The sequence below is a fragment of the Heptranchias perlo genome, chromosome 11 (assembly GCF_035084215.1).
Source record: "Heptranchias perlo isolate sHepPer1 chromosome 11, sHepPer1.hap1, whole genome shotgun sequence".
NCBI lineage: Eukaryota > Metazoa > Chordata > Chondrichthyes > Hexanchiformes > Hexanchidae > Heptranchias > Heptranchias perlo.
The window spans coordinates 24,594,292-24,666,380 of record NC_090335.1 but is presented as its reverse complement, the minus strand read 5'-3'; the positions used below and the strand labels follow the sequence as shown (position 1 = coordinate 24,666,380).

The window sequence follows — 72,089 nt, the reverse complement described above, 5'->3', positions numbered from 1 at the left end:
GCATGTCGTCCTTCATCTTGTACCACTTCAACCATTAAATACTATGATTGGGCTGCTTTAAAAGGAATTCTTATCTTTAGCTTTAGATTGACTTGATTAATGCCACAAGACTGTAAATTGCAGTTGGAAGCCTTGTCGCTGCCTGAGCTGCAATGCAAGTTTATATTCAAGAATTCCATTTATAACCCCTCTTCTTTTAAAATCTTCCTGTTTGGCTGAACTTTTATAAATGCTTCAACTATGATCCACTTTCTTATGATTTTTCAAAGAATATTCATCTGCTCTTGTCCTACATGTTTTGATCATTAAAATACAGAGAAAAACCAGCTAAAAAAAACATTAAAAGAAAAGAACTGAGAAACAAATTGCACAAGATGACTCCCTCCCTTTAAAAGCTCATTTGTGAATGGAGCTTCACTTCAGACCCACTCCAGGGTGGTGAGGAATTAATTGTAGTTATGGTATATTTACGTTAATGGTAGATACGAAATTCAGTGGCAAGACTTAAATGGGTCAGCAGTGTGCTTTAATTTTAATTTTAACTTCACAACATATTTATTCCTTACCCCTCCATATAGAATGGCATGGAATTTTGTTCTGATTATATAATTTAGAAAAGTGTTAGGATAGTGCTCCTTCAGCCCAGCTTATTACGTGTGCTATTTTCCTGTCTCTGGGTAGGCACACTGGGAGACGTAATAGATAGTCTATTTCATCTGTTACTATGAAAGCATCGCCTGGGAAATAGGTTCAGACAGGCAATGGACGAGAATGCACAGTTCTGTCACTCACAATGAAAGTGGTGAATTAAGCTTAAGCTTGTCTTACCCACCTCCTCCAGCAAACATGCCAAGCTAGAAAACCGGTAAAAACCAATACAGCTTCACAAAGCTGACAACAGCTCTGAATTAGGGTTGCCAACTCTGGTTGGACGTATTCCTGCAGGTTTCAACAACAACAACAACTTGCATTTATATAGCGCCTTTAACATAGTAAAACATCCCAAGGCACTTCATAGGAGCGTAATCAGACAAAAATTAACACCGGGCCAAACAAAGAGACATTAGGACAAACTTGGTCAAAGAGGTAGCTATAAAGTGAAGGATTTGTGAAGGTTGGGAAGATGTATAATAGTCAGTTGTGAACAGTTTAGTGACTTAAAATAAGAGAAAAAAGATAATCAAATTGAAAATAAGCCGAATAACTGAACGATAAAGTGTAAAGGTGGGAATTCACTATCAAATTTGGGTTCCGCCAGGACCACTCTGCTCCAGACCTCGTTACAGTCCAAACGTGGACAAAAGAGCTGAATTCCAGAGGTGAGGTGAGAGTGACTGCCCTTGACATTAAGGCAGCATTTGACCGAGTGTGGCACCAAGGAGCCCGAGTAAAATTGAAGTCAATGGGAATCAGGGGGAAAACTCTTCAGTGGCTGGAGTCATACCTAGCACAAAGGAAGATGGTAGTAGTTGTTGGAGGCCAATTATCTCAGACCCAGGGCATTGCTGCAGGAGTTCCTCAGGGCAGTGTCCTAGGCCCAACCATCTTCAGCTGCTTCATCAATGACCTTCCCTGTATCATAAGGTCAGAAATGGGGATGTTCGCTGATGATTGCACAGTATTCCGTTCCATTCGCAATCCCTCAGATAATGAAGCAGTCCGTGCCCGCATGCAGCAAGACCTGGACAACATCCAGGCTTGGGCTCATAAGTGGCAAGTAACATTCGCGCCAGACAAGTGCCAGGCAATGACCATCTCCAACAAGAGAGAGTCTAACCACCTCCCCTTGACATTCAATGGCATTACCATCGCCGAATCCCCCACCATCAACATCCTGGGGGTCACCATTGACCAGAAACTTAACTGGACCAGCCATATGAATACTGTGGCTACGAGAGCAGGTCAGAGGCTGGGTATTCTGCGGCGAGTGACTCATCTCCTGACTCCCCAAAGCCTTTCCACCATCTATAAGGCACAAGTCAGGACTGTGATGGAATACTCTCCACTTGCCTGAATGAGTGCAGCTCCAACAACACTCAAGAAGCTTGACACCATCCATGACAAAGCAGCCCATTTGATTGGCACCCCATCCACCACCCTAAACATTCACTCCCTTCACCACCAGCGCACTGTGGCTGCAGTGTGTACCATCCACAGGATGCACTGCAGCAACTCGCCAAGGCTTCTTCGACAGCACCTCCCAAACCCGTGACCTCTACCACCTAGAAGGACAAGAGCAGCAGGTACATGGGAACAACACCACCTGCACGTTCCCCTCCAAGTCACACACCATCCCGACTTGGAAATATATCGCCGTTCCTTCATCGTCGCTGGGTCAAAATCCTGGAACTCCCTTCCTAACAGCACTGTGGGAGAACATTCACCACACGGACTGCAGTGGTTCAAGAAGGCGGCTCACCACCACCTTCTCAAGGGCAATTGGGGATGAGCAATAAATGCTGGCCTCGCCAGCGACGCCCACATCCCATGAACGAATAAAAAAAAATTCCAATGATCAATTATCACTTAGGTGCGATTGAATGCTCAATTATAAGGAACATAAGAAATAGGAGCAGGAGTAGGCCAATCAGCCCCTCGAGCCTGCTCCGCCATTCAATAAGATCATGGCTGATCTGATCCTAACCTCAAATCTAAATTCATGTCCAATTTCCTGCCCGCTCCCCGTAACCCCTAATTCCCTTTACTTTTAGGGAACTGTCTATTTCTGTTTTAAATTTATTTAATGATGTAGCTTCCTGGGGCAGCAAATTCCACAGACCTACCACCCTCTGAGTGAAGAAGTTTCTCCTCATCTCAGTTTTGAAAGAGCAGCCCCTTATTCTAAGATTATGCCCCCTAGTTCTAGTTTCACCCATCCTTGGGAACATCCTTACCACATCCACCCGATCAAGCCCCTTCACAATCTTATATGTTTCAATAAGATCGCCTCTCATTCTTCTGAACTCCAACGAGTAGAGTCCCAATCTACTCAACCTCTCCTCATCCCCTCATCCCCGGGATTAACCGAGTGAACCTTCTTTGTACTGCCTCGAGAGCAAGTATGTCTTTTCTTAAGTACGGAGACCAAAAACTGTATGCAGTATTCCAGGTGTGGTCTCACCAATACCTTATATAACTGCAGCAATACCTCCCTGTTTTTATATTCTATCCCCCGAGCAATAAAAGCCAACATTCCGTTGGCCTTCTTGATCACCTGCTGCACCTGCATACTAACTTTTTGATTTTCTTGCACTAGGACCCCCAGATCCCTTTGTACTGCAGTACTTTCCAGTTTCTCGCCATTAAGATAATAACTTGCTCTCTGATTTTTCCTGCCAAAGTGCATAACCTCACATTTTCCAATATTGTATTGCATCTGCCAAATCTCCACCCACTCACCCAGCCTGTCTATATCCCCTTGTAGGTTTTTTATGTCCTCCTCACTCTCTACTTTCCCTCCCATCTTTGTATCATCTGAAAACTTTGATATATTACACTCGGTCCCCTCCTCTAAATCATTAATATAGATTGTAAAGAGCTGGGGACCCAGCACCGACCCCTGTGGAACACCACTGGCCACTGGTTGCCAGTCCGAGAATGAACCATCTATCCCAACTCTCTGCTTCCTGTTAGATAACCAATCCTCCACCCATGCCAGAATATTACCCCCAATCCAGTGATTCTTTATCTTGAGCATTAATCTTTTATGTGGCACCTTGTCAAATGCCTTCTGGAAGTCTAAATACACCACGTCCACTGGTTCCCCTTTATCCACCCTGTACGTTATGTCCTCAAAGAACTCAAGCAAATTTGTCAGACATGACTTCCCCTTCGTAAAGCCATGCTGACTTTGTCCTATTAAATTATGTTTATCCAAATGTTCCGCTACTGTCTCCTTAATAATAGGCTCCAAAATTTTACCCACCACAGATGTTAGGCTAACTGGTCTATAATTTCCAGCCTTCTGCCTACTACCCTTTTTAAATAAGGGTGTTACATTAGCAGTTTTCCAATCTACCGGGACCTTTGCCGAGTCCAGAGAATTTTGGAAAATTATTACCAAAGCATCCACAATCCCTACTGCCACTTCCCTCAAGACCCTAGGATGTAAGCCATCAGGTCCAGGGAATTAATCCGCCTTGAGTCCCATTAATTTACTGAGTACCAATTCCTTAGTGATTTTAATTGTATTCAGCTCCTCCCCCCGTAGAGCCCCCTGTTTGTCCAGTGCTGGGATATTCTTAGTGTCCTCTACCGTAAAGACTGAAACAAAATATTTGTTCAGCATTTTTGCTATCTCCATGTTTCCCACCATTAATTTCCTGGCCTCATCCTCTAAGGGACCTATGTTTGCCTTAGCCACCCTTTTTCTTTTTATATAACTATAGAAACTCTTGCTATCTGTTTTTATATTTTTTGCTAATTTATTTTCATAATCTATCTTCCTTTTCTTAATCAATCCTTTTGTTACTTTTTGCTGTCTTTTGAAGACTTCCCAATCTTCTATCCTCCCACTAAGTTTGGCTACCTTATATGTCCTTGATTTTAGTCGGATACTATCCTTAATTTCTTTACTTAGCCACGGATGGCTGTCATTTCTTTTACACCCTTTTTTCCTCAGTGGAATATATATTTTTTGAAAGTTGTAAAATAACTCCTTAAATGAACACCACTGTTCATGTACCGTCTTACCCTTTAATCTATTTTTCCAGTCCACTTTAATCAATTCCGCTCTCATACCATCATAGTCTCCTTTATTCAAGCTCAGTACGCTTGTTTGAGAACCAACCTTCTCACCCTCTAATTGGATATGGAATGTAACCATGTTATGGTCACTCATTCCAAGGGGATCCTTAACTAGGACATTATTAATTAATCCTGGCTCATTGCACAGGACCAGGTCCAAGGTTGCTTGCCCCCTTGTAGGAGCAGTTACATACTGCTCAAGAAATCCATCCCTAATACACTCAATAAACTCTTCCTCATGGCTGCCCTGCCCAATTTGATTTGTCCAGTTAATATGATAGTTAAAATCCCCCATAATTATAGCTGTTCCCTTATTACATGCCCCGACTATTTCCTGATTAATACTTCTTGCAGCAGAGTTGCAACTATTAGGAGGCCTATATACTACGCCCACTAGTGTTTTTTCCCCTTATTATTCCTTATCTCTACCCAAACTGTTTCATTATCCTGATCCTTTGTCCCAATATCATTTCTCTGTATTACAATGATTCCTTCCTTTATTAACATAGCCACCCCACCTCCCCTTCCTTCCTGCCTGTCCTTCCTGATTGTTAAATACCCTGGCATATTTAATTCCCAGTCGTTGTCACCCTGCAGCCATGTTTCTGTAATGGCCACAAGATCATACCCATACGTAGTTATTTGTGCCGTTAACTCGTCCATTTTATTACGAATGCTACGTGCATTCAGATAAAGAACTTTCAAATATGTTTTGTGACACTTAGTTCATGCTTTTTCCTTTTTTAGCACTTTACCTTTTACTCCATACCTTCTGTCCCTTCCTGACACGCTTTCCTCTGTCTCCCTGCTCAGGTTCCCAAACCCCTGACACAGCTTTGATGCTGGGTTAATCACCTTACACCTTCTAGTTTTTATTTTATCTGTCGTGCCTAAAGTACACTTTCTTTCCACTTCTCTACGCTTTTCCCTTTCACTTGTTCTTGAACAACTGTTTGTACTATTTGTATTGTAGATTTCCCCTGGGTCTTCCCCTCTCTTGCTGCTCTCAACTTTATTCCCTTCTGACTCCCCACTCAGGTTCCCATCCCCCTGCCACTCCAGTTTAAACCTTCCCCAACAGCACTAGCAAACACCCCCGCGAGGACATTGGTCCCGGTCCTGCTCGGGTGTAACCTGTCACGCTTGTACAGGTCCCACCTTCCCCAGAACCAGTCCCAATGCCCCAGGAATCTGAATCCCTCCCTCCTACACCATCCCTGCAGCCACGCATTCATCCTGTCTATTCTCCTGTTCCTATACTCACTGGTCCTGAGATCACTGCCTTTGAAGTCCTGCTTTTTAATTTATCTCCTAACTCCTTAAATTCACCTTGCAGGACCCTATCCCTTTTTTTACCTATGTCGTTGGTACCAATATGGACCACGACTACTGGCTGTTCACCCTCCCCCTCCAGAATGCCCTGCAGCCGCTCCGTGACATCCTTGACCCTAGCACCAGGGAGGCAACATACCATCCTGGAGTCACATTTGCGGCCGCAGAAACGCCTATCTGTTCCCCTTACAATCGAATCCCCTATCACTATAGCCCTGCCACTCTTCTTCCTCCCCTCCTGTGCAGCAGAGCCACCCGTGGTGCCCCGAACCTGGCTCTTGCTGCTTTCCCCTGATAAGCCATCTCCCCCAAAAGTATCTAAAGCAGAATATCTGTTTGAGAGGGAGATGGCCCCAGGGGACTCCTGCTCTACCTGCCTAGTCCTTTTACTCTGCCTGGCGGTCACCCATTTCCTTTCTGCCTGCGTAATCTTTACCTGCGGTGTGACCACCTCACTGAATGTGCTATCCACGATAGTCTCAGCATCGCGGATGCTCCACAGTGAATCCACCCGCAGCTCCAGCTCCGAAATGCGGTTAGCCAGTAGCTGCAGCTGGACACACTTCCTGCACACATGATCGCCAGGGACACTGGTAGTGTCCATGACTTCCCACATAGTGCAGGAGGAGCATATCACAGGTGTGAGCTCTGCTGCCATGACTTGCCTTAGACTCTCAGACTCTCCTCCCGCTCTAGGTCTCTCCTTTCATCCTGTGCTCACCTCTCGGACTCTCCTGCCTCACCTGTGACGTCGCACAGTAGTTGTCTCTTGTTGCAGGTCTGCTGCTGCTTTTATTCCCCAATCTCAGTTACAATGGGGCTGATTTTCGGATGATGGAGCAGGTGCGTTGGGGGCGGGGGGTCTCCGAAAATCACTGAAATCCAAAGCGGGTTCGGAGCCCGGTTCCAACCCGCTGACTTCCGGGTTCCCCAGTGATGCGTTTGGGTGTGTGCGCCTCCCGAATGCGGGACTCCCACCAGTAATTAAAGATGGCGGGATGATAATTTACATAGTTTGACAGATAGTTAAAGTACTTGAAATACTTGACTGAGTAGACATTTTGGCAGGGGCGCAATTTTGAAGGATCCTCGGCATGTTTCCCGTGCTGTGGGAAACACTCCCTGTTGGAGCAGACGTGTTTCAGCCAGCAGCCAGTGGGAGATGCAAATGATTATTTGACAGGTGGGGAGAAAACCTCATTTATTGCAGCAGGGCACTCTGTCACTTCAGACAAAGTTTTGGCTGCAACACCTTTGTGTTTTCACTCAGAATTCTTACCTTCCACCCAAACTCTGCTGTGCAAACACATTTACCTCCTTTGCGGACCCTCTCAAACTCACACCATCAGGATGGGGGGTACCATGGCTGCATTCACCACTTCACTTGAGGACGAGCAACATCACCAGCCTCGCCAGGCACGCCGTCCACCTCCGCCACATGGAGCTCCACAACATCGTGCTGCACATAGGCACCTGCACAAGAGCACGGAGGGGAACAACAGAGAGAGTGATGTCGCAGGAGGCACTACCTTCGCCAAAGGGCTACAGACCAAGGTTCGGCTTCATGGACCTCTCTGAGGAGCAGTGCATACGGAGGCTCAGAGTCAGTCGCCAGGTAGTCGCAGACATCTGCAGCCTCCTTCATGCTGAGCTGCTCGCGGCTGGGCCGAGCAGCATCTCCTTACCTGTCACTATCAAAGTCACCACTGCCCTCAACTTCTTCGCCTCCATATCATTCCAGGGTGCCACTGGGGATATGACCGGGATCTCTGCCCCCGCTGCCATCCGGCCTCCCCACTAATATCGGGGCCAATGTGTCTATTGACACCACTGTGTCAGCGAATGAGTTGGAGGCAGGGTGGTACTTGCAGCAAATAAAGTATTTTACAGCAAACAAATTCTGTTTATTCAAGAGCAAAGCATACAAAGTCTATTTATAGAGTCTATGGGGGTTAAGTTGGTTAACCCTGTATCCGGGCACTGGCATCATGGTGAACGATTAGCGAGCGCCCAGTGGTTCTGATGCAGGCAGCGTGTGAAATTCGTGCTGCCTCCTTATTTGCCTGATTGTGGTGCAGCAGCCAGGCCTGTCTGTGATGTTCTCACCAGCTTCACACTTCTCATCAGGGAGGTCCAGATATCACGTGAGTTGCTCACACTTCTTGAAGGCAGCCTGCACCTCTTGTGTGCAAAATATAAGATACGTGTCCGCACGGAGGCTGAATGGAGATCAGACATCGCACATGTAAAACACAGACGCAGGTCCCGTCCCTTTGTTTACAAACTGTTGAGTTATGTTAAAACATCAAATAAAGATTGCGCACTACTAAATCCCACATCCTCCAATCTGCACACCAGACCTCATCAATCTGCTGATCTGAGTTTGTACCAGATCTGCGAGAGAATGTGCACCAAGGTGCTCTGATGATGCACTAGAGGCCTTGGTGCAAGAGGTGAACAGAAGGCCGGGCATCCTATATCCGCCGGGGGGGTTGGGGGGGAGGCAAGAGGCCCTCCAAACGTATGCTCAAGAGGCAGTGGGAGGCATTAGGAAGTCAATGCCAAGCACCACGAACATGGATGCAGTGCAGACAGACGTTCAATGCATGGACATAAGTGGTCAAGGTGAGTGAGGTCAACTACCAAGTGGCATCACCTACCAACTGCACCACTAGCTGCATCTACTGCTCCACGCATTACACCCCTCCCCATCACCCAACAAATTCTTTCAATCAGTACTCAATTCTTCCAATCAGATGCATGTTCAGCTGATCAGCGTTGCACACACATCTAATGCATATTCTCCTTCCTTTACATGCTGCCGGCATTCGTTATTTGTGCCTGCACGAACCCCTTTACCAGATGGCGTCCGGCGCACGTCACACCAGAAGCATGCACGTACATTCCGGACGCCATTTTGGGATCTCAGGAGGCCATATAGCGCCTGAAAAACGGATGCTACACGGCCGAATTTCTAGCACATTCAGTCTCTATGAACTGCAGCAAACAGAACTCATGATCGAAACTGCAGCAACTTCTCCTGATAAAAGCAAGATTATTTCGCTAGCAAAATGCAGTGAGTGGAAGATAGTTACATAATACAAATTAAGTGCGTAAAAATAAATCCCAGTCACTTTCATCATCTCCATTCTGGCCAGGAATAGTGGTGTCACTATATGCAGCCTACAATGAAACGCAAAGCTACAATGAAACACAAAAATTTTTAGTAAATCACCAATGTTATTGTATCATGTCTACACTAGTAATTTAGTTTCACAAAGCATTGTTTACAAATAATAATAAAGTTGCTTCGATGATTGTTACAGTGACAAGAAGGCACTTTTCTCTCCCTGACCCCAATTCATAGAGGCCCTCTTCATCTCCCCTATCACTCACCCAGTTCACACTGGCACTCCACCCCTCCTTCCACCGATTCACACTGGCACACTTTATGCTGGCACTCTTCTCCCTCTTCCTCCTCAGTTCATGCTGGCACTCTTTACCCCTCCTTACATAAGAACATAAGAAATTGGGGCAGGAGTAGGCCATATGGCCCCTCAAGCCTGCTCCACCATTCAATAAGATCATTTCTGATCTTTGGCCACAACTCCACTTTCCCGCCCGATCCCCATATCCCTTGATTCCCTTAGTGTCCAAAAATCTATGTATCTCAGCCTTGAATATATTCAATGACCCTGTACAATTGTAGCAGGACTTCCTTACACTTGCACTCCAACCCCCTTGCAATAAAGGCCAGCATGCCATTTGCCTTCCTAATTGCTTGCTGTACATGCATGCTAAATTTCTGTGTTTCTTGTACAAGGACTCCCAAATCTCCCTGAACACCAACATTTAATATTTTCTCACCATTCACTTAATCTCTCTGGGCTCAATTTTCAAATAGAAGTCCAGGTGCATTGGGGAGGGGGGGAAACGAAAATCGGGAAAATCCGGAGCGGGTATGGAAGCCGGCTCCAACCCGCCGACTTCCGCGTTTCACACAGATGCGTGTGGGTGTGCGCAATTCAAGAATCCGGAAGTTCCGCCGGCAATTAAAGCCGGAGGGCTGATATTTAAAGCGGTCATTAAGATATTTAAACTTGTTAAAGTATTTCATTTTATGGTGATTGAGGTCGGGAAAGGATTTTCATTCTGCCTCGGCGTGTTTCCCGTGCTGTGTGAAACACTCCATGTTGAAGGAGCCGTGTTTCAGCCGGCAGCCATTTGAACATTTAAATGCCTGTTTGACTGATGGGGATAAAAGGTCAATTATTGCAGCTGGACCCCCTCAAACTGACACCATCAGGATGGGGGGCGCAATGCTGCATTCACCACTACATCCGAGGACGAGGAACATCACCATCCTCGCCAGGCATGGCGTGCACTTCCGCCACTTGGAGCTCCACAACCCAATGCTGCACCACAGGGACCTGCACAAGGGCACAGAGGGGAACAGCAGAGGGAGCAACGTCGCAGGAGGCACTACCCTCATCAGAGGGTCCTGGACCTCTCAGAGCAGCAGTGCATACGGAGGCTGAGAGTGAGTTGCCGGGCAGTCGCAGATATCTGCAGCCTCCTTCATGTCGAGCTGCTCCAGGCTGGGCCTCGTGGTATCTCATTACCTGTCGCTATTAAAGTCACCACTGCCCTCAACTTCTTCACCTCTGGATCATTCCAGGGTGCCACCAGTGACATCGCCGGGGTCTCTCAGTGTCTGCCCACAAGTGCATAAATCAGGTCACCGTCGGGTTTGTTTCGCAGGGCCTCGCAATATGTCAAATTCCCCATGGACGACCTCAGCCAGATGGAGAGGGCAGTGGGAGTCCACTCTGTGGCTGGCTTCCCACGTGTACAGGGTGCAATCGATTGCACCCATATAGCAATCCGAGCACCTCCACACGAGCCAGGACTGTTCATCAACAGAAAGGGGTTATCAGTCCATCAAGGCTCAGCTCGTTTGTGACCACCACAAAAGATTTCTTCACATGTGCGCCAGATTTCTTGGCAGCTGCCACGATTCCTTCATTCTGAGGGAATCCAACATCCCGCCCCTCTTCCACACACCCGAACACCCTTAAGGGCTGGCTCCTCGGGGACAAGGGATACCCCCTGCACACGTGGATCATGACACCTCTGAGGAACCCCATCAGCGAGCAACAGCCTTGATACAATGACAGCCGCATCGCTACCAGGTCTATAATTGAACATACGATAGGGTTGCTCAAGGTGCGATTTCGGTGCCTCGATCGTTCTGGGGGAGCGCTTCAATACACATCAGCCAGAGTGGCTCGCATTATAGTGGTGTGTTGTGTCCTACACAACATGGCGCAACACAGAGGGGTACCGGTTGAGGAGGCCCCATCCCCTCATCCACCATCCACATTTGCCATCCACATTGAGGAGGAGCGGGAGCAGGAGGAGGAGGAGGAGGGGAGGGAGGATGAACCCATGGGCAGAGCAGTGGCTCACCTGGCTGCTCATGAGACCAGGGAGTCACTCATATGTGAACGGTTCTCGTAAGATCAGAAAGTGAGAAGAGTCCAGTCCTCAAACCACCTGGAAAGACCAGTGCCAACACCAGCCCCCCCACCCCCCCTGCACAAAACAGTCCTGCAGCTACACATATACCCATTGTAAAGTGACCCACTAGGTGGTATCAAGTGTCGCCGTTCATGATGAAGCACATGAAAGGGCGTTATCACAAAAGCCAGTCAAGAATGGGCAAGACGTGGCAGTAGTGGTGAGAATGATAACATTTAATGTGACTTTAACAAAAAACAAATATAAATGAAAACCATGACAGTCTGTCAGACACCCTTGTACATACCCTTCGTGATCACAAATCCTTAACCTTTCTCTTCCTACCGCTTCTACGTGGTGCATCCCCTGTGGCTGCAGCAGAGGGTAGTGGAAGGTTGCTCATGTTCATGCCCTGACTGCATAGATGCTTTCGGCCTACGCCCACTGGGTTTTGGAGCCCATGAGGGCCCCTCCAAAGGTGAGAAACAGGTGGTGCTGGGAACTCCACACACATCCATTCCCACGACGTTTGATCGTGGAGAAGAGGCAAGTCTCAGCTACTTAACGAGAATGAAATATCTGTGACCATAATCAAGTAGGGGGATTGATTGGGCAATCCCAGTGCTACTTCAGTTCCCCACTCTCTCCTCTTCTTTTCGGCCCCCCTCCCATAAGCTAGATTCATTGAGTTTGTTTTGCTTGGCGTTGAGACAACTTAGGAGTTTCCCGTCAGGACACAAAGACCCCTCATTCCAGCAATGCACATCAAGGGGGCTCGATATACTTTTCTCTTCTGACCTGCGATTTGCAAAGACGTGTGTATAGATTTCACTTGCAGGGGCAGACTCGGCCACCTGGAGAGGAGGCAGCATTGCAGGCATTGGTTGAGAGGGGGGCAACGGGTGAGAGGTGGGAGCGCTTTGAATGGCGTCCCCACTTCCATGTCCCCTTTCGCCATCAATCCTCTCCTGGGCCAGGCCTACACCACTCCTACCACTCTGCTGGACAACATTTTGGAGGACATGTGTGATGCTTTGTAAGGCCAGGGCTCATGTATCTGTCTGCCTGTCTAAGGCAGCAGAATGGGTAGTTCACCCTAAGTCTGCACAGCCATTGTCAGGGCCTGAATGGACTCATTTGTGAGCCGTGCTTGAAGCTCAATGGAAGTTAGCCTTCTCTCCATTGCAGACATTCCTGCACTTACCTGCGACACTACCTCAGACATTTCTGCTGTTTCCTGCGACACTATCTCAGACATTTCAGCAATTACATGCGACACTATCTCAGACAGTTGCTCATGTCGCTGTGACACTATCTCAGAGATTCCCTCCTATACCTGTGCCACCATTCCAATAATGCAGGAGTTGGACTCCTCCATCCTCTGCGCTATTGTGGAGAGTGTGCGTGGCACCTGTTCCAGTCCCTTGCAAATGTGCTGCTATCCTTCGATCATTCTCCTTTTAAAGGATGGCCCCCAGGGTTCAACATCTGCGTCCAGTTGAGCAGAACCTGGAGAGGAGTGCACCCACCGACACAGACTCTCCACAACTGCCCCTGCCACCAGTGTCTGCTCGTGCTCACTTGTGTGTGGTGACTCACCAGGTGCCAACCCAACTAACTCACTACTAGGACCCACAGTGGTGTGAGTATCTGCGCTGATGGATGGCTCACTAAGGTGTGATGATCCACCCTCAGAGGCCGGGTGCTCCTCTGAGGAATCGCCCTCTGCCGTCTCTGTGGTCGTTGAATGGCCTGTAAGAGAACAGAAGACAATATTAAGCATCATCACAGATGTGTCATGTTGCGATGAGCATACTGAGGTGTTCAACATGCCAATCATTGTTAACATCAATTCATGTGTGTGATGAATGTTAAAGTTGTGTCACCAGATGTTTGTGGAGTGCCAGTCTCGGCGTCCCCGATGGACAGGCACTCGAGGAAGTGGCTGATCTGCAGGGGCTCCTCCTCCGCATCTGTGAGGACCACTATTAGTGGAGGCCCCCCTCCAGTCCTCGCCCTCTCACGTGCATTCTGAGCTCTCTTCTCCTAGAAGGGGAGACAGCACAGACGTGTGAATGAGTGATGGTGAAGTGGCCAACCGATGAACGCATTGCATTGGGTGAGGCTGACCGTGAAAGTGGTGCATCAGAGGGTGAGTATGAGACAGAGACATCACATTGGATGAGGATTGAGGTGAGTGGTAGTGGTGAGGCGACTAATGGGGAAGTGAGGAAGTGCTCAGGAAGTGCAGGTAAGTTGAGGATGAGCCTTAAGTGGGTGTGAGGAGTGATGTGATGGAGTAGTTTTTACAGTGCAGAATGCGTTGGGGGCTGGGGGTGAGGGGGGGATGTGGAAGATGGAATGTAGGAGAATGAGTAAGTGTACTCACTTTTGCTGACCTAGTTAGGTCATTGAAGCGCTTCCTGCACTGGACCCAAGTTCACTAGATGTTGCTGCTGCTGGTGACCTCCTCTGCCGCCTCAAGCCAGGCCTTCATGGTGGCTGAGGCAGGGCACTTCCTCCTGTCAGCTGGGTAAAAAATTTCCCTCCTCCTCCTCCTCACCCCGGCCAGCAGTAAATCTTGGAGCAGCCTTGCCCCTACGCTACTCCATATTGTGTGTTCTCGGTCTTTGCTCCAGCAAAAGCTATTGAAGTAATGGCCCTTCAAATGTAGACACTCCAGCTGACAGCCTGTCATGCAGGTGCGCAGTCCACCCACTGCACTGCTTCTGGACGGCAAACCCAGAAGCCACATTAAGGGCCACCAATTAACCCGCGATCAAGTGGGGAACGGTAAGTTTTTATTATCCGGGTTTGCCGCGCACCCATTGACCCCCCCACCCCGCTGCCATCCCACCGCCCTTTGAAAAATTGGGCCCTTTGTATCCTCCTCATAGCTTATTTTCCCACCTACCTCTGTATCATCAGCAAACTTGGATACAGTACACTCGGTCCCTTCATCTAAGTCATTGATATGATTGTAAACAGCTGAAGCCCCAGCATTGATCCTTGTGACACCCCATTGGTTACAACCTGCTAACCCAAGAATGACCCGTTTATCCCTACTCTCTGTTTTCTGTCCGTTAACCAATCCTCGATCCATGCTGATATATTAACCCCAAACCTATGAGCCCCATCTTGTGTTGCAACCTTTTATGTGGCACCTTATTGAATGCCTTTTGAAAATCCAAATATACGACATCCACTGATTCCCCTTTATCTACCGTGCTAGTCACATCCTCAAAGAACTCTAATAAATATGTTAAACACGATTTCCCTTTCATAAAACCACGTTGACTCTGCCTAATCATATTATGATTTTCTAAGTGCCCTGTTACTGCTTCCTTAATAATGGATTCCAGCATATTCCCAATGACTGATGTAAGGCTAACTGGCCTGTAGTTCCCTCTTTTCTCTCTACCTCCTTTCTTGAATAGCGGGGTTACATTGCCCCCGAATCATGCTGGCTCTCTTCTCCCTCTTGAATATAATGAAACGCGAAGCTAATTACAAATGGCTGCTACTTCCAAAGCAATTTTCAGTAAATCACCAATGTTATTGTATCATGTCTACACTGGTAATTAATTTCACAAAGCATTGTTTACAAAGAATGATCAAACTTCAAAGAGGGACTCTCACTATCTACACTATAAAAGCTCAGTTGCCCATTCTCTCAGATAACAAATATAGTATCAGGCTATGTATGACTGTCATGGGTTATGAGTTCAAGCAAGTCTTTAATCTCTTGATTTTTATATATGATGGATAATGAAGTCAACTGTTTCATCACAAGACCTCCTGCCTCCAACAGTCCCAAGCTCACACCATTGGTCGCCCAACATGTCCATTCTCGCAGTGCACTGCCTTCCCACGCCAACTGGAAAGCAAACAGGCTCTTAATTATCCGGTTGGGTGGTGCTTGACTGTCAGACAAACAGCCTTTTCATCCCATCTTCAATATTTTTATAACTGTTAAACATTCAAAGGAAGTGAAAAAATCATGCATTTTTTTTAATGACCCTATGATTTTTCTCCTGCATTGCTCATAGCTTTGTCCTGGAGATTAATCTCTAATTCCTGGAGACTCCAGGACAATCCTGGAGGGTTGGCAACCTTACCCTGAATTTAGGCCTGCGCCATGTTATTACCGACAGTGCAGTGGGCCAGGGGCTGGTTATAATCTTCAGCGTGTCTATCGACACCACTGTGTCAGCCAATGAGTTGGAGGCGGGGCGGGTCTTACGGCAAACAAATTATTTTACTGCAAATAAAGTCTATTTACTCAACAAACAGCAAAGCAAACAAAGCCTAATTATAATCTATAGGCTCGATTTTAAAAGGGTGGTGGGATGGCAACGGCGGGGGAGGGGGGGTCAATGGGCAGGCGGCAAACCCGAATAATAAAAACTTACCGTTCTCCACGCGATCGTAACTTAATTGGTGCCCCGAAACCTTGTTTTCAGGTTTGCCGTCCAAGAGCCAGGCAGTGGGTGGACTGCGCACCCACATGACAGGCTGTTAACTGGAGCATCCAGATTTAAAGGGCCATTGCTCCAAAGGATTTTGCTGGAACAAAGAGCAAGAAGGCCCAATGGAGCATCACAGGGGCAAGGCTGCTCCAAGATTCAGCGATGCCTCACTTCAGCTTCCACTGGTCGGGGTGAGGAGGAGGAGGGAACTATCTTACCCGGCCTACAGGAGGAAGCTCCCTGCCTCTGCCACCAAGACGGCCTGGCTCAAGGTGGCAGAGGAGGTCAACAGCAGTAGCAACATATCCTGCACTTAAATTCAGTGCTGAAAACGTTTCAATGACCTAACTAGGTCAGCAAAAGTGAGTACACTCACTGATTCTCCTGCATTCCGTGTTCCACATCACCGCCCCCCCCCCCCCAACTCATTCTGCACTGCCAAGACTCCTCCATCACATCACTCCTCACACCCACTTAAGGCTCATCCTCAAATTACCTTCACTTCCTCAGCACTTCCTCACCTCCCCATTTGTGACCCCACCACCACCACTCACCCCAATCCTGGTCCAAGATGATGTCTCTGTCTTATACTCACCCTTTGATGCATCTCTTTCATGGTCAGCCTCACCCAAACCAAGGCATTCATTGGCTGACCACTTCACCATCACTCACTCACACGTCTGTACTTTCTCCCCTTCCAGGAGAAGAGAGCGCAAAATGCACGCGAGAGGGTGAGGACTGGAGGGGGGCCACAACAAATAGTGGTCCTCACAGAGGCAGAGGAGGAGGCCCTGCAGATCAGCCGCTGCTCGAGTGCCTGTCCATCTGGTGACACAACTTTAACATTCATCACACACAACATGAATTGATGTTAACAATGCTTGGCATGTTGAACACCTCAGTATGCTCATCGCAACATGACACATCTGTGATGATGCTTAATATTGCCTTCTGTTCACTTACAGGCCCTACAACGACCGCGGTGATGGGAGAGGATGATTCCTCAGAGGATCTCCCAGCCTCTGAGGGTGCACCGACACATCTTAGTGAGCCATCCACCAGCGCAGATACTCACACCTCAGTGGGTCCTAGTAGTGAGTTAGTTGGGTTGGCACCTGGTGAGTCACCACACACAAGTGAGCACGAACAGACACTGATGGCAGGGGCAGCTGTGGAGAGTCCACATCGGTGGCACACTCATCTCCAGGCTCTGCTCAGCTGGACGTAGATGCTGAACCCTGGGGGCCATCCTTTAAAAGGAGAATGATCGAGGGACAGCAGCACATTTGCGAGGTACTGGAATAGGTGCCATGCACACTCTCCACAATAGCGCAGAGGATGGAGGAGTCCAACTCCTGCATTAGTGGAATGGTGACACAGGTACAGGAGGGAATCTCTGAGATGGTGTCGCGTGTAACTGTGGAAATGTTTGAGATAGTGTCGCAGAAAAGTGCAGGAATGTCTGCGATGGAGAGAAGGCTAGCCTCTGCTGAGCTTCAAGCACGGCTCACAAATGAGACCATTCAGGCTGTTCGGACTCACGGTGAACAACATTCTGCCGCCTTAAACAGGCGGGCAGAAACTTTACATCTGGGTCTTCCAAGGCATCATACATGTCCTCCAAACTGTTCTCCAGCAGAGTGGTAAGAGTGATGTGAGCCTGGTCCAGGAGAGAGATGATAGCGAAAGGGGACATGGAAGTGGGGATGCCACTCAAAGCGCTCCCACGTCTCACCTGTTGTCCCCGTCTCGACCAGTACCTGCAATGATGCCTCCTCTCCTGGTGGCCGAGTCTGCCCCTGCACAGGTGCAGTTGGAGCAGTCTTTGGAGGGGCCCTCATGGGCTCCAAAACCCAGAGGGCATCGGCCAAAAGCATCTATGCAGTCAGGGCATGAACATGAGCAACCTTCCACTACCCTCTGCTGCAGCCACAGGGGATGCACCACGTAGAAGCGGTAGGAAGAGAAAGGTTAAGGATTTGTGATCACGAAGGGTATGCACAAGGGTGTCTGACAGACTGTCATGGTTTTCATTTATATTTGTTTTTTGTTAAAGTCACATTAAATGTTATTCTCACCACTACTGCCACGTCTTGCCCATTCTTGACTGGCTTTTGTGATAGCGCCCTTTCATATGCTTCATCATGAACGACGACACTTGATGCCACCCAGTGGGTCACTTTACAGTGGGTGTATGTGTAGTTGCAGGACTGTTTTGTGGGGTGGGGGGAGGAGGGGGGCTGGTGTTGGCACTGGTCTTTCCAGGTGGTTTGAGGACTGGACTCTTCTCACTTTCTGATTTTACGAGAACCGTTCACATATGAGTGACTCCCTGGCCTCATGAGCAGCCAGGTGAGCCGCTGCTGTGCCTGTGGGTTCATCCTCCCTCCCCTCCTCCTCCTCCTCCTGCTCCCGCTCCTCCTCAATGTGGATGGCAAATGTGGATGGTGGATGAGGGCATTGGGCCTCCTCAACCGATACCCCTCTGTGTTGCGCCATGTTGTGCAGCACACAACACACCACTATAATGCGAGCCACTCTGGCTGATGTGTATTGAAGCGCTCCCCCAGAACGATCGAGGCACCGAAATCGCACCTTGAGCAACCCTATCGTATGTTCAATTATAGACCTGGTAGCGATGCGGCTGTCATTGTATCAAGGCTGTTGCTCACTGATGGGGTTCCTCAGAGGTGTCATGATCCACGTGTGCAGGGGGTATCCCTTGTCCCCGAGGAGCCAGCCCTTAAGGGTGTTCGGGTGTGTGGAATAGGTTACGGATGTTGGATTCCCTCAGAATGAAGAAATCGTGGCAGCTGCCAGGGAATCTGGCGCACATGTGAAGAAATCTTTTGCGGTGGTCACAAACGAGCTGAGCCTTGATGGACTGATAACCCCTTTCTGTTGGTGAACAGTCCTGGCTCGTGTGGAGGTGCTCGGATTGCTACATGCGTGCAATCGATTGCACCCTGTACACGTGGGAAGCCAACCACAGCGTGGACTCCCACTGCCCTCTCCATCTGGCTGAGGTCGTCCATGGGGAAGTTGACGTATTGCGAGGGCCTGCGAAACAAACCCGACGGTGACCTGCTTTTTGCACTTGTGTGCAGATGACTGAGAGACCCCGCCGATGTCACCGGTGGCACCCTGGAATGATCCGGAGGTGAAGAAGTTGAGGGCAGTGGTCACTTTAACTGCGATGGGGAATGAGATGCCGGCAGGCCCAGCCAGGAGTATCTCAGCATGAAGGAGGCTGCAGATGTCTACGAACGCCTGGCGACTCACTCTCAGCTTCCGTACGCACTGCTTCTCAGAGAGGTCCAGGAAGCTGAGCCTCGGTCTGTAGACCCTCTGATGAGGGTAGTGCCTCCTGCAACGTTGGTCCCTCTGTTGGTCCCCTCTGTGCTCTTGTGCAGGTGCCTGTGGTGCAGCACTGCGTTGTGGAGCTCCAAGTGGCGGAAGTGTATGCCATGCCAGGCGAGGATGGTGATGTTCCTCGTCCTCAGATGTACTGGTGAATGCAGCATCGCGCCCCCCATCCTAATGGTGTCAGTTTGAGGGGGTCCGAAAAGTTGGTAAATATGTGTAAACAGAACAGTTCTGAGTGGAAACCAAGAATTTTCAGTGTAAACACAACGATCTCCCAACCAAAAGTTTGTCTGAGCAAAGAGAATGTCCTGCTGCAATAACTGACCTTTTATCCCCATCTGTCAAACAGGTATTTAAATGTCCAAATGGCTGCCGGCTGAAACATGACTCACTCCCCGTGGCGTGAGGCAGTGTTGAAATCACTTGCCTTCATTCTTAATTACAATTATGTACATTTCAAGTTCTTTAAGTACTTGAATTACTGCTTTAAATATCGTCCCGCCGGCTTTAATTGCCGGCAGGACTTCCGGGTTCGGGAATGTCGTGCACACTCAGATGACTCTGGGTCATACGCATTCTTATGCGTGTTGGAGCCAACATTTATACCCACACGGAAATCCCAATTTTCTTCGACCCCCCCACCCCGGTCCCCAACGCACCCGCACTTGCGTTTCAAAAACAAACACTATTAGTCTCTATGAGCTGCAGCAAATAGAACTCATAACCAAAGCTGCAGCAACTTCTCCTGATAAAAGCAGGATTATTTCTCCAGCTAAATGCAGTGAGTGGAGGATAGTTACATAATACAAATTACGTGCGTAAAATTAATCCCAGTTACTTACATCATCTCCATTCTGGCCGGGAATAGATGTGTCACTATATGCAGCCTTATTATTTAAGCACCAAGATTCCAATTCTTGCATAACAGAATATTGTGACACAAATTGTGAGATTTTCTCTCACGTCTTGCAGAGAAATTCTGGAATATGTTGGATGTGCATTGGTTATCTCTATAGCTAAATTTGATTGTTCAATTGTTTTAAATTTGCTTCTATGGTTGTCACAGTAACAAGAAGCCACTTTTCTCTCCCTGACCCCAATTCATAGAGGCACTCTTCATCTCCCCTATCACTCACCCAGTTCACACTGGCACTCCACCCCTCCTTCCACCGATTCACACTGGCACACTTTACACTGGCACTCTTCTCCCTTTTCCCCCTCAGACCACGCTGGCACTCCACCCCTCCTTCCCCCGCATCACGCTGGCACTTTCCTCCCTCTCCCCCGAGTTCATGGGTCGCACCAGTTCACTCTTCTTTCCCCCGATTCATTCTCTCATTGTTCCCTCTCGCTCATCAGTTCACACTGGCACCCCTCGCCCCTCCTTCCCCCGATTCACACTGTGCCTCTTCTTCCTCCCCCCCTCCCCTCAATTCACGCTGGCACTCTTCATCTTCCTCATCCTCTTCACTTCATGCTCTCCCCCACCCTCCCAACACCTATCCACCACTCCTGCTGCTTCAGGGATTGCCAAACGCTATGGATGGAAATTTATGGCCTTGCAACGTATTGCAAAAATCCTACTCAGAGCACGGAGAAGGAGAAGCAGCAAAAACACATAGGAGTTAGGAGCAATGGTGAGGGGAGGAGCCAAGAGTAAGTGATGAGAAGGCAGTTGAGAGAAGCACAGATTCGCATTGACCCGTGCCAGTAAATGTGCATGGGTTGACATTGGGTAAGGATGGGATTAAGATTTACAGAGCTAAAACAAACAGACAACCACATAAATCAATGGAAACCATGCATACTTTAGCTGTTCACTCAATGTGAAAGCCTGGGGCAATATCATTCCTGACTTATGGCCAATGGAATTGAAATTCAAGTACTGGCAAAGCTCAGTGATAGAACAGGTATTCTACAATGGTCACAAGTAAAACTTGTTTCCACAAAAAAAATTGCATCTATCTGGGCTATCTCATTTTGATGTCAAATAAATTGGGGGTGATTTTCATCTCCCTAGTGCCCTGATTTGAAGTGCTAGCAGGACAGTAGAGTTCCGGAAACCTGGTAGGAAACAGTTCCGCCAGATTCCCACTTGTTCCTCCTGGGACGGGCTTCTGAAACTCCCAACTCCCAGCCAAAGCAGGCAGGAGCTTCATTAGCATATATAGCGACATTTGTTGACTTCACATGATATTGCATGAAAGGAGTCATGCCAGGGTGATTAAGAGCCAGTGTTGCCTGTTTGGTTGCATCTGCTAAGATGCCACCAACCATTTCTGTGGGTCCTGGCAAACCCACCTGGAAATAACAGTGGTAAACCTGCCTTTTCAGAGTCTGGATCAACAGAAGGGAAGGTGCCAGGCTCTGCCATCTGCTGCAAGGACACCTGCAGCTACCATGCAGCATGGAGCTTGCACATGTGCAGCGACAGTAACGGTCACCTGCGGCCTGAAAATTCGCTGCACCTTCTTGCAGGCCTGCTGCAGTGCTGACCTATGGGATGGTGCTGTAGTGTGGTACAGAGGGAAAACCAACTCGCAAGCATCACATGCAGCACCCATCAAGGAGGAGGCCAAGTGCTGAATTGCACTGTCACTTGCCTGCAGACTCATCCTGCACCTACAGGTCCCTTTCCCTTCAGCCTGGCCAGCCACTTCTTAATCCCACGCCCCTTCAGCCTTGCCAAAGGTTGCCGATGGGTTAAAGGTATCTTTTAATGTTCACCAGAAGCTTTCTAAATTTTTGTCCCCAACTTGTGATGCTCCCCTTTAATTTTCCTCATCCCTTTAAATTTGACTTACATGCAGCTATATCATCCCTAAACCCACTGGAGTTTGCATCTGGAGCTGTGAATCATAATGCAAATAAGGTTAGACCGGAAAATTGAGTGCAATTACTTCTTGGGATTCAAGTGCATCTTAAAAGCAGTGCAAACTAGAATCGAACTGGTTTACACCTGAAGATGCAAACCGCCCTCAATGACTACATTTGTCACAAGGTAAGATATCCATTCTGTTTGAATCGTGTGGCCACATGTTTCTTCAGTCTGATTTCCAAACTATTTCATGCCTCTTCAGTTTGAACTTGTGGTTTTATGATTTTAGTTCAGCCATGTGGTCCACTCGTGACTTAATCCCAACTGTGGAAACTTACCCCTCAGCTCTCATACCTCCAGCAGTGCTGATTTTTTAAATTCAGTTAATAAGTACTTTTATTTTGTTCGAGTCATCTCCAGGAGCAGAGTATAGAGCAGTCAAATAGAGAATGGAGCAGAGGCTAAAAGAGTCATGACGCTCGAGTTGAAACAAGAATGCAGCGGAGCCGATTTCTTCTAACCTCACAACTGGGAGGGGCCGAGTTCAAGGAGTTCACTGGAGAGGACTGAGATATAAATGGGGCTGAGGCCAGGAGTGAAAGTATTTCTGGGGTTAGGACCGCCTTCACCCATCTAGGCCCTACGCTCTGAAATTTCCTCCCGAAATCTCTCTGCTTCTTCGCCTCTCCACCTCCCAATTTGAGCCTTCTTAAAACCCACCTCTTTGACCAAGCTTTCAGTCAGCCCTCCTAATATCTCCTCCTTTGGCTCGATATCAATTTCTGTCTATTCACGCCTCTGTGAAGTGCCTTGGGAAGTTTTTTTACATTAAAGGTGCTTTATAACTGTAATTTGCCGTTGTTGGGGGGAAGGGTTTCCTTTTTTGAAGGCGGGAGCAGAGGAATTCTTAGGGCTGAGGCCAGAAGGAGAAGTGTGCCTGGAGCTGAAGGTGGGAGTGGAGGTTTGCTAGTGTTGAAGAGAGGAGTGGATGCTTCTTCTTCATAACATATAGTGTGTTTGCCCTGCTATTGTGATACTATATGTCATGAATCCATGTATGTAGTTAGTTCATTGTTTTGCAGATCAAAGTTATCTGAGATATAGGGGGTGGATTTCCATGGAATTCACCTGCTCATCCGCTGTAACTTTGGAAACCCCGGAAATTCACCCCTACAGGTCAAGAGTTCATGTTTTATTCTCTTATATTGTTTTTTGTACAAAAAGCATTGACAACTAACTTCAAAGAATTCACCAGTTTAATAATTACTTCTTTGGGCTTTTGTCCTTTTCCAGCAATGACTGGAGAGGGGGGTGGTGGGGGGGGGGGGTTAGGACATCCTGGGAGCTATGTGCTTGTCCTGTCTTGCTGCCAATCATTAAATAATCTTGATATTTAATTTGTTCCACTTCCACCTCAAAATGTGTTGCATAGCTCAAAAAAAGGTTTAATAACAGGGCCATAAATTCAAGTAGAGAAGATGGGGGCAAAATTGGATAACGGTCCGTTTTGGGCAGGGGTACTGCAATGTGCTTGTAACCTGCGCCCAATAGACCTACGCAGGCAGGATGCAAATTTGGATGCACCCAAGGACTGACCGACAATCAGCCTTCCTTTCCAGGCCTTGCACGTGGAATCAATACAATTCGCACTTTCTACCACCAGAGGGAGCACAATCTCTTAAAGGGAGGATGTTTCTTAAAAATTTCTTAAAGGTAGTTGGTACCTGTTATTTGCTGAGAATAGCAGTCTACTGTCTGCGCAGCATCTGAACGGAGATCAGATATTGCACACGTAAAACACAGATGCAGGTCCCATCCCTATGTTTACACACTGATGAGTTATGTTAAAACATTGAATAAAGGTGGTGCACTACTAAATCCCACATCCCCCGATCTGCACGCCAGGCCTCACCAATTTGCCGATCTGAGTTGGTACCAGGCCTGCGAGAGCGCATGCACCAAGGTTCTCTGCTGATGCACTAGAGACATTGGGTGCAAGAGGTGGACAGAAGGAGGGACACCCTATATCCACAGGTGGGGGCAAAAGGCCCTCCAGACATATACTCAAAAGGAAGGGAAGGGAGGCAGTGGGGGACAAAGTCAATGCCAGGTGCACAGCACCATGAACATGGATGCAGTGCAGGAAGAAGTTCAATGCTTTGATATGAGTGGTCAAGGTGAGTGAGGTCAACTGTCAAGTGGCGTCTCCTACCAACTGCACCATGCACTAACCCCCCATCACCGACATACCAATAAACTCTTTCCATCAGTATTCAACTCTTCCAACCAGATGCTTCCTCTCACCCTTACACAATACCATTGTTTAAAGCCACCCACCCACAACTCACAGGCCACACACACTGGCAGCTATTCAACTATGACAGGCACATCACCCAGACACACGTCCCGCTTTCTTGCAGGAGAAGGTGGCGCATATCAAGAGGCAGCAAGTGGCAGTGGCATTTAGCCCCTCGAGCCTGTTCCGCCATTCAATAAGATCATGGTGGACCTGTGACCTAACTCCATATACCCGTCGTAGCCCCATATCCCTTAACACCCTTGGTTCACAGAAATCTATCAATCTCAGGTTTAATTTTCACAAGTAAGCTAGCATCAACTGCCGTCTGCAAAAGAGCGTTCCAAACGTCTCCCACCCTTTGCGTGTAGAAGCATTTCCTAACTTCACTGCTGCACATCCTGGCTCTAAATGTTAGGCTATGTCCCCGCGTCCTAGTATTGAAGTCTAGGAGACCTCCAAAAACAGTTACAAATGTCTCGGCAGCCAGAAGCAATAATCCAGCAACGAACCTGTAAATCATATATGGTCCCTTTAAATAGCGCTGGTGGGGGTTCCTCCAGACACTCTAAGACACGGTCAGATGGTCGGGGTTAAGACTGTGCGTTGACTTGAGCGTTAAGTCCCAAAATGTTGTCTATCATTTAAAGCTGTCTATCATTTATCACACAAAGTTGTCTATCATTTATCACACAAAGCCAACACACCCGGACGTCCTATCGTATCAGGCAATGGAACCCTGTGTGAGAACCTCTCTGGATACATCGAGGGCATCCTGAAACCCATCGTACAGGGAACCCCCAGCTTCTGTCGCGACACTACAGACTTCCTACAAAAACTCAGCACCAACGGACCAGTTGAACCAGGAACACTTCTCACCACGATGGACGTCTCGGCACTATACACCAGTATCCCCCACGATGACGGCATCGCTGCGACAGCATCAATACTCAACACCAACAACAGCCAATCTCCGGACGCCATCCTACAACTCATCCGCTTCATCCTGGATCACAATGTCTTCACCTTCGATAACCAGTTCTTTACCCAAACACACGGAACAGCCATGGGGACCAAATTCGCACCCCAATACGCCAACATTTTCATGCACAAGTTCGAGCAGGACTTCTTCACTGCACAAGACCTCCAACCAACACTATACACCAGATACATCGACGACATTTTCTTTCTATGGACCCACGGCAAGGAATCACTAAAGAGACTACACGATAACATCAACAAGTTCCATCCCACCATCAAGCTCACCATGGACTACTCCTCAGAATCAGTTTCTTTCTTGGACACACGAATCTCCATCAAAGACGGGCACCTCAGCACCTCACTCTACCGCAAGCCCACGGACAACCTCACGATGCTCCACTTTTCCAGCTTCCACCCTAACCACGTCAAAGAGGCCATCCCCTATGGACAGGCCCTGCGAATACACAGGGTCTGCTCAGACGAGGAGGAACGCGATGGACACCTACAGACGCTGAAAGACGCCCTAGTAAGAACGGGATATGACCTTCGACTCATCGATCGACAGTTCCGACGGGCCACAGCAAAAAATCGCATAGACCTCCTCAGGAGACTAACACGGGACGCAACCAACAGAGTACCCTTTGTCGTCCAGTACTTCCCCGGAGCGGAGAAACTACGCCATGTTCTCCGCAGCCTTCAACATGTTATCAATGAGGACAAACACCTCGCTATGGCCATCCCCACACCTCCACTACTCGCCTTTAAACAGCCACCCAACCTCAAACAGACCATCGTTCGCAGCAAATTACCCAGCTTTCAAGAGAACAGCGTCCACGACACCACACAACCCTGCCACGGTAACCTCTGCAAGACATGCCAGATCATCGACACAGATACCACCATCACACGAGAGGACACCACCCACCAGGTGCATGGTTCATACTCCTGTGACTCGGCCAACGTTGTCTACCTCATACGTTGCAGGAAAGGATGCCCCAGAGCATGGTACATTGGCGAGACCATGCAGACGCTGCGACAACGGATGAACGGACACCGTGCAACAATCACCAAACAGGAGGGTTCCCTCCCAGTCGGGGAACACTTCAGCAGTCATGGACATTCATCCACCGATCTTCGGGTAAGCGTTCTCCAAGGCGGCCTTCGAGACACACGACAACGCAAAATCGTCGAGCAGAAATTGATAGCCAAGTTCCGCACCCATGAGGACGGCCTCAACCGGGATCTTGGGTTCATGTCACGCTACACGTTACCCCACCAGCGAACAAATGTTATCTGTTTTTAATATAACGGGTCAGTTGCTGTCTTTTCTATGTTTCTACCTCTCTATCTCTGGTTTTTTTTTGTTTGTTGTTTTTTTTTGGTGATTTGTATATTCTGAGACCTGGCAGGTGACACCTGTCTGTCTGCACACTGATTGCCTTGGCAACGGGCAGTTGAAAAAACTGTCTGTACTCACCAAGCATTGTTCTGTGAATTATAAATGCGATTTCATTTCGAGGATTTCATTTTCACATCGTTCACCTGAGGAAGGAGGTAGCCTCCGAAAGCTTGTGAATTTAAAATAAAATTGCTGGACTATAACTTGGTGTTGTAAAATTGTTTACAATTGTCAACCCCAGTCCATCACCGGCATCTCCACATCATGTCTATCATTTAAATCAGCGTTGCACACTGATTGAAGCCATTTTCTCCCTAGTTTACATGATACCAGCGTGCGTTATCTGCGCCTGTGCTAAGTCCTAAACCAAGATGGCATCTGGTGCACGTCATGCTGGAAACGTGCGTGCATATCCAAGACGCCATCTTGGATGTCGGAGAGACCATGTAGCGCCGAAACAACGGGCGCTACATGGCCCAATTTAGCGCCCGATGTTTCCACGTAGAGAAGATGTTTCCGCTTGTGGGGGAAACCAGAACTAGGGGCCATAAGTATAAGATAGTCACTAATAAATCCAATAGGGAATAGAGAAACTTCTTTACCCAGAGAGTGGCTGGAATGTGGAACTCACTACCACAAGGAGCAGTTGATGCGACTAGCATAGATGCATTTAAGGGGAAGATAAATAAACACAGAAGGGAAAAAGGAATAGAAGGGTATGCTGATAGGGTTAGATGAAGTTGGGAGGCAGGAGGCGTGTGTGGAGCATAAACACAGGCATGGACCTGTTGGGCCAAATGGCCTTGTATCTGTGCTGTACATTCTATGTAAAAAGGTAGTCACTAATAAATCCAATACGAAATGCAGGAGAAACGTCTTTACTCACAGAGTAGTGAGAATATGGAACTCAATACCACATGGACTGGTTGAGGTGAGTAGCATGCATGCATTTAAGGGGAAGCTGGATAAATACATAGGGAGAAAGGAATAGAAGGTTATGTTGATATGGTTAGATGAAGTAAGCTGGGAGGAGGCTTGTGTGGAGCATAAATGCCGGCATAGACCTGTTGGGCTGTATAATCTGTTTCTGTGCTGTAAAATTCTATATAATTTATGTAATTGAAAAGTTTATTTTATAATTGGCAGTAAGACTGGCCAACAACAGGGGTGCTGGGCCATGTTACAAATAATGGGGGTGATTTTCAACTGCTGGCCACCCATTTCTTGTTTGTATAACGGGCGGTCAACAATTGAAAATCATGGGATGAGGGGCACCTCGGCCACCCCACTGACACCCAAGGATCTCCTGATGCAATTTTCAAGCAAGCCTGTAAATGGGTGAGCAGCCCACTGGCCCGAAACAGTTGGGAGGCTGCTTAAACATACAAATCGTGTGCCCCACCAGAGATGCAGACTTCAGGGGCCCAGCATTTTAACATGATATCTGTGCATGCCACAGAGCTTCGAAAACATAATCGGACAATATGGTGGAATCCGTTTTTCAATTATGTGGGGTTCTCATGCGTGGCATAGACACCTTGTAGTCATCCATGGCGAAAATGGTCACCTTGATGATCATTACAGCTGAGCCTCTCCCTGCAGGAGTCTGTGGCACCAGTAATAGCATCTTTCAGGGATGCTTATACAGGAGCCATGTAGGCTCTGGGCTTAACCATCTCCTCCGCCTTGGACAGGCTGGGAGAGTGAATGGATAGGGGCTTCACTTGAATCACTGATTTCCTAGAGTCCACTCTCCCGCAGATAGGAGTGCTGAACCACAACTTAGTATCAGGGGCAGTCATGCAATGGGAATGGAACATGATGGCACTGCTCATGGTAACACTTCTGTAGCCTTGTGGCCTCCTGAACCAATGCCCTCTCTTGTGCCAAAAAGCAAGTTGGGCCAGACTTCCTCAATAGACTCTGAGTTCTTGCAGTCTACAGCTGGATCCTCTCAGGTCCAATCTCCTAGAGGTTGGCAGCCATGAATGTCTCATGAGCCCTTGAATGAGCCACAGCAGCCTCCCACCTCCCATGTTGCAGCCACTTGGGGAGCACTTCATAGAAACACTAGAGCAGATAAAAGAATACTTCATAAAGGAACTAGGGGCTCACACTGGGGTGAGAAATACTACATAGGCCTCTCTGAATGGCAGTAAGGCTATATGTTGATTGGCACTTTGTGCACCTGCTCAATTGTATTTCATGAAAATGATATTTATGCCAATTAGATGCAAGAGTGATGTACAATGACTTGCAGTGTGATATTTTAGGCATGTGGTAAGCAATATATAGAATAAGAATATATCAATAAAAAAGTTATGCATTCAAGTTGTGTTTTGTTGTGTTAATGTACATCAATTTCACTTGTTTTCATCTGGTGGTGGTCATTGGTTTTTAATTGAACTGAAATACTCAGACTAATGCTTGTCCCACACACCCCAGATACCAGGGTGTCCAAGCTGTGACCTATGGTTCTATACAGACCCACAGTCTGACCAAACTGACCCGTGAACCCCTGGCAGTTTAGTCCTATATGTGTTTATATGAGAGTTTGCAGGCTAATTTCAGCACTCTTGCTCAATTGATAAAATAGCAGAACACCAAGATCTGCTTCTATCAGCAACTTGAAATACGTGCAGCTGAATGGAACATAGATTTAAACTTTATATTTGACCTACTGGGTTCCATGGTATGCACCCATGTGGCCCACTAACAGGAATGTATGCGCGCTCGCACACCACCCGCAGGGCCGGCTCCCCTTCATAACCAATTGATGCAAAAAGCGACCTCTCCCTGATTGACAGGAGGAGGGGCGGGGCAACGGGCCCTCTCTGATTGACAGGAGGAGGGGCGGGGCAACGGGCCCTCTCTGATTGACAGGAGGAGGGGCGGGGCAACGGGCCCTCTCTGATTGACAGGAGGAGGGGCGGGGCAACGGGCCCTCTCTGATTGACAGGAGGAGGGGCGGGACAACGGGCCCTCTCTGATTGACAGGAGGAGGGGCGGGACAACGGGCTCTCTCTGATTGACAGGAGGAGGGGCGGGGCAACGGGCCCTCTCTGATTGACAGGAGGAGGGGCGGGGCAACGGGCCCTCTCTGATTGACAGGAGGAGGGGCGGGACAACGGGCTCTCTCTGATTGACAGGAGGAGGGGCGGGGCAACGGGCCCTCTCTGATTGACAGGAGGAGGGGCGGGGCAACGGGCCCTCTCTGATTGACAGGAGGAGGGGCGGGACAACGGGCTCTCTGATTGACAGGAGGAGGGGCGGGGCAACGGGCTCTCTCTGATTGACAGGAGGAGGGGCGGGGCAGAGGGCCGTCTGTGATTGACAGGAGGAGGGGGCCGGGCCATTTCCCCTTGCTAACTAATTGTGATTGACAGGAGGCGGGGCGGAGAAGCGGGCCCTCTAATTGGCAGGAGGAGGGGCGGGGCAGCGGGACTGGGGATGGGGAGGGGCTGAGGGCCGTCTGTGATTGACAGGAGGCGGGGCAGCGGGACTGGGGATGGGGAGGGGCAGAGGGCCGTCTGTGATTGACAGGAGGCGGGGCAGCGGGACTGGGGATGGGGAGGGGCAGAGGGCCGTCTGTGATTGACAGGAGGCGGGGCCGGGCGGGGGCGGAGCTTCACCTTGATTGACAGGGAGCTGGTGGCTGGGCGTCATTTCCCTTCCCACCTGGCGGTGCTGCTGTCGTGAGATGGTCGGAAGGGGCTCGCGTTGTGAGAGGCGCTGATCAGAGTCTCGGGCAGGGGGAGGAGGTGGTGGTGACACTCGCCGCCGCCATGCCGAACATCGTGCTGTTCAGCGGCAGTTCGCACCAGGACCTCTCGCAGAGGGTGGCCGACAGGCTCGGGCTAGAGCTGGGTAAAGTGGTGACCAAGAAATTCAGCAACCAGGAGACGTGGTGAGTGCGGCCCCGGGGGGATGGGGACCGGGGGGATGGGGGTGGAGAGGGGGGGCCGGCTCTCCATCCTGCCTGCTCCCACGCGTGGCCACGGCTGTACGGACCCGCTGACTCCGGCCCTGCAGCATCTTATCCGGCTTATATTTTTGCCGCGGTCTACAGCCCAGGGAACCTGTCAGCTGTCCCCCCCCCCCTACCTCCTCCCCGGGGGTGATGGGGTTTAACTCGGCGGCCCGAGATGGGGAGCGGGTGGTCTGGGCCCTCTGACCGAGCAGCGCCTGTGGGCCCCCACCTGACGCAGGTTGGCCTTTCCTCGGGCGCCAACTGATGATCTGCAGTCAGCGTGGACCCGAGCAGACACATCCTGTGGCTGGCGCGCTTTCCACCCTCCCCCCCCCCGTCATGTCTTATTACAGAGGGTGGAAGGGGGTTTAAACCTTGGTGAGCGGTGTCATTTTTTTGTATAAAATCTGTTGCATTCGAGGGGATCAGAGAACAGATCCGTCACCAGGGGCGACGCGCACGTTTCGGGCTGAGTTAGGTCACGCATACAGCTTTCAGACCTGAGTGCATCTTATGCTGCTCTTACTAACCACATATAGGCACTTCCCTATATTTCCATGTACTGGTCAGGGTTGATGGCTTTAAATGCATAGCCAGTGCCTTCCTTTGTGCGTTAGAGATCGTTTGCAGGGCTGTGCATTTGTTACACTGCCAGCAGCAGTTTGAGAGTGGACTGGTGAGCAATAAGGTTGCATTTTAGCCCTAGCCAGTGGTCTTGGTGCTGAGTTAAGGAGGAGAAAGGCAGCCAGCAGCCCCTGCCGTAAGTGTGTGCTGTGTCTGTTAGGGAAGCATATCGTCAGGATGTGGTTTTGGAATAGTTTGCTGATCGATGACGGTCATGGCTCATAAATGGCCACTGGAGAGTGACCAGTGGTAGTGAACCTGTGTACCAGCAAGGAGTCAACCGCCCCAGAAGAAAGAATTGGAGGGGAGGGGGGAAAGAGAGGAGAGAACTCATTTGATCTCAGTTGCAATACTTGCTTCCATACTCTGCAGACTATGCCTTCAACTAGTCTGGGCTCTACACTCTGGAATTCCCTCCCTAAACACTCTGCCTCTACTCCTTTAACACCCTCCTTAAAACACACTTGTTTGACAAAGCTTTTAGTCACCCATCCTAACTTCTCCTCCGTTGGCTCCGTGTCCATTTTTGTCTGAACATGCTTCTCTGAAGCGTCTTGAGATGTTTTTCTATGTTAAAGGTGTTATATATGACGTTTTGATTTTAGGGACCTGTAAATACACCAACTGAAGTTTAAGATTGAAGATGGAAATTATAGCCTAGATGGGCCTGTAAACCAAGAATGGAGAGGTTGTAGAACCCCCCCCCCAGTCATCCGCTTTCTCTGAGGAAAACTATATGTGTGATTTAAGATAATCGTATCTGAACTAAGACTTTCAAATTGGGGCAAAGGTTTTCTAAGCTTGCTGGTTCTGGACCAGTAACATGTTCCCTCATCTGCACCTAGAAAATAATGTTTAATGATAATGGGGTATTAAAATAAAAAAATATTTTGGGATTGGTTAAACTGGTCTTTGAGAAAAGTGTGTGCAGTTTAAAGATGACAAAACTAACCAAATGTTGGGCTGTGATTTGTTGGAAAATGTTAAGAATCATATAGGATTCCAAATGAAGTGGGAACACTTTACAGTGTCTTAGTCATTTGGCTACTAAGATCTTGAAATTAGTCAAAAAAATCAGATTGACTTGCAATTGCTATTTTTTTAAATCTTTATTGGGAAACTTTTGTTATCAGTTTGTGAGACCATTACTGCAGAGGTACAGCAGTGTCCAAGGGCAGGTGAATTTCTGTTGAACAGGGGAGGAATCAAGAAAATAGTCACTAAGAAGCAGAAAGTCACAAGACTGATTTGAATAGAAACTTGGCAGCTAGATTTCTATCACGCTGCTATGCAGGTGGATTAAGCAACTAATTAACTTCCTTTCAAGATTTGTGTTGGACGTTCTCTGCTTTTCAGTGACTTAAAAAAAAATCTTGCACTTGCAACCGTTGATGGTGTGGCTTGTTAAGCAAAACAAAATGCAGCCAGTGTTTGAGGCTGCAGAGACCTTTAGTTTTGGAAGAACAGGCTAAGGCTTGTCTGGCATGGCTAAAGTTGCTGCTGATTTACATAGAATTTACAGCACAGAAATAGGCTGTTCGGCTCAACTGATATGTGCTGGTGATTATGCTGCACACAAGCCTCCTCCCACCTTACTTCATCCAACCCTATCTGCATATCCTTCCATTCCTTTCTCCCTCATGTTTTTTATCTAGCTTTCCCTTAAAGGCATCTGTTGTTCACCTCAACTACTCCATGTGGTGGTAAGTTCCACTTTCTGGGCAAAGAAGTTTCTCCTGAATTCTTTATTGGATTTATTAGTGACTATCTTATTTATGGCCCCTAGTTTTGGACACCCCACAGTGGGAACATCTCTATATCTACCCCGTCAAACCCCTTAATAATGTTAAAGATCTCTAGGTCATCTCTCAGCTGCCTTTTCTAGAGAAACAAGCCCCAACCTGTTCAGTCTTTCCTGATAGTTATAACCTCTCAGTTCTGGTATCGTCCTTGTGAATCTTTTTGACACCTTCTCCGGTGCCTCTATATCCTTTCTGTAATACGGAGACCAGAACTGTACACAGTATTACTCTGTGTGGTCTAACCAAGGTTCTATACAAGTTTAACACAACTTTCCTGCTTTTCAATTCCCCTAGAAGTGAACCCCAGTGCTTTTTGCATTTTTTATGGCCTTATTAACCTGAGTCGCTACTTTGTGATTTGTCTCTACCCCTAGATCCTTTTGCTTCTCTACCACATTTAGACTCTTAAATTCCAAGGAGTATGTGGCCTCCTACCAAAATGCACCACCTCACACTTACCTATATTGAAGTTCATTTGCCATTTACATGCCCATTCTGTAAGTTTATTAATGTAGTCTTGTATTTTGTTGGTCTTCAGTACTAACTCTTCCCCCCCCCCCCCCCCCACCCCCCAGTTCGGTGTTACCGCAAATTTTGAAATTGTACTTCCGATTCCATAGTCCACATCGTGAATGTAAATGGTGAACAACAGTGGTCCCAGCACCGATCCCTGTGGAACACTACTTCCCACCTTCTGCCAGTCTGAGTAACCACCTTTAACCCCTACTTTCGGTTTTGTAGCTAGATTGCTATCCATTCTGCTACTTGTCCCCTGACTCCACATGCTCTGACCTGGTCAGTTTGTAAAGTCAAATGGCTTTTTTTTTATAAAGAGCTGTATGTCAATGTGAAAGCTAGCTCTTTTGACTTAAGTCTGCAACATGGGGCAAGCAATTATCTTAGTAAGCAGTGGCATACTAAAAATCTAAATAAAAAATTTGACCTGTTGCTACAACTTCAGAAGACCCTTTATTTTTGTACAGTGTTTATATCCAGTTCCAGTCTCAACCCAATGTCTCAAGCCTGAATTCAGCCTGCGCTCAATTCCTTGATTTTAAATTTTCTTTTGAAAAATTCAGCTTTGAAAAATCTTCCTTACAGTAAACAATTTCCATTGACCTTCAGTATTGCCATAAATCTGAGGTTTTTGACTCGTATCTGTAGATTTCCGATGGCCATACTTATTTATAGGGCAGAGTGGTGTAGCCTGAAGCATCTTTTTAAAAAAAAATCTCATTCATACATTGGATTATTTTTTCAATTGATTTCCTTTGTGAATCAGTGTCTAGACTCTTGGCTGGCATAACAATTCTTTGGGAGTTTTAGCTTTGTCTAGGTTACTGCCATCTTTGAAGACTTCTCGTTCGCTTCATTCTCTGTGTCTTCTAATGGTTCTTCATTATTTATTACTTCACATCCCACCCCTACAGTTCACTGTCAGTGATACCTTCAAAGTATGTAATAAAATGGCTGCTTTCTCCAATATAATTTTCTTTATTTTCTTGGAGTATTGTGCACAGTTTTGGTCTCCTTACCTAAGGAAGGATATACTTGCCTTAGAGGGAATGCAACAAAGGTTCACCAGATTGATTCCTGGGATGAGAGAATTGTCCTATGAGCAGAGATTGTGTAGAATGGGCATTGATTCTCTGGAGATTAGAAGAATGAGAGGTGATCTCATTGAAATGTGTAAAATTCTTGGAGGGTTTGACAGGGTAGATACTGAGAGGCTGTTTCCCCTGGCCGGAGAATCTAGAACTAGGAGTCATAGTCTCGAGATAAGGGGTCGGGCATTTAGGACCGAGATGAGGAAAAATTTCTTCACTGAGGGTTGTGAATCTTTGGAATTCTCTACCCCAGAGGGCTATGGATGCTCTGTCGTTGAGTATATTCAAGACTGAGATCGCTACATTTTTGGACACTAAGGGAATCAAGGGATATGGAGATAGAAGATCAGCCATGATCTTATTGAATGGTGGAACAGGCTCGAGGGGCCGTATGGCCTACTCCGGTTCCTATTTCTTATGTTCTTTGTTAGCTTGGCTGTGGTATACAATCATCTGAGTCAGAAGTTCATGGGCTTAAGCCCCATTTCAAGGCTTGAGCCCATAATGTAGGCTGACACTTTAGTGCAGTACTGAGGGAGGTAGTGTCTTTCAAATGAGATGTTCAACCGAGGCCCCTAACTGTTCAAGTGGATGTCAAAAATCCCATGGCACCTTTTTGAAGAAGAGCCTGGCCAGCATTTATCCTCCAACCAAAGCCATTTTGTCATTTTGCTGTTTGTGGGACCTTGTGCATAAACTGGCTGCTCTGTTTGCCTCCGTAACAGTGACTGCACTTTCAAGTAATTCACTGGCTGTGAAGTGTGTCAGAACATCCTGAGGATATGAAACAACAATGCAAGTTTTCTTTCTAATTTCCGTTGAAAGTTTTAAGAGCAGATCCATCTGAACTGAAGTACAAAATGCCATCTTAATTTCTCTTAAATACAGCAAAGATTTCAAAAAATGTACAATTCATTCTTTATCCTGACTGATAGCTTTTACAAGCCATGCTATATTGATGCCTTGGAGCTCTGGCAATGGAATCTACAGCCACTTTGCTTACTTGCCTAATTGTTTTCCTGGCTTTTAAATGTGTTTGATATTGGTGTGGTGCAGATGGCTGCAGCTAACTTGAAAAATATAGTGGGTATGATTATGTACATATTCCTGTTTGTTTAACAATGGTATAAATAAGACCTTTCAAGAATTCAGTCCTTTGAAGCAGGATTATACACTGGCTTTCAAAGTTTTTACTTAAATATTGTATGTTCCTGACATCTTTGGTTCAGACTCGATGAATTTAGGTCAAATGATGCAAGCTACTGCAGCTTTTTGCTAGCAGAAGCTGGCTTGGGAAGAAATTAAATATTGCCAGATTTATGGTATACCAATATGGTGCTAAAGTGTCTTCAGTGTTCAAATTTTCATCTCTTCATGTATGCCCTGTTCTTATAACTTAAAATGAGATGGCATTCCATACAATGCTCCTTGAGCGTTAATTGTCAAAGTATCATTTATTTGACTAATTATTTGGCATGCCAAAGGTGCTCAGATTTTTGTTTTAAAGTGGAGTAGTTTCAGGTAATATTTCTCCACAGGTCCCACGTTATGCAAATTTGTATTGTCCTACATAACTTGGGCAAATGTCTTTTTTTGTCATATTTTTGATTGGATCATTGTGGGGTTGTGTTTCTTTTATGGAAGTGTGATTGACCCTCTTGAGAAATGTGCTTTCTTTTGTTTTGACCATTTGTATTCCACCAAAGAGAGGTACAGGCACCATGACATTTCCTCTGCCCCCAGCCAGGACTCCCCTGGGTCCCAGCTTCTGCATTCCTCCTTCCTCTGCAGTCTCAATCCCAAGCCTCTTATGCTTGGTCACTGGTGCCCTGTTTCAACGATGGGCCTGCTGTGCTGTCCCATTTCTCCTCAACCCTTTGCCGCCGCCCCCACCCAAACAAAAAACATAGAAGAAATGAACCAATTTATACTTCTCAGCACAAAAAGATTATTCATTCACTTATCACCTAGTGGATCTTTTACATCCACCAGAGAGCAGATGGTGCCTCGGTTTAACATCTCATTCAATAAGTTGGAGTTTATGGAGAAGGGGAGATCAATGAGAAGGACATTGGAGAAATCAAGACTTCAGGTGTCAAAAGTGTAAATAAGAGTTTCAGCAGCATTGTTAGTGAGGTGGGGTTGTAGGTGGACAGTTTTGCCGAGGTGGAAGTAGGTAATCTTAATTATGTATAGGATGTTGGATTTGAAGGGTCTGAGGAAGAGGGGGGCCAAGGACAGATCCTTGGTAGACTGAGATGCTGCAGTGGGGAGAGATACCACTGTTTTTGTTGCGTTCGGAAATGGAGTGAAATTATGCAAGAGCAGCTTCACGTAACTAGGGGATGGGGAAAGATAGTGCGCACAAATACTGCAGTAGTTGATTAGGACAAGGAATGTAACACAGTCACAAAGCATGTCATGTGTAACTGATCAGGGTGGTGGTAGTGCTGTGAGCAGGATGGAAGCTGGACTGAAGGAATTCCAAGTCCTTGTCCTCCAGATGATTCTAGAGTAAGAGGAGGATTTCACTGAGCGTGAGACACAGTAATGCTTAGATCTGAATATGAATGACTGGACCAGTACATTATGTATTTGGATCTTGATGTGCATATTGCATGAGCTTACAGAATATAGCAGCATTGGGGAATCCTCCTTGGGGTTCCCTGGACAGCTGAGAACAGTTCCCCTGATGACATACTGGGTAAATGCATCATGTGGTGTGATGATCATACACCTGCTCTTCAATCTTGTGTACATGAGACGAGATTGTGCTCAGCTGTGATGTCCCCCATAATTAACTTGCTTAAGTGAAGCCCCTTTATGAATCATAACCCGCACAAGCCAGAGTCTTTGGGAGAGGAAAAGGTGAGACAAATAGTAGAGGGCAGCACATTGCGAGGAATGGGGCATTTATTTATGGTTGGGGAAGTCTTTCATAGTCCTTGTGTGAGCCTCAGTCTTGCTCGTGAATCAACTGCGTGTCCACTGTGAAACGTTCATATTCTGTGAAAGTAATTTGTAATTGTTATTTAGGTGTCCCTCTTTCAGCTTTGTGTTGGAGGCACAAATAAATGCTGTAATTAAGAAATGGTGCATAATTTGTACTCTGACTGAATCTGGCTGGAGGCCAGTTACTGATCTTTGTTACTGGATGCAAATTATTGATATTGGACAATAAAACCCGCTGAATAGACCGTTTTTAACTTGCTGTCAATGCTCGTCTACATTGTCTGGTGTAACATGAAGCTAGAGACCTCAAGTAATCCACCCGTTAGTTGCTATGAACGCAAAGTTTGATGAATTTGCACTGGCGTACCAATAGGCAAGCAGTGTTTTCCACAGCCAAGTGCATGCTCCAGCAAGCCTGAAGTGAGAAGTGAACTTTGCGTTTGAATTTCTGCAGAGCTTGTGCAAAGTTTGAGATTCAGTTTCTTGTGTTCTTGGCATAAACATGCCACCCCACTTTCAATGCTATTTGCTGTTGTCATAATCCTGTCTAACAGGGTGGCAAGCTTTGTTTTTACGGGCTGCATTGGTGGGTACCATAAAGCCTGAAAGGAAAATATGAAGTGAATATCCGTGCTCCCCTGAATTTGCATTTATCTCTAGTTGCTACCAGCAGATCTTGGTGTGATTTACAATTTATCTGTCAATAAGGCAACAGTGCTGATAACCCTTTCCAAACCTCCAGCCCCACACAGTTCAAACATGATGGATAATGAATGAGAAGTGCGAATAGGACTGAGTTGCCCAGGCTTTGAAAGTTATGTTGCTAAGCTTGGTGGCCATATGTGGTCCAAAGGTTACAGTTTGGGCACCCCTGCTATTGATGATCGACACCTGCCTACTTATGAGGGGTAGATTCTGCCATGGACTGGGCTGTCTGCACATTTTTGTATGGCTTTGGATTATACTGAGGTTAAGACCAATACATTGATTACTGTGCATGCCCTACAGGTTGACGAATTGCATTTTGGTTAGAAATGCTTAGAATAAAAATGACTTGGGCGTTTTACTTGTGTTTCTATATTAGCTGTAACATTAGTGGGATAATAGTATGTAAGTAAGGCATAACTTTTTCAAATATTGCTCTTAAATCTGACCTTAAAATTGCTTTACACATTTTCAATAATAAGGTGGCTAATTAACAAGAGATTTCATACTACTGCTTTCCTTCATAATCCTTAATTGTCTTGTCATTGGAGCTGTTCTACTTGTTACAAGTTGAGTTTTGGCCCCTCCTCTTGTAAAACCCCTATGGCCTGATTATTTATAATTTGGAGTAATCTGGATGTTTGAACCTCCTCATCTGATGGCTATTTTTTTCCAAAATTTGCTAAATCGTATGTCCTAGGAACACAATGAAAAATTAATTGTACTAAACACTGGTCATTTATAGAAAAGCACCATCCCTGAACTTCTGGGAATTAAAAATATAAAACCCTGAAGTACAGGTGACCACATTTCAGTAAAATATGAATTTGTGTTATAGGTACAGGAGTAAGCCTTTTAATCCCTCAAATCTGTTCTGCCATCCAATCAAATCATGGCTGATCAGTACCTCAACTCCATTTACCTGCCTTTGTTCCATATCCCTTGAAACACGTAGATATCGGAAATCTGTGTCTTGAAAATTTCAATTGTCCCAGCATTCACAGCCTTTTGTACAGACAGTTCCAGATTTCCACTAGCCTTAATGAAAAAGTGTTTCCTGATTTCACTTTTAAATGGCCTAACTGATTTTAAAATTATGCCCGCTTCTTGATTGCCCCACCAGAAGCAACAGTTTCTCTGTATCTACCTTATCTAATCCCTTTATCGTTTTAAACACCTCAATTAGATCACCTCACAACTATCTAAACTCATGGGAATACAAGCCAAGTTTACGCAACCTGGCCTCGGAATTTAACCCTTTAAGGCCTGATATCCAAGGCCAGTATATCCTTCCTGAAGTGTGGTGCCCAAAACTGAACGCAGTACTCCGGATGGGGTCTGAACCAAGGTTGTGTACAACTGAAGCATCACTTCCTTTCTTTTGCATTCCAACCCCCTTGAGATAAAGGCCACATTTCATTAGCCTTTTTGATTACTTTTTGTTCCTGTGCACTAGCTTTTAGTGATTTGTGTACGGACACCCAAATCCCTTCGTTCTTCCATAGTTCCTAGTCTCTCACCGTTAAGAAAATATTCTGATTTGTCTTTCTTGGATCCATAGTGAATGACCTCACACTTTCCCACATTGCACTCCATCTGCCATACTTTCGCCCACTCACCTAATCTGCCTATGTCCCTTTGTAACTCCCTGCTCCCTTCTACACAATGCACTGCCTCCGAACTTAGTGTCATCTGCAAACTTGGATACACAACTTTCTATTCCTTCGTCCAAGTCATTGATGTGTGATGAAAAGCTGAGACCCCAGTACAGATCCCTGTTCAGATTAATGGAATTGTAGTAGAATTAGTTTCTGATAAATTAACTGGAGCCTATCTAGATGAAAATTTGAATTTTAGATCCATATATACTGAAGAAAACAAATGAGAAAGCTGCTCTTCGAACGGGATTGAAGTACCTCAAAGTGTGAATTGGAGAGAATCAGAACAGCCTGTTGATTTAGTTTATACCCTTCCCATTTGATGTCTGCATTACATTTTTGAACAAATGTACCAAGTATTACTATTCTAGGGTGAAAAATGATGCTTTCTGAAGATGTACATGATGTAAATCAGATTATCATATTCTATGTTACGAATAGAATACTTTAACCCAATGAGGAAGTTAAATGGGCTTAATCGTGCATGGTGGTTTGAAAGCGATGTGATTGTTAATTGAGTAATTGTATGGGTGTTGATGCTTTTGTACGTACTTCAATGGAGGATTGCTAATGATTTTAAAATGTAGTATTCGTACTAGAGGATCAAACCAAAATGGTTACCACCCTTTAGTTTATTCAAGGCTAGGTTAGAATGAATGAATCCTGAAATATGTGAAGTTAATTAGTGGTTGGTTAAATTGAAGTCCACAAAACATGGAAAGCTCTGACCCAATACCGATTTGAAATTGTTGTAATTGCTATGGCATAATTAAACTCTTGCTTTGTGGTTTTGTGTCTAACCAAAATAAGTTGTTGAGTGACAAGTAGGTCTGACTTCTTTAGCTTGTTGTAGCCAGAAGTGATGATTTTTTTAAAAAAAATTTAAATAAACTTTCCAGTTTTCTAGATCTGAAGGAGGCAAAAGTCCATGGTGGAAATGTTCAAATCTGCCCTTGTAGAATAATCTAGATCTGATCATTTGACTTTCTACAGTATATATAGCCCTATTCCTTTTTTGTCGTAACTTCATAGTACCTGAGTTTATTCTATCTGAAGGCAAGAATAGTTTGTGTTCTGTGCTTTGGACTTTAATGCTGAAGCCTGGATTTAAAACTGCTTTGGTTGTTAAGCTAAGATCAAGGTCACTGATTTGTAGTTTCATGTAATGAAAATGGAATGTGACTCGGTCAGAATAAACTAGTGATTGTCATAATGCAAAATGCCTAGGTAGGTCTGCATCAAACCAGTACTGCTGGTCCACAATAGTTGAAGCACACTTCCAAGTGTGTGGAGAGACAAATCTCGTTACCCATCTATCGTGCTGTGGAAACAAAATAATTTGCATGCAGTGCTCAAGTGAAGGAAACCGTTTCCTTGGTTCTGTTTTAGAAAACCAAAGAAATTTAATTGGTGAGTCCCCATTTGGTTCAAAAAAATGCTTTAGTGGTGAAGTTCTCCCTGGGATTGTTGCTTTGTGGATTAGGCCTTGCTATTTCCACCGAGCACAGGTTTTATTGAAGTTCGTGCATCAAACGTATCAGTGGGTGCACTGGGTGAGTGCTGGAGTTCCCATGCCAGAGGGGCACTCACCTCCACATACTCTGATCATGTCTCTGGATCCAGCCTTTTCGGATAACTGTCTTAGGGACCAATGTGAACATGCCGATTCTTAAAATTGAGGACCCAGTTCGGGGCTTGTATAATGTATGTGAATGTACATGTAAATATACAATGACTTCATAACATTTGTGAATTGTACATATGTTGCAGAAACTATATATGTGAATGTTCTTGAGAACCTGAGAGAATTTTTAAAAAATCAGCTGAGGGTTTAGTAATATCCCATTTATATTGTCTGTGAATTTTCTGCAAACATTTTAGATTAAATAATTGAAGTCTTAACTTTTTACTGAGCACTTTTCTGCCACTTTTCTCCCCATTTCTCCTGAAGGTGTTGATTTCTGACACTCTGCAGTTCCACACACAGCCATGCTGCAGCTGGGTGGACTTTGTACAAGAACCTAGACTACAGTGGACATCGCAACTAAGTCCAATCCTGTCTTCACTCGAAGCAATGAGTGTGTGAGGCCAATTTGTCTTATTGGATAGTGATTGGGTGTTCTCCATTTCCCCCCCCCCCCCCCCCATTTCTCAGTTGAGAGTTAAAGTATCTTCTTATTTACGTCCATGCCTGGAGTCTCCTAGGCATTTGTTGCTGAATACATCATGTTTACTTTTTTGACTCTCCACTTAAACTTTATAAATGGCAAGTGGCTTTCTTTCCCTGGGGTGGGGGGCGGGGGGGAAGAAAAAGTATACTGCCACTCAACACTGAAGTGTTCATTATGGAGTAGAAAATAAACTTGTTTTAGCGACGATAGGTACTGCAAAAAGTCTAGATTTTTTTTTGGTGTTTTGTAAATCGGAGTTTACAACTTCCAGTGTAAAGTTGCATGTGTTTAGGTTGATGCTTGCTTTATAAAGAATCCTGAACCATTGGAAAAGCTTGCTGTCTTGCAAAAGTTCTAAATTTCTTTATAAAAAGCTTCAGCAGTGTATCCCTGTTTGTGGAATGCTGGAAAACATTTTATTAACAGTTCGTGAAACTGGAGTGTCTCCATTCAGAAGGAGTGAAACTTGCCGATTTTGGTTTCCTTTTTGGGGTGGCCTTCATTTTAAGCTGTGTTTTAAAGTGATTTGCAGGCCTGATACGTAGTCACACACTCAACATCCTGTCGCATTCATAGAATCGTACAGCACAAGAGACCATTTGGCCCATTGTCAAGCATTAAATTCGGGTTGCTTATCCATGTCTAAATTGTAGATCTGACTGGGTAGATACTGGGTAGAATAAATATTTGAAATGCCAGTAGTTATGTAATAAGCTATGTGTTTATAGGTACCTGTACTGACTAGAGGCAAATAGTTGGTAACCGAACAATGTTTTGATTCTCCTTTTTTTGTTTTTGTGTGTGTGTGTGTGTGTGTGTGTGTGTGTGTGTGTGTATATATATATATATATATAGAAGGTTCCAAAAATGATGGCGTTCCTTTTTTTTTGTTTTGCAGCGTGGAGATTGGGGAGAGTGTGCGAGGGGAAGATGTGTACATCGTCCAAAGTGGCTGTGGGGAAATCAATGATAATTTGATGGAGCTGTTAATCATGATCAATGCCTGCAAGTTTGCATCATCTTCTCGAGTCACCGCAGTTATTCCTTGTTTTCCCTATGCCAGACAAGACAAGAAGGACAAGGTAGTACTGAGCATTCTAGCCATTTGTTTTTTCATCTTGTTGCACTGGGGGAGAGGAGCGTGGTGACTTTGGTAAATGTAGAGTGATGCATAGAACAAATATATAATTATAAAACATATGGTCAATTTAGGTTTGTTTTATATATGGACCAAAATGTTTAATTGTGTTGAAATATGACTGAAGATGTGTTATATAGTGAGGTTTTGAAATTAGATTAACTAAGCATGTTATGTTTTTCATCTTGTAATTGAGGTATGATGACTCTTAAATCATAAGATTCCTTTTGTTTCAATTCTCAAATATTCTACTATTGAGATGGAATGCCTCTTTTTTAGATCTAATTTTTTAAATTGTTGTCATTTTTAAAGAAAAAGCTTCAAACAGATTCTTTTGTAATCCCTTTATGCAGTCATTTCTGTTAATCAAATGGAGATAGTTTTATATTAAAAGGGGGCGGATGGAACTTGTAGAATATTTTCTTTTACAATCTATTATAATCTTGCATAGGTTGTGCAGTTCCTGTCAACAATCCTTGCTCCCTGTTATGATATTTGATCAGATTTTCTGTCAACATTTCCCATTCAATTTTGTCAATTATCAAAGAACTTGTATTTATATAGCACCTTTTTGAGGTTAATAAAAATCCCAAGGCTTTTCACAAGTTGGCAACGAGTCCTTCAGATAAATGCAGCAGAGCACAGTCGATAAACTGATTTGGAAATGTATGTAGTTTTTTTAATATAATGTTAGTTGCTTGCATCATGTTTCTGAAGTTGGTCTGCTCTGCAGTCAATAACAGTGAATCAAAATTTGCACATAAGTCATTTGATTTTTGTGCCTTGCACCCTATGAGATATTTTGGTTCAGGTGCACTGTAGCTCTTTTTTTCTTCCCATGATTATCAAGTGAATGCAAGCTAACTGAAGCAACTGCGTTGAGCGGTAATTTCTAGGGCGCAAAGAGTACGAGTTTTTACTGGAGGCAGGCTTCTCGGTTAATGAATGGGGAACAAAACTGGGTTTTATCGGGGGGGTGGGGGAATGGTGGGGTTTTTCTTACAGGGAAAAGAAGTTGGAAACTGAATGTAACGTAGACTTGTCCTCGTTGTGGAAGGAGAGACAGCTTGGAGTCAGCCGAACTCTGGATTCTGTGAAGTTTTTTTGAGGAAGATTGGCTCAGTTAGTATTGCGAAGTAGTTATAATAGCTGCTGACCTTTTTTAAATCTTAAAAAAAAAAGTAAAAGGCTGCTGCTATGAAAGACCGTTAGATTCTGGCCTTCACCTCGGGGATCTGGTTTCAGATCCAGCTCAGGTTAGAGGTGAAAATCTATTGCTGTTGGAGTATCAGATGAAATGAGTTTGGGCAGTCTCAATTCAGTTGTTACTTAGCGCTATCACTCCATTTGTCGGTCTTGAAGTCTGAAATTTTAAGCCACCCTGTTCTTCAGTTACTATGACATGAAGCTCAAAGCCTTTCATCGGTCCTACTTTTCCGATAAGCTCAATATAAAATGTTTGCTTGTAGGACATAAACTTCAGGCAAATCTCTGATACAACTATTGTCTTCAGTTTGGTTAGGCCATACTTCAAAAGGAGGTGGCCAACAGCTGAGTGAAGGGACATCATCGTGGATGCTTGGGTCAGGAAATGCTTTGAGTATCCTTTACATTTGAACTAGGATTTCCCAATTTTTAAGTAGAGTTGGTTTGGATTAAGTGAGGAGATATTTGCTTGGCCATGCATTCAAAGGCCAGAGAAGTGGTACCAATAAGCCTGGAAAGTAATGGAATTTTATTGCTGAAACTTGACTTCCCTACCCCAAAAATTAGAATTTGGTTCTATCCTTAAGTGGTATTTATTAAACAATCCTTGCAGTTTGTAAAATATTCACTGTTTCTGATCATACAGGCAATCTGCTGCGAGGCTGGTCATAATTGATTTCAATTTGCCAATCTCTAATCGAGGGGGGAGAAAGAAGGGAGCTACCAATGTAAGGTGCTTCTATTGGCCTTGAGGCCCACTGTTGTGTCCACTTTCATGTATTTCCCCTCTTAGATGATTGACTAGGCAGAATATTTGAGACTGTAGTCAGCTATTCAACAGATTCTCTTCACTTGGGTGCCTGGTTTTGAGTAATGGAGAACTGTTTCCTTGCAAAGTTCTTAAAATCTGCAATGAAAATTTCTGTCCAGTGGCCTCTGAATTGCTCCAGTATGGTTCAGCATTGTTGATCTATCAATTTCTGCTGGTAGGTTCTGGTGGAGAACATCCTCTGGGTTCACACTACAATCTCCATCATCTTCAGCTTGAGTGATCAGTGCATTCCTCATAGATTGAGGGCCATGTTATGCCTCTTCATCTAAATAAAACACTTAAAGGAACTACTTTTTCCCTCTTTCTGTTCCACTCATTGGCCTAACTCCTGCAATATGTGGAAGGTGTTTCCATTTGAAGAATGGAGGTGATTCTACTGTTGGGTGATCCAACTGTCTTCAGAATGGTGATTTGAAAAAAAAAATTGACTTTCTGAATAGAGATGAAATTAATGGTATATAGTTTGATTTTGTACATTCACCCTTAATAATTAAAACAAAATTGGCAAGCAAAAATACTTCAGATAGCATTAGAAATGGTAACCTTTTTAAAAAAAAATATCAACATCTGCTACCTTATGTGTCTGACCTCGCGCTTTTCTCTAGAACTGAACTTTGTGGTGGTTCCATTTAAGAAACGATTGCACCGTGTCCTAAGTTGTCTCTTATCTCTGCCAAAGTAAAAGGACATAATCTGAAAGTGAGGGAGTAAAACTAAATTACTGTCGTGCAGCCTGTCACCATTACATGACCGTCTCTGTAGGCTAAAAATAGTTGACTTTTTTTTAAAAGTTTGTTTCCACTGTTAGCAAACGGGGGCATCCCACAAGCCACAAAATAAGTACTCAAATGTTTTCATGTGCCCACTCAACATTTGAAATAAACTTGGTTTGACTTTTTTTTATTCGTTCATGGGATGTGGGCATCGCTGGCAAGGCCGGCATTTATTGCCCATCCCTAATTGCCCTTGAGAAGGTGGTGGTGAGCCGCCGCCTTGAACCGCTACAGTCCGTGTGGTGAAGGTTCTCCCATAGTGCTGTTAGGAAGGGAATTCCAGGATTTTGACCCAGCGACGATGAAAGAATGGCGATATATTTCCAAGTCGGGATGGTGTGTGACTTGGAGGGGAACGTGCAGGTGGTGTTGTTCCCATGTGCCTGCTGCTCTTGTCCTTCTAGGTGGTAGAGATCGTGGGTTTGGGAGGTGCTGTCGAAGAAGCCTTGGCGAGTTGCTGCAGTGCATCCTGTGGATGGTACACACTGCAGCCACAGTGCGTCGGTGGTGAAGGGAGTGAATGTTTAAGGTGATGGATGGAGTCCCAATCAAACGGGCTGATTTGTCCTTGTTGGTGTCGAGCTTTTTGAGTGTTGTTGGAGCTGCACTCATCCAGGCAAGTGGAGAGTATTCCATCACACTCCTGACTTGTGCCTTGTCGATGGTGGAAAGGCTTTGGGGAGGTGAGTCACTCGCTGCAGAATTCCTAGCCTCTGACCTGCTCTTGTAGCCACAGTATTTATATGGCTGGTCCAGTTAAGTTTCTGGTCAATAGTGACCCCCAGGATGTTGATGGTGGGGAATTCGGTAATGGTAATGCCATTGAATGTCATGGGGAGGTGGTTAGACACTCTCTTGTTGGAGATGGTCATTGCCTGGCACTTGTCTGGCACGAATGTTACTTGCCACTTATGAGCCCAAGCCTGGATGTTGTCCAGGTCTTGCTGCACGTGGGCTTGGACTGCTTCATTATTTGAGGGGTTGCGAATGGAACTGAACACTGCAATCATCAGCGAACATCCCCATTTCTGACCTTATGATGGAGGGAAGGTCATTGATGAAGCAGCTGAAGATGGTTGGGCCTAGGACACTGCCCTGAGGAACTTCTGCAGCAATGCCCTGGGGCTGAGATGATTGGCCTCCAACAACCACTACCATCTTCCTTTGTGCTAGGTATGACTCCAGACACTGGAGAGTTTTCCCCCTGATTTCCATTGACGTCAATTTTACTAGCGCTCCTTGGTGCCACACTCTGTCAAATGCTGCCTTGATGTCAAGGGCAGTCACTCTCGCCTCACTTCTGGAATTCAGCTCTTTTGTCTATGTTTGGACCAAGGCTGAAATGAGGTCTGGAGCCAAGTGGTCCTGTCGGAACCCAAACTGAGCATCGGTGAGCAGGTTATTGGTGAGTAAGTGCCGCTTGATAGCACTGTCGACGACACCTTCCATCACTTTGCTGATGATTGAGAGTAGACTGATGGGGCGGTAATTGGCCGGATTGGATATGTCCTGCTTTTTGTGGACAGGACATACCCGGGCAATTTTCCACATTGAGGGGGTAGATGCCAGTGTTGTAGCTGTACTGGAACAGCTTGGCTGGAGGCGCAGCTAGTTCTGGAGCACAAGTCTTCAGCATTACAGCTGGGATGTTGTCAGGGCCCATAGCCTTTGCTGTATCCAGTGCATTCAGCTGTTTCTTGATATCACGTGGAGTGAATCAAATTGGCTGAAGACTGGCTTCTGTGATGGTGAGGTTTATACCCATGATTGTGGCTGGCTAATTTTTTTTCATACTTGTATATAGATGGGTAGGAGGCATAAATGCTTAAATGTATTGCCAGTAATTTAAGTCTTAATAATTGACTAAAAAGTTTTAGAATCTGAAATATTTATTTTAAGAACTGATGGGCAGGACCTGATAGCAGTAGTTGGGTGCATGAGATTTTTTGACAAAAGGTTCAGTTGCAGTCCACAGACTACTTGTTTGTATTTTGGACCTGACGTCCTTCATGTTGATTGAGCTAATAAAACTGACTTGTTTTACATTGTAAAGCTCATCTTAACATTTCACTTTGAGGTTGATTGGGTAGAGAGCTGTTGGTTGGTTTAATGACCTTAAAACTGTGGCAGCTCTAGTTTGCAAATTATTAATCAGCTGGATATTTTGAAATAACTTGTTCCATTTATGCCTAATGCAAATAGCATTGCTAACTATTGGTAATGACAATTTTATATAGTATAGTTCCTATTAATTCTTGCATTTTATTCACTTAATAGGGATGGCATTAGAAATACATGCTGTTTAATATTTAACAATGCGTAGATCTAATTGTTTTAACAGAAAATAGTTTGAGATGCATCATTATGATCTTGCTGTATATTAGCTGAATATATGAATATTTCTGCATAGTTATAGGGTTGATGAATTTTTTGACCTTGGGCCTGGTTAACACGAGGCATATTGTTCAAGAATGTACCCTGATAACGCAAATCAACGTATGATTTTATTAATCATAATCCGATTACTGAAATGGCACACTTTCAATTAACTAATCTTTGGAAGAAATTGTTCAAATATATTAGTTATTGCCACCTATGGGACACTACCCCGTCGAACTGCTGTTCAAAATTTGCTTCCATACTTTTCACTTTTACAAATTCTACTAACTGGCATTTACGAGTGAGTCTGAACAGTTTTGGCGCTTCCTAAAGTGGATGGATTGATCTAATCTTTGTCAGTTAATTAAGTAGTTCAGGCATCAAATTGATTCCTAAAATAGAACAAAATAGCTCTTTGATATCAAATACAATTGGTCTGCTGTTTTTAAAAAAAAATGTTTTTCAGCTTATTAATAGTTGCCAATGACAAGAAGCCGCCTTTGTATTATACTTGCTGACAAGACCAGAATGTCCAACTAAGATGCAGGAGAAATTAACTTCAAATGTTTTTCAACAGATGTAAAATTGAACTAAATCCAGGTTAGACCACATTTTTTGTCTGAATTAAGTAACCTGTTATCCTTGATGAAAGGAGAAGTTGTTAAAACTGAACTCTACCTAAGAATAGTTAACAATTTTACAACACCAAGTTATAGTCCAGCAATTTTATTTTAAATTCACAAGCTTTCGGAGACTTCCTCCTTCCTCAGGTAAATGTTCAGGAGCTCCTGAACATTTACCTGAGGAAGGAGGAAGTCTCCGAAAGCTTGTGAATTTAAAATAAAATTGCTGGACTATAACTTGGTGTTGTAAAATTGTTTACAATTGTCAACCCCAATCCATCACCGGCATCTCCACATTAAGAATAGTTAAGTGCTGAAAAAGGACTCCATTCATTGCTAGCATGTGAAAAGTACTTGTGGTCAATTATTCTGGCTGCTCATTGTCGTTTTTAAGCTTTACTACTGAAGTTTAACTGAATTCTGAGCCAAGTCATACTATTGTGCTACATTTATCAAGTTTTAACTATAATTTCTGTAATTGGGATTTCTATATTATGAAGTCTATTTACAAATCTGCACTGTATCTGATTTAATTTGCTTATTAAGCACGTCCGTTCCTCATGGGCATGAGTCATAACACTCAAGTGCCCCTAATTTGACACAATGGCTCCAGCTTAGCCTTACTCAAGCTACAGTATGGGCAGTGGGGACAAATGCCCAATTGGTGTAGTTGGGGTTGCTGTGAAGTTAGAGTTGAGATGCATTGTTTAGCAGAGTTAAAGGACTTTTACTCTGCACATAACTGCTGCACTTAACCTGGGAATAGCCAATTCTGGCGGTCGAAAATGGGCCACATTCCATTTCCCTCAAATGGTGTATAATTTACACAAGGGGGGGGGAAATAAAAATGCACTGTCAAGTAGGCAAATTGGCAACAGGTTTGTCAGTGTTTTATATAGTACATGATGGGGTCATATACTTTGATCAGGATTTCCATGTTTGGTATATTTGAGATCTGTTTTGATCAAGTATCTCCTTAATTACAGCTGACCTGTCAACGATACAGATGCTTAGAAATGATTAATATACAAGCTTATAAATAAAAAAAAATACCTGTACAGCAAACTCATCTCTCTTCCGTTTACCCCTCTGAGCTCTGAACTCCCTTTCAGTTGCCCTCGATCGATTTTTGCCGTATAATGCAAAGGAGTTTCCATGAATCAATCAAATGAAGAAAGTTAAAACCTTCCAAGAATGATACACTGCTAACAGTGACTGAAATGAAGTGTCGCCCAGAATTTGTGTCAAATTTGCTGTCTAACATAGCCTGCCAGTAAAAAAAACTGATGGGTCAAATTGGCTCTTCTTTCGGAAGAAGAAACCTAACTTTATTCTAGGTTTTTTTGGAGTCAGCAGTCTGGAAGGATGATAAATTGGGCCAGAATGATGATAACTCAGCAAATAGGCAAGGGCTTTTAATCGGAAGATTAGGGAAATTTGCATGTCTCTATTTCAACTGGAGAAAGCTCTGGGGCCTTGGAGTCCACAGAAAAATGAAGCCATACGGTGGTACTGTTTTTCAAGGAGTTAAACTTGCTCAAAGTATGTGTTTCAAGGTTGAGTTTATGACTTTCAGTAGCGGATTTCCCTTAATCATTTTAATTGGAGTAATGGTGGCGTCATGCCTTCTCAATCAAGCTGGGTTGAACTGGAAATTAATTTGTACATGAATGGTGATGCTAATTTTGCATCGATATAAAGTACTTTTGGGCTACAAGTGACAGGATAACTCAGTCTGAGTGCACTAATGCCCCAAGGTGTGAGATACTTTCCAGGATGCCGTCTCTCACTAATTTGAGTTTCCACTGAATGCACTGTAATTCCAGATTGATTCTCCTGTAATAAATCAATTCCTGCAGAATACTGACAGATCTGGGCTGAAATCACACATTTGTGCCGCAGGATATCTGACTTAAATCTGTCTTATTTTAGAGTCGCGCCCCTATTTCAGCTAAGCTTGTGGCCAACATGCTGTCCGTTGCTGGAGCAGATCATATCATCACCATGGATTTGCATGCCTCTCAGATACAGGTTAGTGCTAAACATTGCACCATTTTAGTCAAATAACGGTACCAGACCTCTTGTTGACCATGTGACCTTGCCAAGATTTATTTTGCAGGGTGAGCTGTTTCTTCAAAGGTTTCGCAGGGTCCAATATGTAAAACCTTATTGGCCATACTTCTACATTTTTTTTAATCATTTAACTGCACATTCTTTTTACTTTACGCAGCCAATAGAAAGCTACAAGAATTGTCCCCCACCAAAAAAAAGGTTTCCGTTCTTGGATGAAAAACTGTATATTTAACGGTCCTTAAAGGAATACTCGAGGGATGTTGCTGTCGGGTGCTAAATTAAAATAAAATCTTGTCTTTTAATATGCTGCTCTGCCAGCAGATTAGTCCATTCCGATTAGCGTCTTGTGAAAATGATAGCTGGACTGTCTGCTGAGATTAGTGTATTGGGGTTTTATTTTAGTCCGGTACCTGGAGGAACAGGGACTCAAGTTCAGCAATACCGCTTCGTTGGGCATCATGGTAGACCTCAAATCAGCGAGGGATGATTCCGGTGGTGGCACAGATGTGGCTATTGATGAGAGAGAGGAAAAAAAAATTGCAAAGGTAGGTGTAAATCTGTCCTTTTTTTAAACATGGGGAGCTGGCAGAGATTGTGCATCAATATGAATTGAGAGCCTTCCCTAGAGTATTCCTTTAATGAATGCCTGTCTATATCCATTCTTGACCTGAGATTTGTCGTGAGAATGATGGTAGGACGCACTGATGAGGCTCTGGACTGAGTGTTTAAACTTTAAATGTGCCGATTAATGTGCTGCTGTCTGGATATTATGTAGACTTCATCTGTGTGGGTGGTAAAATTAGTGTCTCATCTTATTTGTAACTGCAAATTCTCGTGATTAATCAGGTTCTACTTAGCTTTTTTTTTACATTGACTCGCGTACATTCAGATTTTAGGCATTTAATGGAGATGAAAATCTGAATAAAGAAATCCTCAAAATGGATTTGATTAAGCTGTTGCAGTACAGGTACTTACTGATTGCATTTATTGTATCTATGAATATATGCATTCTAACTGTTGAATCATGCTAATGATAGCAACTAAGGATTGTACATCTTTCTATTTTTAACTTGAACGAAATGTCGTTTTGTTCAATCTGAGCCTTAAAATTGTTGTGCACCCAGTAAGACTTAACCAGGAGTTATGTACAATTTGTTTCTGACTCGATGAATAGTTGCAATCAACTTTGCTTTGCAAAGATATTTACATTGGTTAATTTCCTATCTGCACCAGCACTTAGAACAAGTATATTTGAACAATTTGTGATTGTAACGATGAATGTTGGTTAGGATAATGGATAGAATATTTTAACAAAATGACTTTTGCTGCCAATTGTTGAAAAGCAAAAACAAAAAAATCCACTTGAAAGGTTCAGTGGACAGGAAAATCCAGTGCTCATAGGATTTACTCAAAGTGCTGTTTGCAGACATATTGGTGGAGCTAAGAATAATGTACACCTAGCCTTTTTACAAAACTGATGGCTTTAATTTTCTTCCGCTAGGGTTTCTTTGATATCCCTGTGGATAACTTGTATGCAGAGCCAGCAGTACTGCAATGGATAAAGGAGAATATTCCAGAATGGAGGAATTGTATAATTGTCTCTCCAGATGCTGGTGGAGCTAAAAGGTGAATTGATAAGTCAAATTGAGGCACACAATTTGCATGGCCTGAGTTTTTAATAGATTCCTTTGGTTGTGTTGTGAAATTCAATAAAACTTGCTGTTGCTAGTTAAAGATAAAATTGCACTTTAATTACTCTGTACAGGCTTTACTAAAACAAGGGTTAGATGCCATAAGCAAATGTTAAAAGAATGATTGTATTGTGCATGACCTTGAATTATGAATGCAAAAATAACTTGCCCAATTCACATCACATGCCTCGCAGCTAGATCTGTATAATGTAGTATTATTCCAGCTGAGGAAACTGTTAACTCTTGACATGAGTTGTAGTTCATGATTACGAGTAAGTTGTAATGCAGTTGTTTGTGGTTTTGTCTTCAGGGTGACATCGATTGCTGATAGGCTGAATGTTGAATTTGCTCTGATCCACAAAGAGAGGAAGAAGGCAAGTGAGGTGGATAGAATGGTGCTCGTTGGCGATGTTAAAGACCGAGTGGCCATTCTTGTAGATGACATGGCAGACACGTGTGGAACGATATGTCATGCTGCCGACAAGTAAGTAAATGTGAGCAAAATGAAGTGTAGATTTTCCAATGAGGTGCCCTGGTTGCATGCACAGCGCTGGGGGAGGGGAGGGTTTAGAAAACCCAGGGAAGAGACTTTGTGCCCACTGAGTCCTTTTGCAGGAAGCTGCAGGCTTCTTCAAGGTTTCAAGAATATGGTTGATGAGGCTTGGGTTTTCCTACACTGCATTTTTTTTCAATGATTTTGTGGTTTGCCTTTTTTTTGGTCAGCACTCACATAACAGATGCATTTTCAAATTCAATTTATGGCTTTTGAAAGTGAGTTTTTTAAATTGTGTGTTTAGCTGCTTTGAGTGTGAGCTAGTTCTATTTTCTGGTTGCATTTAGTTTGGCATATTTATCTTTCTTAATTCTTGTATTTTACTTTTTTTCTCCACACTCTTTAAAAGTACCTGATGCTCTTAGGATAGGAATTCCTCTGAGAATTCTTGCCTTCAGAACCAGAGGATAAGGAATAGCTCCATAAGAATACACAGAGGCGGGGGCACCCGCGTCAACCCGTTTTTGACTAAGTAGACTAGTCTATAAATCCTGCCATTTACTTGGGCATATCTTGAGATCCGCCTCCTTCACTCGTTTCACAGGGTGGCAGTCTTGGAACCTTGCCATCTCCTGTGTGCCAATCTGCAAATTTCAACTGGGACTAGGATGGGTGTGCTCATGTCATACATCAAGTTGCTGATGTCTTGTTTACCACAGCTCATGATCACTTGGTCACTTTTCCAAGAGAAAACTACCAATGCAGAAGAGGGCTGTGCACTGACCTTGTGGCTACCTTCCCAAGAGTGCAGGGCCTCATCAGTTGACCATGTGACTATCTGAGCTCCTTCCAGCAATGCTCAGGCTTTTATGAAGTGGCTGTTGGTGGAAAAATTAGAAAGTTTCCTTTAGAAGCTGGAAGGTGTGCCATGCATCAATATAGGATTCTCAAGTAATTATTGTGTGTCTAAAGTCAAGAGGCTAAGTAGTGTTGAAAGTGTTTATTGCAACCATTCCACAGCATTACATCTCAAGTAGCTACACAAACCGTGGCAAACTTCCGCAATGTATTAATATTTTCCCTCTACCTACGCTGATGACCTCTAATCGGGAATGGCATTTAGCTGCTGTCCCCTCTTTCCAGTTGAGCAGACTTCTGAGAAGGGTGACCCTCTGACCCAAAGATGGCAATCTTTCTTTGCTGTACAGCCCTGAACATCACCTCCAAGGTATGCTCTGTAAAGGAACAGTCATTCGTCTCCCCAAACCCCCCCCACAAACACAGACTTTTGTACCAGCGGTTTGCCCAACTTGCAGTAGGGGCACTGAATAATTATTTAAATGAATAGACTTCACAGAATGGTGTGAGGTCCACTTCTTTCGCTTTTGACACGAGGTGAAGGCCTGCACTTGTGGGTGCACTTCCACTGCACCATTACTGGAAAATTGTCCCTTAAATGTCTAAGATAGGTATGTACTACATTCCAAGTGGTGATCCTTAGAGATCATGACTGCATGTGACTTTTTTTTTTAAATTAACACAAATTATTGTGGAATTTGCCACTAGCTTGGCAGGGGGATGGGAACCTGTAGATTCAGATGGGACAGAATCAGAACTGGAGATAGAAGGCAGAAAATTAGTAAGTGACTTAGGAAGGCAGAGGAAACAAAGGTTAGAAAATAAACAGCAAGGGAGTTTGGCAGTGCTTAAAGGTATATACCTCAACGCAAGGAGTATAGTGAATAAGGCAGATGAGCTGAGGGCACAGATAGACACTTGGCAGTACAATATCTTAACTATTACAGAAACATGGCTTAGAGGGGCAGGAATGGCAGCTCCTGGTTACAGGGTTTTCAAATGAGATAGAGAATGGGATAAAAAAGGAGAGGGGGGGGTGGCAATTTTGGCTAAAGAAACAATTACAGCTCTGAGGAGGGATGATATGTTTGGATCATCAAATGAGGCCATATGGGTTGAGCTAAGGAACAAAAAAAGGGGCAGTTACACTACTGGGAGTGTACTATAGACCCCCAGTCAGAGGGAGATAGAAGAGCAAATATGTAGGTAAATTTCTGAAGTGCAAAAACAGTAGGGCAGTAATAGGGGATTTCAACTGCCCTAATATTAACTGGGACACAAACAGTGTGAAGAGTATAGAGGGCACAAAATTCTTAAATTACATTCAGGAGAACTTTTTTAGCCAGTACATAGCAAGCCAACAAGAGAGGGGGCAGTTCTGGATTTAGGAAATGAGGCTGGGCAGGTGGAAGGAGAATTGGTGGGAGAGCATTTTGGTGGTAGTAATCATAATTCAGCTAGTTTTAGCTTAAGTTATGGAAAAGGACAAAGATCGAACAGGAGTTAAAGTTCTCAATTGGGGAAAGGCCAATTTTACGAAGCTGAGTAGTGATTTAGCAAATATAGATTGATTTACCTTCAAGGAGCTGTTTCCAATGTCAGAGCAGTGGATGGTATTCAAGGGGAAGATTCAAGGGGTGCAGAGTAAACATATTCCCACAAAGAAAAAGGATGGGGCTGCCAAATCTAGAACCCCCTGGATGTCAAGGAGCATACAGGGTAAGATAAGGCAGAAAAGGAAAGCTAATGTCAGACACCGAGAACTCAATACTACAGAAAGCCTAGAGGAGTATAAAAAGTGCAGGGGTGAAATTAAAAAGGAGATTAGGAAAGCAAAGAGGGCATGAAAAAAACATCAGCAAGTAAAATCAAGGAAAACCCAAAAATAATGTATTTATAAAACAAGAGCAAGAGGATAACAAAGGAAAGAGTAGGGCCTATTAAAGACCAAAAAGGTAACTGTGTGGAGGTGGAAGATGTGGGTATGGTTCTCAATGAATACTTTACGTCTGTCCTCACAAAAAAGAGGGATGATGCAGATGTTGTAGTTGAGTGTGAAATATTGGATGGGATAAACTTAGTGAGAAAGGAAGTATTAAGGGGATTAGCATCTTTGAAAGTAGATAAATCACCAGGGCCAAATAAAATGTATCCCAGGCTGTTAAAAGAAGCAAGGGAGGAAATAGTGGAGGCTGTGACCATTTTCCAGTCTTCACTGGATACAGGCATGGTGCCAGAGGATTGGAGGACTGCTAACATTGTACCATTGTTTAAAAAGGGAGCGAGGGATAGACTGAATAATTATAGGCCAGTCAGTCTGACCTCGGTGGTGGGCATATTATTGGAATCAATTCTGAGGGACAGGATAAACTGTCATTTAGAAAGGCACGGAGTAATCAAGGACAGTCGGCGTGGATTTGTTATGGGAAGGTCGTGTCTGACTAACTTGATTGAATTTTTTGAGGAGGTAACAAGGAGGTTCGATTGAGGGTAGTGCATTTGATGTAGTGTACATGGATTTTAGCAAGGCTTTTGACAAGGTCCCACGTGGCAGACTGGTCAAAAAAGTACAAGCCCACGGGATCCAAGGAGAGTGGCAAGTTGGATCCAAAATTGGCTCAGTGGCAGGAAGCAAAGGGTAATGGTTGACGGGTGTTTTTGTGACTGGAAGGCTGTTTCCACTGGAGTTCCGCAGGGCTCGATACTAGATCCATTGCTTTTTGTGATATATATTAATGATTTGGACTTCATCATGCCCCCTACAATTAAGAAGTTTGCAGATGATACAAAAATTGGCCATGTGGTTGATAGTGAGGAGCAAAGCTGTAGACTGCAGGAAGATATCAATGAACTGGTTATGTGGGCAGAAAAGTGGCAAATGGAATTCAATCCAGAGAAGTGTGAGGTAATGCATTTGGGGAGGGCAAACAAGGCAAGGGAGTACACAATAAATGGGAGGATACTGAAAGGTGCAAAGGAAGTGAGGGACCTTGGAGTGCATATCCACAGATCCCTGAAGGTAGCAAGATAGGTAGATAAGGTGGTTAAGAAGGCATATGGAATACTGTCCTTTATTAGCTAGGCATAGAATATAAGGGCAAGGAGGTTATGCTGGAACTGGATAAAAATCTGGTTAGGCCACAGCTTAAGTCCTGTGTATAGTTCTGGTCACCATGTTACTGGAAGGATATAATTGCACTCGAGAGGGTACAGAGAAGATTTACGAGGATGTTGCCAGGACTGGAGAATTTTAGCTATGAGGAAAGATTGGACAAGCTGAGGTTCTATTTGGAACAGAGGAGGCTGAGGGGTGATTTAATTGAAGTGTACAAAATTATGAGGGGCCTAGATAGAGTGGATAGGAAGGTTCTATTTCCCTTAGAGGTCAATAACCAGGGGGCATAGATTTAAAATGATTGGTAGAAGGATCAGAGGGGAGCTGAGGAATAATTTTTTCACCCAGAGCATGGTAGGGGTCTGGAACTTATTGCCTGAAAGGGTGGTAGAGGCAGAAACCCTCAACTCATTTAAAAAATACCTGGATGTGCACCTGAAGTGACGTGACCAACAAGGCTATGGACCAAGTGCTGGTTTAGGCTGGGTGGCTCATTTTTGGCCAGCGTGGACACGATGGGCCGAATGACTGCCTTCTGTGCCATAAATTTTCTATGATTTCAGCAGCTACTTTTAAAAAGTTTTCCTCCTAAGTGAATGCTCAAATTTACCAAGAAGTGAGGATTGTTGTTGGAGTACCTGCTGGGAATCTTTTAGGACCAGGATTTGTTTTTGCGAAATTTGAGATCTCAAAACAAATTGAAGGGTTTGTTTTCAATCTGCTTTCCCATTGCACGTAGAAGCAATGTAAATCGTAATACATTAGACCTTCCCTGCCATAAAGCTGCATCCCTCTAGAAGTTGTCCAACTAAGTAAATTTTGCTGTTCATGTTTGTAGTTACCAAGCTAGGGATTCTGATGAGTGGGAGCTTGAAAAACTTCTTCATTGAGTACATTACTGTCTCTTAGCACATGATTCCCATTTCCCATTCCCTCCAGGATGCCTCTACTTATTGAATTCATGTGACTCTTTTTCTTGTTTGGCTTTAAGATTTTTTTTTTGGTGCTTTCACTTCACTTTAGCTGTAAGAACATAAGATATAGGAGCAGGAGTAGGCCATTTGGCCCCTCTAGTCTGCTCCACCATTCAGTAAGATCAAGGCTGATCTTCAACCTCAACTCCACTTTCCTGCCCGATGCCCATATCCCTTGATAAGAACATGAGAGAGACACCCTCCCTGCCATAAAGCTGCATTCTTCTAGAAGGCTCTATCTTTGTTTAAGTGCATAAAAGTTACAGGAAGGCCTTGAAGTCACTGATCACAAACTCTTGCAGTTGTCATACATAAGAAAAGGCTGGTTTGGTGATTAGGTGCCATGTTAGAAAGCTTTAAAAAGTATAAGTAGTGCTTACAGACCATTCCAGTTATGATCAAAAATTAGACTGTGGAGTCCTTCCAGGTCAGTGATAACGAAGCCATTTTGCTGCCCTCTCAGATGTGGGTCGGAGTGCTTCACATGATCAGCCCACTGGTAACTGTTTTGACTGCCTCTGACATCATGCCGCTCTGGGTAGAAGCTAAAATGGTTCTGCTCGTAAAGGTGGGAATAAAAACCACCTCCTTTGCTGTTCCAAGCCTCAAAATGAGTGCACCATTGTTTTTACATAGTGCATTTTGATATCTCGTGACAAACACTGCAAAAAAGCCACTATAAACCATCAAGTTTCACCAACTTGTTAAACATTTTAGATGTTTAGAGACAATTTCATTTAAAGTATGTTTGCAGTATTGTAATGTATAGTTATAGTTTTTAGCCTCTTGTATTTTTTTTGTTCAGATTGTTGTGTGCTGGTGCTACCAAAGTTTATGCTATCCTTACGCATGGTATCTTCTCTGGGCCTGCCATTAGCCGAATAAACAATGCTGCTTTTGAAGCTGTTGTTGTAACAAACACCATTCCACAAGAAGCAAAAATGAAGGTTTGCTCAAAGATTCAGGTAAAAATGATCTGCATTTGGCTTTCATTTGAAAAAACGAGTAATGCATTGAATATGCAGACACTTAACCTGTCCGTTTACCTTTCAGGTGATTGATATATCCATGATTCTCGCTGAGGCAATACGAAGGACCCACAATGGAGAATCAGTGTCGTACCTGTTCAGCCACGTTCCCCTGTAAGGCGATGAGATTTCAGCTTTGCTGCATTGTTCTGGACTGAACACTGCTCTGTTGCGTTTCTGGGGAACCCATCATTATTTACTGGAATACTGCAGTTAACAAGACCCGGCTTGAAAGGGTCCACTGCTGTATCAAACTGTATAAATGACATCCATACTGCAAGTTGAAGGCATGAAAACATAACTATTTTAGATGTCATGGACTGGATTTTATTTCTCACCATTACTTTGTTTCTAGAGAGAAAAAAATGAGCTGTGGAAAAGGCGGCAGAGTTCTGTTTTTGTACTTTGTTAGAAATGTATGCTTTTGAGAAGTGAATTTCTATGAAATATCACACTTGTTACTGGTTATGTGGCTTTTTTACACCAAATCACAAGCCTGTTAAATACTTACGGTTATGTGCTGATTCTTTTTACGGAAAACAAAAGTTTGGAGAAAAATAATTCTGTTAGAGATGCAAAACAGTAGTAATAATTATCAACAGACATTCCATAAGATATTAAAACTGATTTGGACAGTCGGATATGATCGATTACTTGCATTCTGCAGCAACAGAAAGAAACTGGTCAGTGAACTTGCAAATTGGTTAATAAATGAGTTCCAGTACATATACTATTTTGAAATGTGAAAACTATTGATTTACAACCAAATTGCAATGTGTTGAGTAACTTAAATAAAATATGTTCTCTGCAGAAAAAATAGTTTGCTGTAATAATTTGCCATTTTTGTCCAGAAACCAATTGAGCAGGTGTGTAGAAGTTAGTAAACAGTATAAGAATTAAATTCTTAAAGAGCAACAGCTTCATATTAAGGTGCAAAACACAAGTCCAGACTCCTTGTGTTTACAATATCTGAAGGACTGCTGTTATGGATTTAACAGGGTGTTGACTTAAATTGAGTACTGGTCTCATTAGGAGAGAGGCAGCAGCTGAGCTCTTCAAGGCAAGCTTTATTAGTCAGGTGAGCAAGCTATTTTGAAATTTGAGAAATAAACGATTTGGAGAGCCTCACTTAAAATAATTCTTCAAACGCTGCAAAAGTTGAAGCTGTTTACCTCTCCACACCGAATTAATGAGAGATTGCAGTAACTTGGAGAGCTTGCTGAGAAATAATCTATGGCTTTCTGGTCAACAAAAAGCAGGTTTTTAATGCCGATAAGGTGACTTCTACTCAGTAAACCTGCAGTGATCTAGGCCCTTGCTGATGTCCCTGCCTCCATAAAATATGAGGGAGGCTATAACTAATATTCCAGTAGCTCTGAATTTAAGAATTCTCCCTTCATATTTTGATTTTAACCATACAGTGCCTACATAGGGTAAAATACTTCAAATGACTACAACAGTGGACCTTTTTGTGGTACTGCTTATGTTGGTTTGGAGTGTACATTTTAATAATGGAGCTAGCATTATAACATATAATGCACAATGTGTTCTGCTAAAGTGATGCTATGTGTAATCTTGTGTGTCCCTTTAATGTCCTAAGGTGTAACTGCTGTTTCCTCTGTTAGAGGCTGATTGCTCTTAGAAAATCCATAGGTCAATCCGAAGTCAAACTGACTTGCACATTTTGTAGTTTTGTGCTCGGTAATTTAAAACCGAATTATGGCGACTAAGTGAAATTGTGTTATTACAAAGTATTATGGAAGTGTTCGGTATTTTCAGATTCAAATTATGATCACAATTGTGGACTTTTTAAATTGGTTGCCTTGATTATTGTATGTTTACACTTGTACTCAGTTTTTGTGTTGTCCTTTGCGGGAATCAGAGGAAGACAGGATTTTGCGAGTAGGTAGGAGGCAGATAACATTACAAGGGAGGTCATGTGGTTTTGTTAATTTCTGGGGGGGTGGTGGTGGGGTGGGGGGGGGGGGAGGAGAGAGAGAGAGAGACACCCTTAGGTCACAGTAGTGAGTGGCTTCTGAGATCTGGGAATGATATGCTGATGGTGAGCAAGGGGATGTGGCAGGAGTGGTCTTGAGCTGCTTGCACTTTGTGATAGTGGTGAACTGAGATTGGGAGGAGAGCTTGGACGTAGCAGTACTGTGAAGGGAATTGGGAGCAATAGGAAGTGCATAGTGGGGTTTAGGAGCAGCAGATGGGTGGTCTAGAACTATTGGTAGGATACAGGAAGTGGGACCATGGGGGTGGTCCTATGATGTGTAAATATTATTTGGGGAGGGGTGGGGTTAGGATGCAAGGATCAGGGACAATTTGGGGAAAGGAGTTGAGGAGAATTTAGGAGGGGTAAAGTAAGGAACTGTGTGGGATGCCTGGGATGTAATGATGGGAATGGAGGTGTGTGGTAGTATTTTGGGGGGGGGGGGGAAGTGGATGAAAGAGAATGATGACCTTCATGAATACATCAATTTCTCCCACCACCCCCCCCCCCCCACCCCCCCAAACAACACAAGCTTTAGAACCCTTTCCAAATATGAACTCCAAGCCTGTTTGAGTTAAAGTGCTAAGCACCCTGACAACTGCTGATTGTACATTGGCAATTACAGTGTAAACAAACCATGCACTTTAAATGACTGTGACATTGCTCCTGGCTCAGTGCCACAAAAGCTGTTTATAAAAACCTGCTCCTGCTATAAGAAAAGCTCTAAAGCCACATTTCTGGCCACCTGCCAGCTTTAAGTTTATTGAAGCACTTGTACTTTGGGCCAGAGATTTGTTGCTGTTCATGGCTGGGCACACTTCTTTTCTTGGCACAGGTGCGAGGGCAGCAGATATGCCGATGGTCTAATGGTGGCTTGGGGGTTGTGGGGAGGGGGCAGATTGTACCTGAGGTAGCAAGGAGAGGTGGAGTCTGGGTGTATGGCATATCAGGAGCTAGAGGGATTCAATCAAAAGTGAATAGTTTGTGTGGCAGGCAGGAGTAATGGAAATAGTGTAATGAAGGCTCATGGAATGGGAGGTGCATTCTTACATAACTTGAATTTATATAGCGTCTTCAAAATAAAACATCCCAAGGCACTTCATAGTGTTATCGAACACAATTGTTTTGATATAGCTAGATATTCTAGAATTGTTCAATAAAGAGGGTTGTAATTTGCTGTACAGTTTGTAGTACACTAAATCCTGGGAATTGGAAGTCTGTATGGCAGAGATGCATAATGGACTCGATTGGGTAAATTCCCAGCACCATGTGGCACGTATCCTAGTGTACTCATGTTGACAAAGGAAGAAATTTGTGCAATGGCTATATGGAAGAAATCACTGTGCAAAACTAAGACAACATTAGAAGGAAGCAAACATTACTTTAAAAAGGGTGGTGTCTGACACAAGCATCTAAAAGGCCCATCAGCCTACAGGAAGCATGTATATATAGTACCTCTCACATCCTCAGGATATCCCAAAGTGCATTGCAGCTAACAAATTACTTGTCAAGTGTAATCAATGTTGTTTTGTAGGCAAGTGTGACAGTGAATTTGTACAGAGCAAGATCCCACAAACACACGAGATAAATGATGGATGAAGGATCAATGTTCAGTCAGGATCTGGGCGAACTCTTTGAATAGTAGCATAGGATCATTTCCGAGCAGGCAGGAAGAGCCTTACATGAAGGATAACGGATTAACATAGAAACATTGAAAATTTATGGCACAAAAGGAGGCCATTCAGCCCATGTCTGTGCTGCTTGAAAAAGAGCTACCCAGCCTAATCCCACCTTCTAGCACTTGATCCATAGCCCTGTAGGTTATAACACTTCAAGTGCATATCCAAGTACTTTTTTAAATGTGATGAGGATTTCTGCCTCTACCACCCTTTCAGGCAGTGAGTTCCAGACCCCTACCAGCCTCTGCATGAAAAAGATTTTCCTCTGCTCTCCTCTATAAATCTATGCCCCCTGGTTATTGACTTCTGCTAAGGAAAATAGGTCCCTCATAATTTTATACACCTCAATTAAATCACCCCTCAGCATCCTCTGTTCCAAAGAAAACAACCCCAGCCTATCCAATCTTTCCTCATAGCTAAAATTCTCCAGTCCTGGCAACATTCTCATAAATCTCCTCTGTACCCTCTCTAGTGCAATCACATCTTTCCTGTAATGTGACCAGAACTATGCAGTGCTCAAGCTGTGGCCTAACCAATGTTTTATACAGTTCTAGCATAACCTCCATGCTCTAATTAATTTATCTTTCTAATAAAGGAAAGTATGCCATATGCTGCCTTAACCATCTTATTTATCTGTCCTGCTACCTTAAGGGATCTGTGGACATGCACTCCAAGGTCCCTCACTTCCTCGACACCGCTCAGTATCCTCCCATTTATTGTGAACTCCTTTGCCTTGTTTGACCTCCCCAAATGCATTACCTCGCACTTCTCCAGATTGAATTCCATTTGCCACTTTTCTGCCCACCTGACTAGTCCATTGATATCTTCATCGCTATAACAAAATAATGGGAATCATTCTTAGGCGTTTGCTGGTGGCGTACGGCTGTAGCAATAGGTTAATGGGAAAGAACGAGCAAGGATTTAGAAGAGGAACATCCTGCCTTTATTTTATTGGCGTGGGTGATGATGGCAAATTGACATTTATTGGTCATCTCCCCAGTTGCCCTGAGAGGTTGGTGGGCTGACATGAACTGCTGCAGTCCTTTTGATGCTGTTAAGTGGGTTTATAGAACTTTGACCCAGTGACGACGAAGGAATGGCAGTATATTTCCAAGTCAGCATGGTGTGTGACTTAGGAGGTGGTGGTAGTGTTCCCATGATCTTGCTGCTCTTGCCCTTGGTGGAGGTTGCAAGGCAGAGAGGTGCTGTTGAAGTAAGCTTGGTGAGTTTCTGCAGTGCATCCTGCAAAGAGTACATAGTGCAGCCACTGTGTACGCCAGTGCTGAAAGAAATGGATATTGAGTTCAGTGGCAAAGGTACCAATCAAGCCGACTGCTCAATGCTGGATGGTGTTGAGCTGTTTGAATGTGCCTCCTCTGCAATTCCTCAGCAGTTTAAATACCATGGCCCCCATATCAGTTCGAATCAGCCTTAGCCATTGCAACTGCTAATCTTGACCACTGCTATAATACTGAGGTATTACTGACGGCTATTGTTGAAGCAGTGCCAATAAACGCATAAGCCTCAGTAATTTGTGAAGAAAGTCGGCATGACTGCAAAATGGGAACTCCTGATTTTTTCACTAAAATTAACAGGAATTCCAACCTCTTGTGGTATATTACATCTGTTGCAAAAACAATTAATTAGAAATTAGTTTGCAAAAATCATTTGTAACGTAAACATATCATAGAATCATACAGCACAGAAGGAGGGCATTTGGAAGAGCTATCCAATTAGACACATACCCCTGCAAATTTTTCCCTTCACGTATTTATCCAATTCCCTTTTGAAAGTTACTATTGCATCTGCTTCCACCACCCTTTCAGGCAGTGCATTCCAGATCATTACAACTCACTGCTTAAAAGAATGTTTCCTCATGTCACCTCTGGCTCTTTTGCCGATCACCTTAAATCTGTGTCTGGGAACAGTTTCTCCTTGTTTACTGTCAAAACTGTTCATGATTTTGAACACCTCTATTAAATCTCCCCTTGACCTTCTCTGTTCTATGGAGAACAACCCCAGCTTCTCCAGTCTCTCCACATAATTGAAGTCCCTCATCCCTGGCACCATTCTAGTAAATCTCTTCTGCAACCTCTCTAAGATCTTGACATCCTTCCTGAAGTGTGGTGCCCAAAATTGAACACAATACTCCAGCTGAGGCCTAACCAGTGTTTTATAAAGGTTGAGCATAACTTCCTTGCTTTTGTACTCTATGCCTCTATTAATAAAGCCCAGGAACCCATATCTTTTTTAATAGCCTCCTCAACTTGTCCTGCCACCTTCAAAGATTTGTGTATGTTCACCCCCAGTTCTCTCTGTTCCTGCACCCCCTTTAAAATTGTACCATTTAGTTTATATTGTCTCGCCTCATTCTTCCTACCAAAATGCATCACTTCAGACTTCTGTGTGATAAATTTCATCTGCCATGTGTCTGCCCATTTCACCAGTCTGTCTATGTCCTCCTGAAGTCTGTTACCATCCTCTACATTGTTTACTACATTTCTGAATTTTTTGTTATCTGCAAACTTTGAAATTATACCGTGTACCCAAGTCCAGGTCATTAATATATATCAAAAAGAGCAGTGGTCCTAATACTGATCCCTGGAGGACACCACTGTATACTTCCCTCCAGACTGAAAAATAACTTTTTTTGTCCCCTAGCCAATTTTGTATCCATGCTGCCACTGTCCCTTTAATCCCATGGGCTTTAATTTTGCTAACAAGTCTATTATGTGGTACTTTAGTGAATGCCTTTTGAAAGTCCATATACACAACACCAACTGCACTACCCTCATCAATCCTCTCCGTTACTTCATCAAAGAACTCAATCAAGTTAATCAAACATGATCTTCCTTTAACAAAAATGTGCTGACTTTTAGCCCATACTTTTCCAAGTGCCAATTAATTTTGTCCTGGATTATTGTATCCTAAAGTCTCCCCACCACCGACATTAGGCTGACTGGCCTGTAATTGCCGGGTTTATTCCCCTCCCCTTTTTTGAATGGGTGTAACATTTGCAATCCTCCAGTCATCTGACACCATCCCCATATCTAAGGAGGATTGGAAGGTGGCCTGAGCCTCCAAAATTTTCACCCTTCCCTCAGTAACCTTGGATGCATCCCATCTGGTCCAGGTGACCTCTCTACGTTGAATACTGCCAATCTTTTAAGTACCTCCTTTATCTATTTTTATCCTATCCAATATCACTTCTACCTCTTCCTTTACTGCTACAATGACAGCATCTTCTCTACTGAAGATAGATGCGAAGTATTTATTTTGTACTTCAGCCATGTCCTCTGCCTCCACAAGAAGATCTTTTTTTGTCCCCAATGCTTCCTTTGACTACCCTTTTACTATTTATGTGTACATAAAAAACGCTATGTGCATTTATGCACATGCATTCCAAAGTCATCTTAGACTGCCTCGCATTTGCCCCCTGACTGATCCCTCCTATTTCTGAACTATTCTTTGCTCTAATGCTACTTGTCCCTCCCAGTCCTCTGTGCACCTTGTTTCTCCTCTCTAATGGTTCCTCCTGGAACCCATCCCCCTACCAAATTAGTTTAAACTCTCATCCATAGCACTAGTTAACCTGCCCGCGAGGACATTGGTCCCAGCTCTGTTGAGGTGCAACCTGCCCCAGAACTGGTCCCAATGTCCCAGGAATCTGAAGCCCTCCCTCCTGCACCATTGTTCCAGCCACACATTAACCTGTCTTATCCTACTATTCCTATACTCACTAGTACATGGCACTGGGAGTAATCCAGAGATTACTACCCTAAGATCCTGCTTTTTCACTTCCTCCCTAGTTCCTGAAACTCTGACTACAGAACCTCAAACCTTTTCCTTCCTATATCATTGGTTCCACATGGACCACGACTTCTGGCTGTTCCTCTTCCCTCCTCAAAACGTTCTGCACTCTCAGTAATGTCCTTTATGTCGATCTTAAAAAATTCTCCTCTTTTCCTCCCCCCCCCCCACCAGTTCTTTTGCCATTTATCTTAATTCTGTGTCCTCTGGTTACCGACCCTCCTGTGGAAACAGTTTCTCCCTATCTCCCTAATTTTGAACACCTCTATTAAATCTCCCCTTAACCTTCTCTAGTCTCCACATAACTGAAGTCCCTCATCCCTCGTACCATTCTAGTAATTCTCCTCTGCACCCTCGCCAAGGCCTTGACATCCTTCCTAAAGTTTGGTGCCCAGAATTGGACACAATACTTCAGCTGAGGCCTAACCAGTGATTTGTAACAGTTTTGTTCTCTTGTGCCTCTATTGATAAAGTCAAGGATCCCGTATGTTTTTTTAACAGCCGTAGCCACTTGTCCTGCCACCTTAAAAGATTGGTAAATGTGAGCCCCCAGGTCTCTGTTCCTGCACCCCTTTTAAAATTGTACTATTTAATTTATACTGCCTCTCCTAATTTTTCCTTCCAAAATGCGTCACTGCACACTTCTCTGCATTAAATTTAATCTGCCATTTCACTGGTCTGTCTATATTGTGCTGTTCTTATGAGTTAATGCAGATTTTTGCCCATGTTAGTGTTTTGGGGGCTGAAAGACTTTATCTTGATTCTGAAGGATTGGCCCAAACCCAACAGTCAGATGTAGGCAGCCACCAAAACTGCATGAAAGCCTGCATTACCGCATCATCTGACCTGAATTAAAAACCAGGGTCGGGGCTGAAGCAGAACTGCAACTGGTGCAAAGCAAAATTTTAAAAAGATTGCAACCTCACTGCTAACATTAAATTTAACTGCCAGGTCATATAAGTTGTATCCCTCAAAATATGTAATGCTCAGATTGGTGTATAACCGGTATGTGATGGATACATGAGTGGAAATGTGTGTGTGGGGTATTTGTGTTTTTTAAAGCAGTTACAGCACTGTAGCCCTGCAATTTTTTTCCTTTCAAGCATTTATCCAATTCCCTTTTGAAAGCCATGATTGAATCTGCCTCCACCACCCCCCCTGGCAGTGCATTCCAGATCCTAACCACTCGCTGTGTGAAAAAGTTTTTCCTCCTGTCACCTTTGGTTCTTTTGCCAATCACCTTAAATCTTTGTCCTCTGGTTCTTGACCCTTCTGCCAATGGGAACAGTTTCTCTCTATCTACTCTGTCTAGACCCTTCATGATTTTGAAAACCTCTATCAAATCTCCTCTCAACCTTCTCTGTTCCAAGAGGTCCACTGGTCCTATCTATGTGGTTATCAGCAAGCATGGTAACTTATAAGTGCTGCAGGCCTACAATATACCAGTACACTTGCATTCAGGATCAGTTCATTTTAGGACTTGGTTATATTTAGGATAGTCACATATTTAGCAATTGGGCAAAACATATTTTGGGCCTCGCAGGGGAGGTGATGAGGAGGATCGAATCTGGTTCTGAAGTGCCATCAAAGGCAAAGCATCCATCCATTTTACAGAAAACCGTGCAGACATTAACCCAAGTGTATAATTAGTACCTTTTGGTTCTGTGTGGTTGCTGGGACTTTAGTTCACAGAAAAAAATCATTTTCTAAAGTATACTTTGTGGATATCCATGTGATACTGATTTGTATTGAGGTCAGAAGATGCTCATGCAGTAACTTAATTATTGTGTAGCAAATTAAGGGCGCAGCTACATTACAATTAACATAAAAGGACAATTCTTAGTTCAGAAATATGTTATTAATTGAACTTTGTAGTGAGTGGTTACTGCCCAGGACTTTAAGGCATTATTTTGATTGGTAACTGGTGATTTTGAATAATTGTACACACTAAACATTTAAAGGATTATATATGTGATGTGTATCGAATGTGACTGCCAGTTACTTGTTACTTTTTAAATTTAGAACTAAGTGCTTTGTAACTCATTGTATCAAGAAATTGCACTCAGTTTATACTGAGCAGTTTAATATTACACATTTCACATTGCAGAAAATGATACAATTTTCAGTTATTGAATGGCAAAGGTTTCGGGGGAAAGTTTAATGATTTTCAAGAGTTATAGCCTTGAGCATTAATGGAAATATGCCCCTAAGTGTCAGGGTTAGGCCATTGATCCTATAGTTTTAGACATCACGCACTCGAGGTTTGAACCAAACTTTATAAGTGTGCGTTAAATGGGCATAGCAATTATCTACCCTCCCATAGTAGAAGGTTCCTTGAGGGGGTTATCTCAGCTGCTTTATCAAGGGAGTTTCCCTTATACAGTCTTTAGTGTCTAAGTGGAATCTAAACCTTTACCTTCATAAGCTCATTATCCTCCTGTTTGAACCATTACAGACTTTAAATCTTAAATTCTTATGGCGTGTACAGAATTTGCAGGGAGCCTTGAGATTCTTGAGTGTGGGTCTCAGTTTATCTTCGGAACCAAAAACTTGTATTTCATGGCTGTAGAAACAGCAGTGCTGACTAAGAACACTAACCCAAAGGGATCTGGCACTATAATAATTTTCTGGTATAGGGAAGCTTACTAAGGGGTTACATTTCTTTGTGCTACAGCAATGTTTGATTTTGGAGAGGAGGTTCTCGTGTGCAACGCACGCCAAGCAAGGGAAAAATAGTAGGTTCCTATAGAGACTGAGATTTCCCAAGTCTATTCACATTGGCCCAGATCGCAGATCTTGTCCAGGGCAGATAGACTAGGGAAATCTCTGTTTATAGAATGCCACCTTGTGTAATAAAATGTGTTGTTGCTGTTATGGTGTTTGTACATTATTTGGCACAAAAAACTATTGCTATGTTTAGACTAAATGACTTATTTTGCTTCTTGATATAAATTGAGTTTTTAAAAATATTGTTGAGTAAATAGTGCAGATTTAAAATTTGACAAATAATGAGCTTTATTCATTAAACCATCCCCAAATAAATGCATTTCACCAAAATTTGTAAGTACGGGATTCTTTTGCAAGGCACTCTGGGTCACCCAAGCACTCTTTCTGAATCTGCACGGGATTGTTTCAAGTAAGATAAGTTTTAGTTATATTTTAGGTAGAATGAAGATCTGATCTTTGAATCATGGATTGTTTATATTCAGGAGAGTATTGGAGCGGGCACTCAATTTAAGGCTGTGAAGTGTACAATATATAAAGTTTTAATATAACATTGCCACCACCTGCTGGCACTATGTGGGAATACTACTTGTAAACAATAAATAAGCAGGATATTTTACACAAGATCATTTAAATCTTACTCCTCACCCCCCACATTATATATAATCTATTCTATAACTCTTCCCTTTTTTAAGAAAAGATAAAGTTGTATGAATTTCACTAACAAATCAGTGAGTCACATATGAATGAAACTAATCTCCTATCACATGGAAGACATACTGCTTCCACAACTTTCAAGTTTCATGGCCAAATATCTGTCTCACTACTGTCCAATTAGTGTTTACACCATTTTTTTTAGGGGTTTTCTGAAGTTACTGCAATCGGGAGAACCTCAGTGGAAATTCACCCCATCAGGTGGTGAACAGTGTGGAAAAGGTACAGAAAAGGGTGCAACTTCATGGTAATGACAAGGGATTGCAAGCTGAAGCTGGCAAAAAGCAAATTGAGGACTGGTGGTAGGCAGAATGATTAATGCTTGAAATGGACTTCTGTGTAAGGCAGTGGAAGTAATAAAGCTTAGAATCACTTCAGGGATAATTTGGATGGTGTGATGTGAAGGCTGTAGGATGTTTAGATGAATGAGCTAAGATGGAGGCCAAATGGATTTTCTCAATTGCATTGATCCTGTGGTTGTATTGTGACTGATAGTAGGCATTTTTGGAATCTTAGAAATGTAATTCATGAGCGTAATTCCATTGGGACACTTGCATTTTGAAGTGTCACGTTGCTGTCTATTCATGTTCATGATTTATGCTGAATGTAAGGTAGATGAACTATAAATAAATATGGATGTTGTTTCTTAAGTCCTCCTTAACAGAGCATTTGTAGTGTAGTTATGAGTGTATGTAAATACTACAGCCTTTTATTTACATAAGTAGTTCACCCAAAATTTAGATCGATTTTATGCTTGTCAACATAAGACTGTTGGTGTGCAATATCTTTTCTCATTTAGGATTGTGTGGCTGAAGAGCTGCTATGCTTCTCAAAAATTATATTTCTCCCTTAAGAGATGATGTTCATAAATCTGTTAAACATTTTTTTTATTGCACCAGATGCAACTTTATTCCATTTGATAGCGTGGCTGCAGTAGTAAATATTAAATGACATTTTTGAATATTTTTTAGAGGGAAAAAATTCTAATGACACTTGCTGATTTCCTGTGCTATACTCCCAGTCCTGGCTCACTGATTTTAACCCAACAAATTTCTAAGTCAAAAAGCTGTGATTTCTGCAAATTCATGACCATGTTTTACAGTGATTAACACAAATTACTTTTACAGGGATGGCTTGAGCCAGAACAAGCTCCATATGATGTCTGATTAACAAAGGTGAAGAACTGCAAATTACAAAGGGGTTTGTCCAAAAGTTGCAGATAAAAAGTGAAGTTACAGACCAAGCTTCTTTATAAACCCCCTTCATCTTCAAGCGCTTGATTAAACCTCCTGGCATTTGTTAGATGAAAGGATGACCATAGTGTGTACACAGATTGTGATGTCAGGAGGGACCTGAACATTGCGACATTCTGGTGGCTATGGTTTGCCAGAAAAAGGAAGAGCCTAAAATATATTCATTTTCTAATACTTTACTGCAGTGTTTCAAATTGGATTTGTACTCGTATATTATCTACACTGAAGGGGCCTTTCCACAGGAACTATATTCTGCTTGATGGAGTGATAATTTAATTGAAAATTAATTTAGCAAGGTACATACATACGCAGGT

The 72,089-nt window shown here is 44.0% G+C and overlaps 1 protein-coding gene across 2 annotated transcripts; it reads left to right on the top strand.

Annotated features, from left to right (window-relative positions):
- Window positions 1-30,586: 30,586 nt before the first annotated feature.
- On the top strand, window positions 30,587-60,416 carry LOC137327181 (ribose-phosphate pyrophosphokinase 2). Of its 2 annotated transcripts, XM_067992716.1 has the most exons (7): window positions 30,587-30,834; window positions 43,315-43,498; window positions 51,300-51,398; window positions 52,942-53,066; window positions 53,442-53,615; window positions 59,377-59,536; window positions 59,625-60,416. In XM_067992716.1, exons 1-7 carry the CDS (start codon window positions 30,713-30,715, stop codon window positions 59,715-59,717), a joined length of 957 nt encoding a protein of 318 aa, XP_067848817.1. In that variant the 5' UTR covers window positions 30,587-30,712; the 3' UTR covers window positions 59,718-60,416. The 2 variants fall into 2 exon arrangements, with proteins under 2 accessions (XP_067848817.1, XP_067848818.1); XM_067992717.1 differs by lacking the exons at window positions 30,587-30,834; window positions 43,315-43,498; window positions 51,300-51,398 and adding an exon at window positions 51,722-51,985.
- Window positions 60,417-72,089: the final 11,673 nt, after the last annotated feature.

Excerpts from the sequence above, each read along its gene's own strand:
- LOC137327181 (XM_067992716.1), top strand. The coding sequence starts at position 30,713 with ATGCCGAACATCGTGCTGTTCAGCGGCAGTTCGCACCAGGACCTCTCG. Across the intron at positions 30,835-43,314 it reads TTCAGCAACCAGGAGACGTG|CGTGGAGATTGGGGAGAGTG; the intron begins GTGAGTGCGGCC and ends TTTGTTTTGCAG. Across the intron at positions 53,067-53,441 it reads GATGCTGGTGGAGCTAAAAG|GGTGACATCGATTGCTGATA; the intron begins GTGAATTGATAA and ends TTTTGTCTTCAG.